Source organism: Myodes glareolus, chromosome 6 (genome assembly GCF_982192425.1).
Source record: "Myodes glareolus chromosome 6, mMyoGla1.1, whole genome shotgun sequence".
Classification (NCBI taxonomy): Eukaryota; Metazoa; Chordata; class Mammalia; order Rodentia; family Cricetidae; genus Myodes; species Myodes glareolus.
In genome coordinates this window covers 59,122,868-59,194,956 of record NC_142031.1, presented here as the reverse complement: position 1 = coordinate 59,194,956, position 72,089 = coordinate 59,122,868, and the positions used below count along the sequence as shown (strand labels likewise).

Genomic DNA, 72,089 nt, shown 5'->3' with positions numbered 1-72,089 from the left:
AATGCCCTACCACGTAGCACAGAAAAGCTGTGTGTGACATGAGATGACGAGGGACATAAGCGCTCTGCGTCACTTGGTCGTCCACACAGCGGGTTAGTTCTGGACAGAGCTCTCGTCTAGGCTGCTCAACTCTGGCAGACAGAGTCCTTTGCCTGAGAACCTTCTGTGTTTCAGTGTGTGCCTGAAGGGAAGCACCCAGAATGCTCACCAGATGGGTGTTGTATAAATAGCGTCTTTGCCCGCTGCTGTCACTGTCTCAATCTCTTTATCAAAGCGAGGTTTTTCTGTGCTTCTCAGCACCTCTGGCTGTGGCCAGTGGTCACTCTTGACCATATACCTACTTTAGAGGTCCAAGAACTCCTGCAACTCAGGGCTCCAGGCTGCCACCACCTCGGCAGTGGATTCAGTCAAAAGAGAGCAACCTGGGGATCCGGCTACAAGCCGAGCGGATCCAAGTCTGCAGCAGATCCAAGTGTACAGGCGCGTCTCCATCTGGCCGAGAGTCTTCTGTCTGGGACATGACCACCCACGCCCTTCTTTCCTATCAAACAGTCGGGCTAGCAGTGATTCAGCTCCCGTGGTAGCTGAGCAGGGCCCACTCTCCTTCTGAGGATGGAAGATCTGTCTCCCAAACGAGCAGGAAGTGTAGGCTGTGCAGCCCTCTCCTCCTAGACACCAGAGCAACAACTCATTCCCAAGAAGTGGATGGAGTTCTTCTCTTGTCCTTGGTTTGAGGCTCATTTGCTTTCATTATCTCAGAGAGACAGGCCAACAGAGGTGTGGAGTGGGGAATCAGGTAGCTTTCCAACAAGTTATGATCTAGTCATTAGGAAGTCTGTGACCGTGAACTTCTAACTTGATGTCTCCCCCAGTTACTTTCCTCATTTGTACTGTGTTTGTACAGTAGTACCTTCCCGTCCTACCACAGAGGCATCTCTTCTCCATTCAAGACTCAAGAGATAGGAACTGAGGTGAGTTTCCCCAACTGTAGACACCTACACCACAGGTTCTCGCTGTAACTTGCTTGGTCCCTGGGGGAAACATTTTGGTTTTGATCCCTTAAGTATTTCTTTTCTATGTCACCTGGAAGTTAGTCAGAGGCAGAGCCTGCATCAGGGCCTGCAGAGGTTGGCCAGAGAGAAGACTGGATATCTAGGGGTAAGCAGGAGAGAAGTTTTGGTTGGGTTTTATATATGTATGCATGGCGCATGCATGTTCTCAGGTATATTTATGTGTCTGCAGGTGTACATGCACTTGCGCAAGAGTAGACACAAAGCCAGAGGCTGATGTGGGATACATTCCGGTGTTGCTCTTCACCTTGTGTGCTGAAGCAGGGTCTCTCCCCCTGAACCCTGTGCTCACCTTTTCAGCTAGTCAGTCGGCTCACTGCAAGCTACAGATGGGCTGCCACGTGCTCCAGGCTTTAACATGGGCTCTTGGGGATCTAAATTCTGTCCTCATGCTTTTCGTGGTAAGTTTTCTAACCCCCCCCCCCACTCCGAGCCATTTTCCCAGTGTAGCACAGACTCTAGTAGGTCTTAATTGATCAAAACCCAGAGATGGATATAGAGGTTAAAGCTCAAGATCTGAGAAGCAGAGCAGCAAGCCACTAGAAAGACTTTTTACTCTATCAATGCTCAGACCAAAGGGGTGATCCTCAGATTGCCCAGACTGCACCGTGTCTCTACCAAACCTCAGATTCCACACTCCATTGCATTCCTGTCTCTTCCTCTTTATATTCTTCTCTCTGTCCAGTCATATCACTTCTGTCTCTACCTCCCTAGTGTTGGAATTAAAGGTGTGTGACCCCAAAACACTGGGATTAAAGGTGTGAGCACCATCACCTGGATCTGTTTCTGGATCAGTCTTCTATATCCTAGGGTAGCCATGAACTCAGAGATCTGCCTGACTCTGTCTCTCTAGTCCTGGGATTAAAGGAATGTGCCAACATTACCTTGCCTCTCTCTGGTGGCTTAGCTTCGCACTTTGATTTTCAGGCAAGCTTTATTTATTAAAATATTAATAAAATATCACTACACCCCAACTCCAGGGGTGAAGTCGTGTAGTTTTCCTCAGAAACTCCCTTCTCTAGCCTTGCATTCTCTCTGCCCCCAACAGAGAGAACAGAGAGAGCAAGCCTCATCTTTGCCAGACACTGATCTTGGCGCTGGAGTTGAAATCATGTGAAATCTTCCAGGAGCTGAGAGTGTAGAGAGGAGACAGAGTAGAGAAGATACTCAGATGTGATGTGGGAGGCTGCAAAGGAACAAGTAGCAGACGTGGGGTGCCTGAGGAGAGGACAAACAGAATGGGGTGTCCAAGAAGAGGATGGTAACCTGCGTCAGCTTTACTCAGCTCGGCTGCATTTAATTTGAAGCCTGTTCTCTTTCCCAGACTTGTGAGCAAGCCTGGCTGTGTTGGAGGAGCAGTAATAGTGATAGTAATAGTAATAGTGATAGTGATAGTAATAGTAATGATGATGATGATGGTAATAATAATAATAATAATAATAATAATAATAATAATAATAATAATAATAATAATGGTCTTTGCTGCATTGGGAGTGCGGAAGTCATGAGCCCTCTAGTTTGAATTCAAAGGGCTCTGCTCTGAGCCCCCCTCCCTCTCCGAATCTCTCCCCTTTTCCTAGATTTAGATCGCAGCTTTCTGGAAGCTAGCTGGTCCCCTTTCTTACTTGTGTGCATTCCAAAGATTCCATCGGCTCAGGACCTAAGAAAATTCTTTAGCCCCCTGGCTCTTACTCCCTCCCCAACCCTCCCCCAGCAACCTTGCTTTATGACTTCTTTACCTGAGGTTCCAAAACCTGGGGCATGAAAGGGACACAAAACCTTCAAACCCAGAAAATCTGCAGTCTCCTTCCGACTTAGCCGTTACTTCTTGGTCATCTTAAACAAGTTTCCTGTGTCTTTGGGTCCTGGTTTCTTTGCCTCTCAGACTCATTAGCTTTGCCCTCATTTGTCAGGTACGGAGAGGTGTCAGGGGTGGGTTGTGGCTTATGACTGATTACTGAAGACTTAGGGAAGCATCTAACACACAGCCTAGCCTGTAGATATGCTTTTGCTCTGGGAGACCCTCTTTGTCTTTAAAGTAAGAGGCACCTTTAATTCTGTGATGGGCACCCCATCTTTCAGGCAGGTAGCCCTTGCTCGTTGGGCTCTAGAAGCCCAAATCAATTCCATTTCAAAGCTCCCTTTTTGCAGCAAGTGTCTAATTTCTCTTCCTCTTCTGTCTCCTGCTAAACATATCTCTGTCTTCTAATGAAGATTTCTTCCTGTTATTAGTTATCTTGAGCCCAGGAATCCAATACTTGGATTGAGGTTCTGCGGATACACGCTGAGGAGTTTGGGCCCAGTGTCAAGATGGATCGCTTTCCAGAGCAGTCTAGACTGTGTGCAGACCCAGTTCCAAGGGGGAAGAGGCTGTGGCAACACCGCTCAACTCATGGGCTGGGAGTCAGGCTTGGAGCAAGCAGCCTTGTCAGGAGATCTCTCCAGCTGGCTGGGTCAGGCTCAGGGTGATTCTGCCAAGACAAGCTTCTGCTCCTCACTTCAGGCTTTCGTCTGTGGGATGCTGCAACTAGCATTGTTCGCTACGTACGGTTCCTTTATGGGACATAGGCAAAGGGAAGCAACCCCCCGTCCTTGCCAGACCCTCTGCATTAACTGCGTGAGTTACTATAATCTCTGAGTTTCCATAGATGTCAGGCAGGGGGACATGCTAGGCTCTCCCATGCCTGGCCTAGTTCGCTAAACTCACTAACTTCACTGTTTGTCAGGGAGAGAAAATCTGGCATGCAGGAATGGAAGGTGAGAAAGACAATGGTTTAATTATGTGCCTAGCACCTTACTGGAGATTCGGCTTCAACAGTTTGTTCTTCAGTAACAGACAATGTTGCCTTTAATGGATTCCATGATGACATTATTTTATGAAGGAATGGGAAACAGAAGCAATGCTGTCCATGAGGCTGACCCACAGCTGACAACAAAATACATCCTCAAAGCAGAAAACAAACATGTCTTAAAGCAAATGAGACATGGCACCTACCTACCTCAGAGGGCTGCTGAGAAGATTAATTAAGATCGTGCATCTGAATGTGTTTTGAAAACTGTCAAACACAGTAACTTCGCTGTTGCATTGGATAAAGACATTGCCAGGGGAAACACAGCCCTAGGGCATCCAGTCTTGTTTCTCCTGCCAGTATCATCACCTCCTTGCTGGGCAGTCCTGGACCACTTCTTAGACACTCTTATCACTCGGTTCATTAGTTTCTACTCCACTTGTCTTGCAAGCACAGAAACCCAAGGACACACAAGATATGCTTATCTTTAATACATTCATATATATAACACATATGTATATCTTTAATACACACACACACACACACACACACACACATATATATATATATATAGTTTACCTGAAACAAAAATTCTGTCCAACATCTTCTATTTTTATTTTCCAAGCATGGCAACTTTATATTAACTAAAGGGCCCCACAACGATTGCTAGACTCAAGCCAATATAAGGATCGTAGCAATAAAGCCCAGGCATTCTCAAAAGACAAGTGTGTTAAAGGTGAGTTCATGGGGGTTAAGAGTTGGGGCTATCAGAAACTTCCAATGATAGTTGAGCCCAACGAAGGGACACACAAGTGGCAGCAAAGAACACAGCTTCTACACAAAGGCAGGGTCTTAGCTGGTAAGGGACTGCAGGTAGTAGCCAGAGCTGCCTCTCCAGAGATGCCCTAGAAGAAAAATCAAGACTTCAAATACATGTATTAAAAAAAAAAGAGGAGGAAGAAGAGTAAAAGTAGCAAGAAGAGGACAGAGAGGAGATGAGACCACCAAGTAAGTAAAATTACCGGAAGAATGTTCAAGAGTTGCAGTGGAGCACAGCAAGATGGTTCAGTGAGCTAAGTTAACCAGCACCAAGCCTGATGACCTAAACTCCATCCCAGGGACCCACCGGGTAGGAGAGAACCAACTCCCACAAGGTGTCCTCTGATTTACACCCAAGCATTCACTAGATATGATTATTAAAAATTGTCCTCTTACTGAACAGACAACCAGGGGTTCTGCATGGGACTGACCTAGGCCCTCTGCATAGATGTGACAGTTATATAGCTTTGTCTTCTTGCCCCTAACAATGGGAGCAGGGGCTGCCTTTGACTCTTTTGCTGACTTTAGGGACCCTTTTCCTCATACTGGGTTGACTTGTCTGACCTTACTACAAGACGAGGTGCTTACTTAGTCTTAATGCACCTTGATATGCCATGTTTTGTTGCTATCCATACAAGGCCTGCCCTTTCCTGAATAGAAATGTAGGAGAAGAGGATGGGGAGGGGTAGACGGGAGGTGTGGGAGAGTGACTAGGAGGAGAGAAGAGAGGGGAAACTGTGGTCCAGATGGAAAATAAACAAAAAATTTTAAAAACATAAAAATGTGTATTCTTTCGGATCTCACTAGGCATACACTTCTCTTTATACTGAAGAAGAAGGTTTCTTGTGAAGGGAGAAAAGTTGCAGTGGATACAAATGTTCCAATATTGTTCAATAAGTGAAAGCAAAGTTGCAAATTACTGATTGGTCATGTTTCTAAGGGTTTCAAGTAGATAACTTTCCCTCTTGTTTTGTCTTAAGCTCTAGTGTCCACAATAAGTTAACAAGTAAATAAATGAGCACAATGTTTCCCTCATAGCATTTTAGAAGTGAAATGTCAAACCATATTTTAAAAAATCAGAATGGTGAAGTTCATTTCTCCCCTCTTAGAACTCAATAGATTATAGTGTTCTCTACCTGTGGCTTGTGACCCCTTCACAGGGGTTTCTTTAGACCATTTGCATATCAGATACTTACATTATGATTCATAACAGTAGCAAATTATAGTTATAAAGTAGTAGTGAAAAGAATTTTTGGTTTGAGGTCACCACAACATGAGGAATTGTATTAAAGGGTTGCAGCATCGAGAAGGTTGAGAATCATTGCACTAGATAAAATCCTTAGTAGAATCTAAGCTTAATATAAACCAAGGGAAGAGTTTATGTGAAAAATGGCTTGTTTTGACTTTAAGCAATGCTAAATTCAGGTCTTGCTATTTGATCATGTGGCTGAGATATTAAAGTACACTTGGATGTCAGTCAATAATAAGTGACTGGCATTGTGTTATCTGGTAACACATTCACACCTCTGAATCAGGTAGATGTGCTTGAGTTATGATCCCTGGTTTAACCATGGGCTACAGAGACCCAGGGCTCCTACCCAGCACTAGCCAAACTCTTGCAATAGGTTGGTGACAGCTGGATGCCAGCCCCGGTCCCCTCCCTTTCTTACTAACAGTCTTGGCACTCCAGTGAAGCCATCTGTGGTTCTATTGCCTAATCGAAGAGACACAATGAATGCCTCTTTGCAGAGTGGTTTGTGAGAATCACATGAAGTAATAAGTGGAAGGGTATTGAAATTAAAAAACAATATGTTGGCATCAACAAACCTTAAATATTTAGTTAGTTTCTTCACATGACTGGGCAAAGAACCTCAGCTTCCTTGAGTAAAGCCTGTTTTCTGTGTTTTCAACATAGGCACCTCAAACATGTGGAGGAGTGAGCTGGGCAGTTTTAAGTCTTGTTTGAGGTGGGATGTCAAGTCACTGATCAGGAGGCAGGGGAAACTGACTTTGACTTTGGCGTGCTCTCTTAAAGAGCTCTAAAAGAACAGGAAGAAGAGCAGCTCAGAAACATGAGACTGTGTTATCAATTGAGACTACTTTCTAAAACCAGCACAGAAAAGGGCAATGAACAAACAGGGTCTTCTAGAATCCATGTTGTTAGATGAAGTCACTTTCTTAGAACAAGAATATATCTTCTTAATCATGCACTTGCATTTGTGTTTTGAAGACGTTTACACCAAAGTCCAAATAAGAAAAGAATTTTGACAAAGCCACACAACAAATAACAACTTAGCCAGATACACATTTCAAATCTCCTAGCTCTCAGAATTATTAACTTTTAGATACAACAGTCTCTTTCTGTCTTTTCCTTGAGTTTTCATGCATTTTCCTACTGGGAAAAATAAGAAAGCGATAAAGTAATAATGACTCAGCCATACCAAGGTTAATGTCAAGCCTTTTTATTGAGTACTTGATTACAGTAACTTTCTCAATTCAATAGACTTTACCACAAGCCCTCATGATCCTGTCATCATACTGAAACATAAAAGGGACCTGCTGTTGAAGGGAAGATGATATGACTAGAAGTTATGTCACTAACAACAGAAAACAAAAAATAACATAATCATATTCAACTCTCTGTGTATCTGCTTCTATTTGGGATGATTGCAAAGAATGCTCTAGACAGTTCAAAAGAAAGCATGTTCAAACTCCAACTTCTGATTCCAAAGGAAAAAAAGGCAAAAATGAGCTGATAATTGCAATATTCCTAGATAACCTGACAGAGAACAGAAATGAACATAGAATATTAGAACCCAGGCTTGAATTTCTTGCTCTCTAGAAATATGGCATTTGGTCAAACAGTAATTGGTTTCTTAAATACTATTGGGTAAATTATCATGGAAGTTGGTTTATTTGGGCCACAATTCTTGTTCAAGGCAAAAGGGATATATCTGGAAATGGCCTTCCGTATGGCAGTGTTCTGAGGTGGACTATGCTGTCACATGGTAAGAGACAAGGGGTGAGCTGGAGACTTAAACAATTGATGTTGGCATACAAAAGAGTTTCACAATAGTCTGGATTAGAGTATAACAAATGTTTCTTTATTTGGGGATAAATACACAGAAAGAATAGTGATCCAAAGTCCTCTGTGTGTGCTGGGAACTGGAACCAAATCCAGAGCAAATCCTAGAGGCCTGCACATGCTTTTCATTTGCATTTATAGTACATGGGACCATGCCCAAAGCAAGCCGGTATCTGAAAGGTATTGACTGAAGGAGTTTCCACAGCACCTCTCCCTTTTGTCTAACTAAAAGAGTTCTAAGCCTAATACAAAACTAAATGCAATAAGATTAAATATCAAGTTTTGTCCAGGGAAAGGAAGAGGCAATAACACACATAAAAATTAGAATTACAGCGAGCATGAACAACAGCAAGCAAGAAACATTTGCTAAATGTTTTGATAGTTATCCTATCCTAGGAGTCTAAGTCTTGTATTAAAAGTGGCTTGACTAAGTCATGAGAGGAAAGTAACTATGATTATCTAGTTCTCAAACCCATCAAAGACCTGAGAAGAAAAATAATATTACTAGAGTAAACAGGAAATGCAATCAAAAAACTTCCAAAAGGTGCAATAAATGACAGAGACAACAGGTTATCTGGGCAATCACTCAAAGACTCATTTGCAATGTTATGGCAACCAACTTTGGCTAAGACTTAGAGTATCTGTCAGACCATTTTCAGAAGCAGAAAAAAATTTCAAAACTCTCTTACCCTGTCTTGGCAAGGTTTGGCAATCTTTTTACTTGTATCCTGCTTGTCCAGTCAAGACACCATGCATTTTGTCAGTGGTTGTAGCAGGAGCAGTTCTTTGCCCAAAGGCCAATTTTGCCAAGAAGTAAACAAGCTCCAAGTGGAGTGTCTCGGTGCCCAACATTCTCTCAGGAATAGATCATTGTTGCCAGGAGCAATTGTGTCTCACATCAACAGAATCTTAAGTTATATAAATGCCATATTCTACAGTTCATTTAAGTGTTTGAAGATTACCTATCTATCTGAAATACATCTCTTTACATCCAGAAACCTAACTAATATGACTACAGTTTAACTATTATAGATGACTATTAATTTGTATTTTTAAGTATACATTACATTTTTAAATGAGCTGCATGCACAAACACAAAATACCTTAAACAAGAACAGAAATACATATACACATTGTAACAAACTGACCTTAAATTTGTATCAATAGGTCAAGATACAAGATACTAATGTAACTTATTAATTTCTATACCATGTCTGCCTTATTTTTTTTCATTTTAGAAGTTGACTATGACCATTAATCACTTATAATCAACCCCCTTTAAATGAAACAAATACTTTTAAACAATCATTTTGGGAATTTGGGTGTTGTTTTCTCCAAACTTCTTCCTGCTGTTTGTTGGGCAAAGTATTTTTAGGGTTCACAGAGACCTTTTAGGGGGTCTTGTTCCATCAAGCCACATTAGCCTGGAAGGAATCTACAGGTTCTCATCTTCTGTGGAAACTAAAACAGAACCCCTTTTCCAAAGCAATATGTCCCTAGACTCAAATTTTTGAAGTCAATACCTTTAATATATATATATATATATATATATATATATATATATATATATATGTTAGTTTAGTTTAGCATCCCACAGAATCAAATGTCTCTTTGCAGTGAAAAAATTCAAAGAGCACACAATAATATACATAATCCAGACTCTCTGTGTATATTCCATCTTTATGTGGCTTATTTTTCTATTACTCTTTAATATTTATTATCTTTACTCCTTTAATCTATGTCTGTCTGTATTTTTATCTTATTTTTACTGTCTCTTTAAAAACTTTGTTTTACTTTTTAAAACTGTCTATACTGTTTTTCTTCTCTTTCCCAGGCCTATGTTCATTTTTTAAAACACACTGTGACCCATTCAGAGGCTTATTTCTGTCATCTTTATTTATTGTGCATCAGTAATCATTTTCTGACTAGGAGCACATTTTAAATGTTAAGCAGTATGGCTTCTGTGTCCCTGAATGCTGTCTCTGCCTCTCTCAACCTTTCAATATGGTGGAGCTACATTTATCACCAGCCCTGTGAACCTTGTTCACCACCCCAGCTCCAGAGACACGACAGGTCTATGTCACCATAAAGCAGCTTATAGCACTCTGCTCACAAACCCCATTTAAATGCTCCAAAACAGGACCTCCCAAAAGAGAAAGAACTGTACATGTTTCCAGCAGCCATTCGAGCAACCAGCACAAACCAGGAAGCCTTCTCTTAAGAAGCCATGCTGCTACTTGCAGTCAGCAAGCAGTCATCTGAAAACATGTGGCCACCAAGATGTTTCAATTGACCCCCATTTTGTGGGCCTAGAAGCCCCCTTTTCAAAAAGCTTTTTTAGGTTTTATGTGGATCCATGCCCCAGACAGTAGGCTTCATTTTGTTGGCATACAAAAGAGTTCCACAGTAGCCTGGAATGGAGTATGATAAAGGCTTACTTATGTGGCAATAAACTCACAGAAAGAGTAGTGATCTGCTCTCCTCTGCATGCACTGGGAACTGGAACCAAATCCAGCAGCCAAGAGGGCTTCACACACTTTTCATCTGCATTTATAGTGCATGAGACGATGTCCAAAGTGGGCTGGTATATTAAAGGCTATAGGCTGAAGGAGTTCCCACAGTAAATTGATCCATCAGTCTATTAAGTACACTCATCAAGACAGCATCCTAACAGCATCCTGCATGTCCCAACTGATACCATAGAACACTAATGGGGATTAAGTTCCATATAAGTTTCAAAGAAAACAAGCTGTGGTTAAACCATAGAAGTTATCAGGGAATATATACATGCCAAGAGAAAGTATGTACATATTGTGGTCTTTTTACCTAAATATATTTCCTCACCCTATCTTTGGAAAAGATTATTCTGTCATTCTCTTTAATCCTACTAAGACTATTAATCAAAATGCACTGTCCTTCTCCACAGGGATTGACACCAGAACATTAGCTTGACAGCAGAATTCTGCCTACACCCTTATCTGCTATGATTTGTTCAATGACAATAATAAAGGGGCAGAGGGGAACTGACAACAGTCTTATATAGGATTGTTTTGTAGACATAAGGGGACAAAATGTTTCTGGAAAGTTATATATCTGGATCTGCAAGCAACCAGAAGTTGATTGTTGGTGTAGGAGGGTCTTCTTTCTATGTGTTGCTTTCATTGGTTAAATAAAGAGACTGCCTTGGCCTTTTGATAGGACAGCAGCTTAGATAGGCGGAGTAGACAGAATAGAATGCAGGGAGAAAAAAAGCAGAGTCAGGCAGACGCCATGGCTCTTCTCTCCGAGACGGATGCTGATTAGACTCATGATGGTAAGCCACAGTCAAATGGTGGCACAGATTATTAAAAATGGGTTAAATCAATATGTGATAGTTAGCCAATAAGAGACTAGAACTAATGGGCCAGGCAATGTTTAAATGAATACAATTTCCGTGTAATTATTTCAGGTAAAGCTAGCTGGGACCTGGGAACTGGGAGGCGGGAAGTGGCCCACCACTCCTTTATACAACAGATTGTCATTAATCAAGTCACATGACTATCAGCAGAAAAGCAAAGACAAGAGAAAAAGGAAAAGATGGAAAATCATGTCATCTTTATTTAAGTTCTGCATATACATATACTCACTTACTCAGTACCAAAGAGTTGACCTTCCCAACATGAAGGAACCCAAAGCGCTGTCAATCCAAAACTGTCTGGTACATTTTATTGCTTATATCATTGGTATGTGAGCTTTTGGGCTCACAGCTGATCATCTTCTAACCAATACAAAGAGGTCTAACAGGTCTTGTCTTCAAAGGAAGTCTTGCATGAAGTCCCAGTGTAGAAGCAGAAGGAGACTATTAGGAGGTCAGGTAGGGGGAGAGTGAGCCAAACTTGAGTCCTTCTGTAGTCTCAGAGTAGTTCTTGAGGCATCTCTGCAGGACCCCAATATATAAAGAAGCAGTTACAAAGCCATCTGCATAGGGTGTACTCTAGTCTGAAAACTCCATCAGGACAAGACCAGTATCTATTTCATCTGTCTGATTTTCCTTGACACCTCAGTTCCTATCATAGTGGCTGCATGTAAATGCTTAGATGTTTTAGAAACGATGGGGCCATTTTGTTGGTATCTGCTCAACCAAGTACTGTGTTTCTTTTCTTTAAAACAAATAATTCTCGGGGTTCCTGAGTGGAATGTGTACAATAGCAAGTCTGGCTCCTTTTGCCTTTGGTCTCTTCAGTGTTCTGCAGGTGACTGCTGCATTTGGTGGGATGTACATACGACTTGGAATTTGGAGACCTATCCTTTGGGCCCAGCCCCACCAAGTTCCTGTCTTCTTGGACATCCATTTCCCTGCTGGTGATGAGGGGGTTGAACTGGGTGAGTCTGTGAGCTCCATCCAAGTCTATCATTCCATGGCTCATATAGAGCAGGATATTGATGACTCATTTAGCAGATAAACAAGCTGTCCCCATGTGCAGTCTGCTAAAGTAATGAGCGGAACTCTTTCTAAACAGAAAAAAATTTTCACACCAGACAGAGTCCAAAACCTCTGAGGGTTAAACAAGGGGAGGCTTAATGCTAAGCAGATGAATCTTCTATAACAACATGGCAATACTTCGTGGCATCCTTCCTCTCTTACGGTCTCTCCTGAGCGGTTGGACTGCTTTCCATGGGGATACCTGAGGTCACCTCCAGCGCTGGCCCTGCCCTCACCCACCCCAGAACATCTTTCCCAGTGTCTCCCAAACAGGCTGTGAAGTCACTGGTGGGTGGTCAGTCTGCAGTCACTCTTTCTTTCCACTCTTCCAGCAAATATCTTTCCCAAAGTTTCCTGGGATTTGGGCACCTGACAAAATTAATAAGAATGCCACACCTCTTATCAATCCCATGAACATATATCAGAATAAACACATGAGATAGCTAATCCCCATAAATGAAAAAATAAGAAAAGGTACGTACCTTGTCTAATATTTAACTTCAACAAAGTCGATCAATGGTCCATACCAATAGAAACTTACTCCACCTTGCTGCTTCACACAAGGTAAGGGGCAGGATGAGGAATCTCCTGGGGCCTGGAGTCTCCCATTCAGGTCCCCTCTCCTAATAGCACTCTTGCTTAGGATCTCAGCATACTCATTTGGCAGGGAGGCAAATAAACCTGAATCCATCACAACTCTGATCATGTCTAGGGGGCATATGCTTTTCCTTGTCTTATGAGAAAACAAAGAGGGTTTGTTTGTTTTCATTTCACACAAAACTATTTTCTCCAAACAGCACGGAACTGACAGCATAACTGAGTCTTGCTGCCAGCGGGTTACCATATTATATCTGGGACCCACTAGGAAAATGGGCCCTGGAGGACAAAATTCAGTAGCCCTCCACTTATGCTGAGAGATGGAGTCCTACCAACTGTCCTTTGCTGAACCTAGTTAACTTGGGCAAAACTGAAAGCAGAGATGTCAACATTCCACAAACTCAACAGCACGAGCCACACAGAACCCCTTCGGGAAGATAATTCAATCAGGAAATTGATCAAGGCCCACAGCTAGTGGTCTCTTTCCATAGAGCCTTTGCTGATCACACTGGTCCCCACAGAACACTTCCCCTTCACCAAGCCTATATATTCTCCACCATGTCATGCTGACAATTCAATGCAGAAAGTGAGCTCTGTAAGATCTATAAGGGATTCTAAGGCATAACCAGGCAGAATCTATATCTATGTCTCTAACAAGATCAATTCTGAGTGCATCTAGTCATGTCACTGTGCTCTGTAAAGATAAAGAACATTCCTTGGAGGCCTTTCAGCTTAATGACAAGACCATATGTTTTTCCTGACTATTGGATAAATTTTATTTACTCAGACGTGGTATATGTCACAACTAATTATGTTTAGTGTCGAACCACAGATGCCTGGACATCATATAGTCTTCTACATCGGCATTTCCTGATACTTCTATGCCAACGTGTTTTCCTTTTTGATTCAGAAATGCTTACTCATCCTCCCGGACTCAATTAGAGTCTTTCTCTACATTTATAAGGCTTGATTAGGGTCCCAGGATTCCTCAGGTTAGCTTAGTCATGGCAAACTTAGATAGCATCTGACTGTTTTGTATCTTCTGCTACCCCTCATTACACTTTGGCTCCTTAGCCAATGGAGTCAGCTACTTCCTCTTTCTTCCTCCCATCCTTTGGTCTCGCCTAGAGTCATAGATCATCATTTTATCAAGAAGGAAGCCAGGCAGTATGCATAAATGTATTAATGCAAGGAAGATCTCTGTGGGATGGCATAGCAATGGACACAATTGACCATTGTGTGAGCCCTCCAGGATTCAGCCTTCAAGCAAGTGGATTGCTTGTGTGCCCAAAGCAAAGGGGGCATGCTGCCCTTAGACAGTAGAGTACTAGGGATCCAAGTCAGCGGCCTTTTTTCTGGCAAGAACGGCAAGGCAGTGTCTGCATACTGCAGGACTTAGAGACTGTTTCTCTTGGGAAAGCTGTCTATTATCCTCGGGGAACACTGAAGCCCCTGAGACAAGGACCGCGTGCAGTTGGACAGCTGAAAGCCAGGAGGGTCAGTCATCCACCTGTCCCTTCCTCGACTCTTCAGCCTGCACTTTTCACTCATCCCTCTTGTAAGGTTAGTGCTATTGGCAGATGATCTTGGGAGTTGTCAATATGAGTATTCTTATTCCAACGTGATGAATGGCGATTAGATCCAGAGTGTAAAGGAGAGCTAAGGACACACACTGGGAGAGTGATGGCCCTGGGCCTGAGCCATGGGTCTTATTCTCCATTACACAATATCTCTATCTGTTCAGCCCATCGAGCTCTGGGTTTTGGATCTAGTGAGTGTCTGCTACCCCCACCCTGCTAGATGTCTCATGGTCTTCGTGCATGGCTAGACAGCTGAAAGCTCTGTGGGCCTCAGTGGTATGGGTTATTGAATCCCATGGTCTTTCATTGTGATCTGGTGGGCTAAAATTCATAGACACAGCTAGATATGGTGACATGTGCCTCCCTAACACTTGGGATGTGGAAGTAAGAAGATCAAGCCCAGTTCGAGTCATATGAAATTCTGTCTCCAGAAGATGCTAAAAGCATTTCCCATGGATTAACAGTCAGAGACTCTGTTGGGGAAGATTGTATGGTGTTATGCACACAGCTTGTTAAGAATGCTACATAGGAAGTTTATATTTGGTAGAGGAGAGGTATACAGTCTAAAAGCAAAAATAAAACAAACTACAAACTCCAGGGAATAAAATTTAACAGGAGCCCCCTCATAATGACAATAAGGTATAAAATGAATTCATGGGAATAGTACCAGAAAAATCTAGCTAAGAAGGTAGAGTTCAGAGATCAGATATGTTAGTCAGGTAAGTAGTTCTATAAGGGAACATTTTGCTCCACCAGCAATCTCATTTTTCCTAGACGGAACACCCTGGACACCATACTCTAAGTGTTTCTAGAGAGTTCACACTGATACTAGTGAACACTGTCAAAACACATAAATGAATTGTACTCGTATGACAATCACTACGATGTTATTCTAAACAGTGTCTTAGAAGGAAGGCCTTGAGCTGTGTGGATTCTCTAAAGATAAAGTCGTCTGCTAAAGCAAGTATTCATTATTTCCAGAAATATTTGTTGATGAACAACTTTGTATCAAATGTTGCATGAAATTTCAAGAGTAAATGTTACCTGACCCACTCAAGATGCTCATGTATGTTCTATCTCAGTCCCTTAGCTAGTGACCACAACACCCAACAGAATCAATGTCAGGAAAGAAAGGTTTGTTTCGAGTCCCAGCTCTCAAGGCAATTTCAGTATACGATGGTTGGAGAGGCATGGCAGGATTCATGGCGGTGGGAGCACTTGAGAGAAACTCCCTACAAGGCAGTAGACAGAGAAACAGCACAGGCAGACCACAAAGAAGTATAACCTCCTGTTGACCTGAACTAATTCCACTAGCTACACCCTACCTCCTACAGACTCCACATTCTTCCAAGCAGCACCACCATCAGGGAAGACCCAGTGCTCAAACTATGTGCCTATGGGGCCTCGAGCCATAACAACTGACTCAAAGAACTTAAGTATTCAATCAGATCATGACTGTACTATAGTATTTATAGCTTTGTATGCCACTCTGGCTGTCAGCTGGACTTAATATATTGAAAACCACAGTCTCTCATGACAAAGGAAGTCAGTTGGAAGTCATTTTTAGAAAGCATGACTTCTCCAGCTCACCAAGGGCCCCTCGCTTGTCTTCTGGGTGATCCGTGCTTCTGCCATTTGTCCTCTCTCTTGGAACTGTTATCAGATCCCCATGCTCTGAGTAACAACGGGAAACCTGCTTCTCTGCTGTGCCCTTTAGGGTACCTCTGGCTCCTCTTGCATTTGCTCAGCATGTGTGTTTATGATCTATGACTGTGCCAGTACACATATGAATCACCGAGGAGAGAAAGGAATTCAAGCATGCCTTTCTGGAATATGTGGCCTTCCAGCTATACTGAAGGTTGGTGACCAAGAACTATCGCTCTGCATCTTGATACCCTTGATCTTCAACGTCCCCATTCATACAAATAGGGGCACCAACCAGGTAACTCGATAGTTCCTTTGCCAGGTAGAAAATATAAAAGACAGGCACATCATTCCTAAGCTAAGTGGCCCTTTTTGTGCTATGTATTTCAGATTAGTTTTCTTGCCCTGACTCTGGTTCTATAGAGTTATTTGTATGCTAACAATCCGAAGGCCAGGCAGCTAACCCTGGCTCTCCATCTTTACAGAGAAAGAATGATCGTTAAGTGTGATGGTTAGTCTTGCTTGCCAGCTCACTGGGATTCAGAAATCACCATGAAAACAGACATCTTAGCATGTTTATGAGGGGTTAATGAATGTAGAGGACCCACCACAAATGTGGGTGAGCCATCACTTGGTCTGGAGTCCAGATCTAAATAAAAAGGCAAAAGCAAACTCATCGTCAGCACTCATCCTGCTGTACCTTCTGACCGTGGATGCTCCGACCAGCTACCTCAAGCTCCTGCTGCCGGCCATGACTTTCTTCCTATGACAGACTACACCTTGATCCATGAGCCAAAGAAATCTCTTCCTGTCATATGCAGCCATCACTTTCCAAAGGCTCACGTGTTAAGGGCTTGGTCTGGGGTTGGTGGATCTGGGCATGGAGAAGCAAGGGCTTCATGAGGGCTCTGACTTAAAACATTGATAGATTAAACTATGGATGGATTTAGCAACAGATGGCATTGTTGAAAAGTTGTGAAACTTTCAGAGGTAGGGCCTACCAGGAAGGAGTTGGTCACTGGGAACAGGTCCTTAATGGATATATCATGTCGCCAAATGCTTTCTCTCTTTCTCCATTTTCCAGTTCTCTGTGGAGTGAGTCACTGCTTTCTGCCATGCCTGCCCTTCTGCTATGACATGCTAGTAGCCTCAGCATTGGCCAGTAATGACAGTGCTGTAGACTAATCCTCGGGAATAGGCTACTCTGAAAGCAAGAGCCCAGATAAATCCTTCCTCCTATAAGTTAGCCCAGAGATTTTATCACAGCAGCAGAAAGTCTATCAGAGGAAGGCTGGCCTCCTGTGGTAAATCTCCTGCTCTCCCTGTCTCTTTTGCCTAAGGTACTATGGAAATAGGAGTCGCACCTGCCGAAGACAATAGAGAGCGGCAATGTCAGGCTGGGTATCCTTCTTTTCCTCTGTACTCCACCCAAAGACTGAACATTAGTTCTCCCCAGGCCACTCCTGTCTTTCTGAGAGACCCAGAGTCTCTCTGCCTGTGCAGCCAGAGTGGATAGTGCATCAGGGATCTCAGGGTCTGTCCAGGCCCACAGATCTCACACTTCCTTCCCAGGAGGACAAGAGTGAGCTTAAGGGTGGAAGCTATTGTTACTCCTTCCTGTGTGCTGGGTTGTTCCAGGAAGGATGTGTACTTCCCCTTGAAATCTTAATTTATTTACTTTAAAAAAAATGGGAAATGATCAGACGTTAGAATCCCACTGAAGCTAAAATGCCTTAACCGTGGTGTTCCCAACTAGTTCAGAACAGGGGCACATGCTCACACCAACCTCACAGAACTCAATCAGGTCATTACAGAGGGAAAACAAACCCTTGGGGTGGAATCTACGTTTCCCTAAGAGTGAACTATTCAGACACATCTTGTGGATGGCGTAGGACCAGGAGCTGGACCCAGGAAAATGTAGCCCAGACCCTCGCTCAGGAAAGAACACTGTGTGATGGCAGCCCCTAGCCGTCAGCTATTTCAGGTCTGTCTCTGCTTACCTCTGATATTGTGGTATTCTCAGAACTGTCTACCCAGTCAGTGCTTGGAACAATAGCGTGACTGCTTACATCTTAATGGCCGGTGTGTGCTGCTGAGCTCTGCTTTGGACTGATGGACACTTGTTGATTCTAAACCAAAGACTATGCTTCTTCCTTTCACAGGCATGTCTTTCTAACAGATCTTCCATCCATGTGAGTCCACATTGACCCTCTCAGCACAGTAAGACCAGGAGAGTGATCCAAGATAAAGAGGTAAGGTGAGGCTTGGGGTTCTTAATCACTAACCACTCAAATGACAATAGAGACATTGTTCCAGGAAGGAAGTGGGGCCCAGTTAGTTCGCAGAATGGTTTGTTGGCTTTATTGCTAAGACCTCTACCAGCAGTAGCTTTGAGAGATGATCTGATAGTCCCACTGTTCAAATATTTGCAAATGGGAGAGAACAATTGGTAGAGAGATAATAGTACTTCATTAAAGTGTCAGGAATAAAGCAAAGAGAATTTGTTAGTCTCTAAAGGAATAGAACTGATAGAGTGAATACACAGACATACAGACTGACAGGCAGATAGATGTGCACACGCACATGTGTGTGCGCGCACACACATGCATTTGCCTTATGGTTGTGTAGCTTGGTGTTCCTGTAGAACTCCCAACATTGGTAGTGGAGCTGTCTCTGATTCCTTTGCCTATACTTGGGACCCCTTTCCTCCTACTGGGTTGCCTCATCCAGCCTTGATATGAAGGCCTGTGCCTTGTCTTTTTGTGTCTTGTTAGACCATGTTCAGTGGACATCCCTGGAAGGCCTGCTCTTTTTTGGAAGGGAAGTGGAGGAGAAGTAGATCTGGGGGAGAGGGGAGGTAAGGAGAGGAACTGGGAGGTGTGGAGGTAGGGAAACTGCAGTCAGGATTTAGCATATACTAGAAGAATGAAAGGAAAATCCTTCACAAGTGATTTCAGCTTATGGCTTTTAGGTGATTCCAGACGTAGTCAAGCTGTCAACCAAGATCAGTGCTCACAGAATGTTATTGAAGACGATAAAGACCAAATGATCCCTCTGCTAACTTCGAAGTTCTTAGTCCAGGTCAGTAAGAATCATAGTCCACACAGGATGTGGTCATAAAACTACCTTCAACTGTGTGGTTTATAAAGAATATAATCAGAGAGCCAGTATCCAGGTTCTGGAGAGGTTCTCTTCTGAGTTGCATTTATATGGCTGTCACGTGGAACAGAGGTCGTTGCCTCTTACAAAGTGCATTGTATCATTACACCTAAGTTTCATCTATCTCCAGATACCATCTCCTGGGGTGTTCAGATATCTACATAGGAATCCTAACTGAGGTACATCATATTTACTCAGCCCACTGTTAATAAACACAAAATGTTGAGCTTTAGACTTAGGATTATAATACTTAGTGAATAGCCTAAATGTAAATTAAATATTAAGACAGATGCATTATAGCAAGACAACAGTTGGAAAAATTTGAGTCTGTGCTGTATTTTCCCAAGGATTCTATCCAGAATCTGAAACCTTGAGCCTGAAAAGCGTTCTCGCTCTTCCACCTTCACCAGCCACTATTCCTTCTTATGGGAGGACCCCTGTCAAGACTCTGCCATTCGCAAAGCCTCCACTTATGAAAGCCAGGTTAACTGTTTGGGTTATGTTGTAAACGTGTCTTGATAAATCTGTAACCTAATGAATTCCAGGTGCTTCCAGTCGCAGAGCATGTAAGCATTGTGTCTGCCTTGTTTAACTATGCAGGAAAGAAATGTAGTACCGCCTACTGTGTGTCCAACTTTCTGGTACTGGATACTGATACTATCACTGTCTGTATTACTACAGAGTTCATACTCAAGAATAAGAAAATTGAACTATGAAAATTGTTTGTGGAAAACTGCTGGGTGGCGGGCGGTTGTGGTGCACACCTTTAATCCCAGCACTCAGGAGGCAGAGGCAGGGTTGATCTCTGTGAGTTCGAGGCCAGCCTGGTCTATAAGAGCTAGTTCCATGACAGCTAGGACTGTGAGAAACCCTGCCTCTAAAAACAAAAACAATAAACAAAGAAAGAAAGAAAGAAAGAAAGAAAGAAAGAAGAAAGGAAGGAAGGAAGGAAGAAAGGAAGGAAGGAAGGAAGGAAGGGAAGGGAAAGGAAAAGAAAACTGCTGGATGTAGCTTGTATAGCATTAACTCTAGCACTGGAGGCAATGGAGACAGAAAGAAAGCTGAGGCTTGTTTAGCTGCCATACTAGCCAAACAATGGTAAGTTCAAGCTTCAGTGAGAGACCTTGAATACCCCAACATGTATGAATTTTCCAAGAGGAACTACGGTCATGTATTTGAACATCAGGGGCACAGAACTAACCAGGCTTCCTGGGAATCCCGACTACAGGTGAGATTTGACCCTGATGTCCAGAGACTCTCAGCATGGCTCACTATTTAATTAGTGAGTCAGGGGTGGAGGTGAGGGGAGCAGGGGGGGGTGCATCCATAGTGAGTCCTTGCTGAATCCAAACTCAAATCAGGTCCACAGAGTCTGCAAACATAGGCCGTGACCATCTCCGGGTTCTCTAATTGTACAATTTGTAGTTGACATGCTTGTGGAAGCAAGACCTTCTTTTGTATCCTGACCTACTGGCCCAGGGTGGGTGTTGAAAAGGGAACCAAAGAGAAGGCTCTGAAGTTGTCTAACCACCCACTCGATGTCCATACAGAAAGTAAATTAAAACAACATTGCATTCCCAGGCAGAGAGTGACCACTTGTGCCACCCCCAAAAAGTTAGAGGATGAAGGATTTGTTTCCTGCAGAAGCCAGATGGATCTTGGAAATCCCTGTCAATATCCACAGGCTTAGGCAAACATTTTCCTCCATCCAAGATAATGGTCCAGATGTGGTACCATTGAATCAGTGCAGACTAACACGGCCTCAGACACATGGCATGTGTTCTTTAAAAGCATCTTCATTTTTATTCAAGTCATCAGAGATAAAAGATAATTCATATCTATGTCATATGGACAACAATATACGCGTCCTGGTTTTCTTGAACTTGTGTTGACTGCTTCCTCCCACAATGGACTCTAAAAAGACCCGGATTGTGAAAGCTTCTCCCTAAAGAATCATTTTATGCCATGAAGTTGCCTACCTTGTACTAGTCAAGGAGGAGGAAAAGAGCCAGAGAACAATGTTAAAATATTCATAATCAAAAGCCAGGAGATAATAATAATCAAAAACTCAGAAGATTGGGGAGCCTGATGCTTGGCCAGTGTTCTAGAAGGTTAAGGACAACATAAAAAGCTGTATCTCTCACCTCTTACCTCAAACAAGGAAACACAATATGTCCACAAAGAAATAGGAGATTGTGAAAGCGTGTGTAGTTATAAAGATATTTGTTTCTGCGAAATCTTTTAAAACACTCAATGGTTTGACGTAAAGTAGTAACAATGTGCAGTAAGATTTATAACTCATAGAAATCAAAGTGTGTGACTAAAAGAACACAAGACACATGAGGTCATTCTTGCTGGTTTAGTGGGATTGACAAGTGCCTAGGAGAATAATGAAGTATATTCTTGACTGGGAAGCCTGGGGATATTTCCAGACAGTATTAAATTAAGGGAGGGGGTCTACCTTGAATGTGTGTGGCCTCACACCATGCCTGGGAGCCTGCATGGAATAATGCGGAGGAAGGAAGTTGCTCAGACGCTTTCTCTCTCTCTCTCTCTCTCTCTCTCTCTCTCTCTCTCTCTCTCTCTCTCTCCTCTGCTCTCTCTGCCAATATGGAAACTCCCCTGTTTTGTCTTGCCTTTCTTCAACCTCAGTAATGGAATAAAACCTCAAAACTATCAGCCAAAACAAATCCACCCCCTCTTGAGTTGTTTTTCTCAGGCATTTTGTCTCATCTGTAAAAAGTCTGGCAAATGAAGTATGACTGCACACATCGAGAAGTTCACCATGTAAGGTCCTTATGCAGCAAATGACACATTATCACCCAAAAGTCGATTGTTTAAGATGAATGCTCTGAAATCCTAAAGTAACCATCAAAATAATAATGTAAGGAGATGTAGTTTATAACCCAACTAAGGAGATTAATTTTTGTTAAAAGAATATATTCCACTAAACCAAAGCAATAGAATCAAAGAGATGAAAGATAAAAAGGAAAGAACCTCAGTAGAAATTTGGATGATGCAAAATAGGCCACATCGATAATCAGATATGTGTCATCAAAAAGCAAATACTGGACAGATACATCAGCAGTTAAGAACTAAGTGCAGCTCTTTCAAGGACCACAGTTCAGTTCACACTGCCCACACTGGGTAGCTCCAAGGGGTGTGACGTTTCTATGGGTACTTGTACATTGCAAGCTCATAATTAAAAACCAATTTTGTTTAAAAGTAAAGTCTGTCACATTTGATAAAAGCTTCCTGTGAGAAAGTCATTATAAATATGAATAAATAAATATTAAATATCTTAAAACTAAGGGTTAATTTTTAAAAGATACATCATCAAGACACTACCAAAAGAGTAGATGTCTAAACTAATATCAAATCACATAAGTTCTAGAACAAAGATTCTTAACAACAGCTAGAAAGGGCATTTCATGATTATGAGAGAGTCACTTCATTAAAGGAATTAAATCCTAAATAGTTATGGACCTAACACCTGATACCTCAAATATAAGAAGCACAACTCCTATGAAAAGACAATAAGCAAAACAGAGGTTCCAGTCAGCTACATTAATATTTCATTTCTCAATAACTGAGCGGATACAATAAGTATTGGAAACTTAGAGCCATATAAATGGTCTTTATCCCTACTGATCTATTCAAGATTGTGCTGGAGTTTTAAGCCAGTGCGACAGACAAGGAAGAAAGATCAAGGCATTCAATCAGGAAGAATTAAAAGTGTCTACTTACAACATCATCTACGCCAGTGGTTCTCCACCTTCCTAATGTTGTGACCCTTTAAGACAGTTTCTTGTGTTGTGGTGACCCCCAGCCATAGAATTATTTCATTGCTATGTTCATTGCTATGTCATAACTATAATTTTGCTACGGTTATGAATTGTAATGTAAATATCTGTGTTTTCAGATGGTCTTAGGCAACCCCGTTAAAGGGTTCTTCAACCCCAAAGAGGTCATGACCCACAGGTTGAGAACTGCTGATCTATATAGACTTCTTCATATGGGATCCTCAAAAAGCTACAAGAATGTATTAGTAAAACTTCAGAAAATTAGGTGCAATGTTTAAGAGCATCCTAATGATATAGAATGTGTTCTGTTTGTTGTATATCCGCAGAACCTCAATCCTTCTATTTTTACAATATATAAAAATGAGAAAAGGTGGATTGGAGAGATGGATTGGTGGCTAAGAACATTAGCTGATCCTTCAGAGTACCCAAATATGATCCCCAGAACACACATTGTAGCTCACAACTGTCTGTAACTCCAGTGCCAGGGTATTCAATGCCATCTTCTGGCTTTTGTGGACACCAGACCCACACATCATATGCGGTCATACATACATACAAAACGCCCATACACACAAAAATAAGTAAATAAATCAAAAGAATTTTAAAAAGAGAGAGGCAGACTAAAAATCCAAAGGACCAAAAGGGAAGGCAGGTAGAACTGTCTAATGTCTTAGATGTTTATAACTCTAAAATATAAAGAATGACAAGAACTCCATAAAAATTTGAATTGATGCAAAGGGATTTGCAATAATTGAAGTTCAAGCATGCATACAACAGTCATGAGTTTTAAAATGAGACAACTACTCAATGAACATCATAACATGAAGAAAATTTCATGAATACCTGCTCAATAGTTCATTGTCTTAGTCACTGTTTATTGCTGTGAAGAGACACCATCACCAAGGCAAATCTTAGGAAGAATGCATTTCATTGAAGGTTGCTTACACTTTCAGGGGTTTAGTTCATTATCATCATGGTGGGGAGCATGGCAGTATGCAGGATGGTACTGGGTCAGTAGCTGAGAGCTGCATACTGATCCATAGGCAGAGAGAGATAGACTCTGGGCTTGGCGTGGGCTTTTAAAACCTCAAAACTCACCCTCCAACAACACAGTTCCATTAACAAGGTCATGCCTACTACAATAAGGTCATACCTTGTAATTCTTCTAACCCTTTCAAAGAGTGCCACTCCCCTACTGACTAAGCATTCAAATATATGAGCCTGTGGGGACCATCTGATTCAACCACCACAGTAATTGAAAGTAAAACCACACATGGTCATGGGAGAATGTAAGAAGAGTTGTGTTCCAGAAGAAGGGATGAAGTTGTCATGAAAAGAGCCTGCATGGGTAGGATGCGTACCTGGAACATTGGTCATCAACTATGATGGGTCACCATGAGTGTCAAATGAACCTGGATTCTACTGAGACAGGCCTCTGGGCAGATTTATGGGGGCCCTTCTAGGAGAATAAACCAAGGAGACAGAACCCTCTCCCAGAGTGGGTGCACTTTCCAGGGGTAGCCTAGACATAAGCCATTATAGGGAAGCAATGCTGCTCTCTGCCTGTCTTTGTTTCTCCCTAGTGAGTGCATCTATCCAGTTACCATTGCTTCCAGCATCTCTTGATGCAATCACAACCCAGCTTCTCCAGCCTTCAAACCAAACTGGAGGTCAGAGACCTCCAGGAACTCCACAGGCCCAAACTGGAGGTTCTGAGGCACCCAGCATGGTGGACTAAGCAGCAACAGCGTTCCCAGACTCTCCAGTGTGCAGACAGCTATTGTGGGACTGCCCAGTCCACATAGCAAAAGCTAACAATTTCCTTTAATACATTCATTCTATCAGTTCTGTTCCCCTTAGAAAACCCTAGTCCACTACCCATGATTTCTGGTCTACACAAACTCTTCTGTTTTACCTCTCTGCATCATTTCCTGTAATGAGGACCTGACTGGAAAAGGAGGGTGCCTTTATTCATGGTCTGTATGTCTAGGCTGATGCCCAGGCAATCTGCTGCTTCTGGTGCTCATTCTGTAGTCTGTCCTCCCACCCCACAGGAACTGCCACGAACATCCCAGCAAGCAGTGAGTATGAAATAAGATTTTGAGACATCAAGCTTCAGTTCTCTTTGTGATACTAAAGCCTGGCAACACCACTTAAGGAGATGCCAAGGTGTGTTAGTTCTTGCAGAGGGCAAACCGGACTGCTTTGGGCAGCAGAAATTTATCTACTCAAAGTTTGAAGTCAAGGTGTTGACAGGCGAGGTGCACCCCATTGATTCTCAGGGAGTATCTTTCCTGGCATCTTCTAGCTTTCTTCCAAGAGCTCTGACAGTTCCTGGCTACCACTCCCACCTTGTCTCTTGTTTATACCCCCATGGCCCATGGTGTTCTCTCTCTCCATCCCCTTTTCTTCTAAAGCTACTAATCTCACTGGATGAGGAGAAGCCATAATTAAGTACAACTTCTTTTTATGAAGTCCCTGTTTTCCAATAAGGTCACATTTGAGGGTATCATTCGGCAGTTTAAAGCATAGTACTAAGAAGTCCTTTAACTTAATTCAGTAAAGGAGAGCCACAGTTCTTCACTGTTGACCTGTCCACATGTACATGGGAATGCCAGGTCTGAAACAGACAAACAGAAGCTACGATGTTCTCTTAAAGGTTCTGCCAAGCCTCATCTGGCCCAGTGGTCCATAGGGGTAAGATGAGAACAACAGCCTGAGTGGCTTAGCCTGGTGTTTCTTTTCTCGAGAGAGCTCGCTCACTCAGTCTCTGCTTCTGACAGGAGCTATGGGGACAAGGAACTCTTGAAGTCATACACTCAGGGACATGACCCTGCACCATGGGTTGCGAAATCAGGTTAGTCCTCCAGAGCTGCTGTGTGTTTACATCCAGATGAACCCTGCTTTGCTCACTCGATGAATCAATCTTAGGCTGTTCATTTCTGTGCCTAAAAGCAGCAGTACCTCAGAGGAATTCATCCATGCAGAAACATTTGCTACACCTCGCATATCAGGGTGCTCACCCCAGATTGAGTCCCTTGTCTCAGTTACCTATTTCCTGACAGAAAAACTGAGACTCAACAGAAAAGTGTCTTGCAGGGCACACATAGGGTGTTTGCATTGCAAACCATGCTCCCTCTTCATTCCACGTAGATACTTGCTTGTGCCTGCCTCCCGGATGCTGACACCTTCATCCCCACAGTGATGGGATGCGCAGATGTGACCTTGGACATTGACTAGGTGAAGGTGATGTCTTCCTGGGTAAGGATAGGACCCTTTTTGCCTCTTCCATTTGAGGAAATAGCAAGAAGGCTAACTGTCAGAAAGTTAGACTAGGGTAGCCATCAACCACCAAGCTGCACTCTGACCTTGTACTTCCCAGGCTTCAGAATAGGAGAAGGGTGCCGTTCCAGCTTCCAGAGTATGATGGTTGTTACAACAGCCTCAGCAGGACAGTGCAATGCTGACTGTACCTTCAATAGTTGTCTAGGTGCAAAGATATTTCTCTTTGGAAAAATGTATGTGCTCAAAGGCTCTTGCCCAAATCTGTTTGGATTGCAATAGAGTTCAGGGAAAGGCAGAAACCTCACTTCCCCTCTGTTCTAGTTCTGAGTATAGAGAGAGCTACAGAGTACCGTCTCACAAGGGTGGGAGAGGTGAGGAAAGAGGCTTGGCAATATTCCCACGTCATGGTATCTATGTCTCTACTAACGGGTTGCTGTGAAACAACTTTAGGAACTGAGATCCCTGAAACCAAATGTACACTTTGTCTTTTCATTTTCTGCATGGCTGTCTTCCACGCATTTATTCCCGTGAGCCTTACTACACTCGTTTGTACAATTTGCTACCTATCTTTCAATGCTGTGTATTCACAGAGTAGCAGCCGCCTGCATCTCTAGGTGGATGTTGCTCAGGGTTGGATTCCCTGCAGTGACATAATACACATCTGAGTATTCATTTGTACAGACTAAAATTAAGAAGACCCGACCAGGGCTGTGGATGGGTTCAGCACGGGCTTCAGTCTACGAAGCTGGCTATCCTCGCCCTTCTTGTCTCTGTTGAGACACGAGCAATGAATGACCAGACTTGCATCCATGGAAACATTTGAAAGCCACAGAAGATGCATAAGGATGCCTTAAGGCATTCATGAATAACTACTGTTCATAATTATTACAGATGAACACTTGGCACCCATGAAGGTTGGCCACAGAGCTTGGCACACACAGGATGTGCTGGAAGAGAAGCCCATGATGGAGAGGACCTCGGACTCTGAAGAGAATTGTTCTGTTGACAGGCAGAACCGGTGTCGTGGAGGACTGTCTGCTTTCAGGCACAGCCATATTTGAATCTCTAGTTGACCCTGCATCTTCTGCTCACCAAGGGACTCTGGTCTTTCCAAGGCCTGGCCCTCTCTGAACCCTGGCTACTTTACGAAGAAAAGAAAAAGAAAAATGGTATGGAGTTGGACTTGATCAGTGGTTCTCAAACACACCTTAGTCTGTTCACCGGGCATAGCAAAGCACTTTAGACTGAATTTATGAATGAGAATAGTTTCTAACTGTCCCTAACATTGGGAAGACCAAATCTGAGGTATCAATAGGCTCAGTGTTTGGGAAATGTGCTCACTACTTCAGGAGCAGATTTTTGCTGTATCCTTACGTGGGGCTCCATTCAAGAGGGTAGAACTTAATCACTTCCCTAAAGACCCCACTTCTCAGTGTGGCCTCTCCAAAGGACACAGACATTCACAGAAACAAACCTGCAGCTTCCATCTACCTGAGTCTACATTAGGACTCTACATGAAAAGTTGGTCCATGAGGACTTTTCTGGTTGCAGCAGGCAGACACTCCCGTTGTGACCCTCTCCCTTCTCCTCAAGAGCTCCTAAAAGAGTCTCACTTTGAGTACCACTCTGCAGTCAAAACAACTCTGTGTTCCATTCACTGATAGCAGTAAGGATTCACATTCCATCCTGGCCCAGCCCTAAGCCCGTGACACACCTTAACTCAGTCAGCCCTCAAGAAACCTTTGGTCCTTATAAAAGTAAAGTGACTCACCAAGTCACAGCTAATATGACAGCAGGGACCCAGAGCATGAGCCTGCTCTCACCAGTTCCTCAATTCTCAGTCCTCCCTATCTCAGGCCCTGCCCCAATGGAGTTAATCATATATATAATAGTCACATACATACATAGATATAAATGTCATATCTATATGCAAATCTAAAGGTATTAAAATCTTTCTGCTAGCCAAATCTTCAGACGTGTGTGTGAGAGACAGAGACAGAGAGACAGAGAAAAAGAGAGGAGCTTGCTGAATTTAAGTTCCATAGAGGCCGAAGATAATTTTTATATAGGCACAGATATGTGCCAGAGACCTGAGCATCCCCATCAGTCACATATGCAAAGATCTGATACAACACAATTCAAATTGGTATTCATTAGGCAAAAGGCCCATTCCTGCTTAATCACAGGCAGTGAGAGCGCAGCAAACTTGGATCAGCCAATGTGTAGCCTTGCAAGTGCTTCCTGGCTGTCTTCTAACACTGTGCATCTTGGAGCCCTGGGACTGGGAGAAAAGTGTGCAGCTTACGTCATCCGGCACAAATTACACATTCGTGAGCCACCATTTAGGGACCGCGTCCTTCTAGGGCTGTCAGACGACAGGTCAGCCACCGGCCAGGCACTGAGGTCACAGGGGTGATGTCTTCCAATCGTAGACACCCTGGAGTTAGAAAAGCTGATCTCTGATTCAGCCATGTCCTCCTATACATCATCCATGGATCTTGGGGAGGACACCCAAGTGCTGTGCTCTGCAGCGGAATGCCGCTTGAATATTTCAAATTGTGTTGTACTGGGTGTGGCTTTCCCCAGACCATCCACGTGGCCGAAGGGATTGAGGTGTAGAGTAACAGAGATAACTCTGGGGTGACTGTTACACTCCCTGAGAAGCCCTCAGCTCGGATACCACAGCCAGTGAAAAGGCTTGAGACTACACAGACGTCCGGGCACAGGAGTCACCTCTGACATCTCCAAGCTGTTTCCCCTTTAACGAGACACATGCTTGTCCGTCTGAGGAAACACACGCCTGTAAATGGAGCATGATTTATCCGTCCTAGGTGTGATACGGTGGGTAATTCTGAGCTATTACATCTAGATTGGCCAGTGTGTGCCCCACTTCAGTGAGGTAGTTAGCTCTGATGATCCCTGGTTTGACTGGGAAGAGTGTAAACCTAGGGAAATCATGGATGCCTTGCTTGGAATGTGATGGCCACACACTGGCAGAAAAAAAAATCATTTTCTGAACCCCAGACTTTTAGTTAAATACGCACAATTTTATTGATTGAAGAGATTAGGACAAAAACATTAAACCAAATACAGGACAAAGCACCAGAGGCCATTAGTCCCCACCATGCATGTCACCAATCCTTCCTTTCCCCCCAGTACTTGACAGACAGGGGAAAGAGAAGACAGAAGGTCCTTCTTGCCACAGCACCATCTTCTGACGGTAACAACCCTCTCTCTGTATCTTCCATTATCAAAATAGAACCAAGGGTATATCCATGGCAGCTTTGTCTCCTGATTATGAATGGGGAAGCCACCCTCCTGGGGACAGGGGCTCCTGTGGAGTAGGCGTGAAGCATCCAAGAGTCCGCACACACATGCCACATACTAGAGTGAAGCACAGATTCAAGTAACATTTACACACTAGAGTCCACGTGTTACCTACCCAAAAACAGGACCATTTCACAAAACATATGCAGGCAGTAAAACCCAAATGACTGAGGTACTGGGAACACAAATATTTATGCCAAAAGAGTTCTGTATCATACAGCAATAGAAAAGCCAGAATACAAAAGGAAAACATTTTGCCACTCGAAATCAAATAAGGCTATCTAGAAAGAGCCAAATGAGAGGTTATTCCAGGGACAGAAATACTCAAACAGGGGGACAAATTATAAGTGATAACTACAGCATGTAACATGTCATCCCGTCGACCCGTAATTGAAGTACTGGCTTAATACATCACAATGTGACATTTTCCTTAATAAATACAAGAGTTCTTGAAAATACAAAGGTGCGTATTGGGACAGAGAGTTGTTTGTGTTTATATCATCCCTTCTGTTCAAACCGGAGGGCTTTCCCAAGCCCAGAGGACCATTCTTAGCAAAGAAAAGGAAATAGCTGCCCTGTATTTTATACACATGGGACAACCTGTCTCATTTTACTAGTTTCCCATAAAGCAAAACACAACGTTGCGATCAGCGTCATCAATGAGCTCTGACTCCAGGAGCCACCCCTGCCCCCGCCCCTCTGGAATCCCCTTGCTGAATGCTGTATTCAGAGCAGAAAGCAATGTCTGCAGTGGGAGCCCTCTTCCTTCAAAAGAACAAAACCCAGAAAGGAGTTGGATTTTTTTTTCTTTTCCTTTCTTCTTCCCCCAGACTGTGATACTACATCTGGAAGTTTGACTTCTAATCATTTCCTGCAAAAAAAAAAAAAAAAACAAAAACAAAAACAAAAAAAAAAACGACTGATGAGAAGCAGAACTGTCTGTCACAGAACAGATCTGCCCCTCCCTCTCCCTCTTCAGGGAGCAAAGCAGTAACATGTCACTTCCTAGTCGGAACAGGAAATCACTTATTTAGAAGAAATGAGTCGAAAAGTGAGAATGAGAGGTGACAGATGAAACTTTCATTTTCTTTTTGTTTAGCACCCAGGTTTCAGGTCGGTCTGTGTGCACCGAATTATTATTATTATTATTTTAAGTGAATCCCATTGATTATTACATAGGTGGTTGGCCTGTTTAGAAAAAAAAAATTTCGATCAATTGTCCCTTCCCTGAATCATAACAAGAAGTTAAATGCTAACAGTGCAATGCCAAAGGTATGTGTCTGAGGCAGAAGAGTTTCAGTTCTATCGAGACCTGCAACTATTTCTGAATAAAATGAAAAGAGGGGTAAATGAAGTAGCCCAACTGGCAGAGAGGACTTTCCGGCTACCCCAGGGAAGAGAAGCTTAGGGGTGAGGCTCCTGACCATCTAAACCAACCCCCATCCCACAGGTCTTGTTCCCATGCTAAGTGTTCGGTCAGCTCCTGGAAGGTATTCCTCCTCTGAACCAAGAAATGTGTAAATACGAATGTCCGGCTTGCTTCCCAGCCAGGCCACCTGTGGCCCAGAAATGCTTTCTGGGACCCTCTCTTGCTCCTGGTACCTGCTAAGTGTCCGTGGGCCTTAAGCTCAGTTAAAGAAAGGGTCCAAGTTCTCCTCCATGTTGACATCTGGCACCAGCTGGTCAGATGCCTCTTTAGCACCAAATCCCGAATTCGAGACGCTAAAATCTGTAGAAAACCAAGGATGGTCCAGAATCTCCTGTGAGGTCAGCCGCTCTGAGGGCTCCCGGCGCAGGATGCTTCGGATGAGGCACTTGGCCTTGGGCGACAGAGTTTCTGGAATGTTGAACTGGCCCCTGCGGATCTTACTGAAGAGGGAACTGGGCTCAATGTCATGAAAGGGATAACGCCCCACCAACATGGTGTACAGCATCACCCCCAGGCTCCACACGTCCGCAGCCTTGCCCGAATAACTGCCAGTGGTGTTCAAGATCTCTGGGCTGACATACGCTGGGCAGCCATGCTTGTCAGAGAGGGAGTCGTCATCGCCCCGGAGAATATAAGCATCTTCCAAACTCTCCAGCTTGACACGAGTCCTGTAGAAAAGGAGAGAGAGATGAGCTCCTAAGGATGAGGGTAGACACACTGATTCATCAGGGCTGCTGCTGTTCATCCATCCACCATCCATCCATCCATCCATCATCCATCCATCCATCCATCCATCCATCCATCCATCCATCATCCATCTAACCAGCTAGATCTAACTCACAGGATAGAGTACTGAAGCTGGAGGTTTGAACAATTTTCTTAAAGTCTTTTCACTGGGAAATGAACAAGAATTCTTCAGTTTACCGTTTTGTTCTTTAGTTGTACCCAATGCTTCTCTTTGGGACACAGGCACAAGCCGGGACATTTCAGTATAAGCATTCTCCACCACTCAGTCCCTCTAAAGTTTGGCATCCAAACATCAAGTTCATCTACATTTGTAGATTTTCACCTGATCTGCCTGTCACACTTCCAGAGCCTAGGGTCCTTGACTTGGCACCTACCACTAATTACAGGTGTATAATTCGCATGTAACTGTGTGCCTGGGAAGATGGGTATGACACAGCAGCATGACCCCCAAGAGCATCTTCAAACTAGTCATCCTACCCCGAGTCCACCCAGCTCTTCAAGAACCAAGAACACATACATAGGAACGTGCAAGTCCTAGAGGGGCTGGCAGAGGTGGAGCCACGCAAAGGAACTTCTGAGGTGCTAACACTGGTTTACATCATCAACACGACAAGGCTCCAGGGTGTCACCATTGAGTGTAAAATAAGGACATACAGAGTGAAAGAAGAAAATCTGGGAAATAAGATGACATCTTACATCAATGGTGTTAAAAGAAACGAGGTCAGAGTGGAGGACCGAGTACTGCCAGGCATGGTGGCGCACACCTGGAATCACAACCCTTGGAAAGCTGGGGTAAGAAAGATCAAGGGAACTCAAAGACAATCTCAGATCCACAGCAAGCTGGAGGCCAGCCTGATCTCTGTGAGACCTAAAAACACTCTGCTTGCCAGTGTTTGAAAGGAAAACCCTTCTGCATGGCTGGTTCTCAGCACACTCCTAGAGTCCTGCTGGGAAGGTGGCTAAGGAAAGTGGGAGTTGGACCTAGGACTCAGGTGCACTTATAAGGTCCACGGAATCAGAGCATTAGTCCCACACGTCTCCAAATGGACACGTCTAGGCCTCCACCCTGCTTGCGTGGATGAGCCAGAGAGCTCAATGAGCAACCGGAACTGCTGGGGCAAACTACAATGAAGCCACCTTGGTCACAGCCTGTGGCCCAAGGCCATCTTCCTCCTGTCTTCCCTCTTTCCTTCCTCCCTGAGTCTGCAGGTCTCAGGTTTTCAAGGTGGTCTGAAATCCACTGACAATATCTCCTTAAGGAGAGCTGCTGGGAGCGATCTACAGTGGGGGAGGGTGACAAACATGGGCTGCTTCTAGGGCCTCCTATGAACATGTCAGTGAGTCCAAAATTCAGCGATAGCTTTTCTGGATGGTGCTCTCTTTAGGAGTGTGGACTCCAGGTAGGTTGTATCTCTCACCAGTTTTGTGACTTACGCTGAGTCACTTAACCTTCCAGCTCCTTAGCTTTAAAGAGAGAAGACGGTGTGTGTGTGTGTGTGTGTGCGGACACACACGTGCACATGCATATGTCTGTGTATGTGTGTGCGTCTGGTTGGTTTTGATTTTATCTTTTAATGTTTACCTGGTAACTTTTACATTAAGTAAAATTCAGCATAACCATCCTTTTTTCCCCAGAATTTTTTTTATGTAACAGCTTTGGCTGCCCTGGAATTCACTCTGTAGACCAGGCTGGCCTCAAACTCACAGAGATCCGCCTGCCTTTGCCTCCTGAGTGCTGGGATTGAAGGTGTGCGCCACCACTGCCTGGCAATCATATCCATTTCTGAGTGTTCATTTAGCTCACTCTCATGATGCCCACTAATCAGCATGCAGAGCTGTCTCGGTGTCGATGCCAGGTCTAACATTCCATAATACACAGCAACAGGGATTTTCCTACGCCATTTGCTCAGCTGTCATCTAGAATGACCCCACCACATGCATGTTTCTGAATGCTTCCGTAGCTAATGGCCTACAAGACCGTTACTACAAGGGAATATGCTAGCTGTGCTAATCTGGAATTGAACTGATTAAAAACAAATCTTTCTTTCTCAAGCTTACTTCTCCTAATAGGAGGTGGCAGGTGGCAGTGACCCACTAACCAGCCTTACCAGATGTTCCAAGATGCCCAGAGAGGAGCATATGAACCCAGAGGAAAGGAGGGGATCATGAGCCATAGATTCTAGGGCTCCTCTCAACAGCTCCTTCACCCTACTTTATCCTTAAAGCTCGTGCCTAGTGGGGGACCAAACTGACCCCTCTCCCCCTGTTCCCTTGGCTTGAGGGCAGAGTTGCTGCTTTAGCTCTGTGTTCTGGCTTTGGAAGTAATCTCTGTGTGTGAATGGCTGCCAGTTTAGGAGGAAATGTTTAAGTGTTGGAACCAGAGGGTTTAGGTCGGGCAGGATTGCCATTACGAAGCCCTCGAAGGAGTGTCTCGGGTCATCCACGTGGAGAAAGTGTCCTTGTCATAGTTGCTGATCTCATGGCTGGGTACCTGTCTTCCATGTACAACCTGTGTCTCACATGCTTCTCTCTGCCTCAAAGGCAGTGTGCAAGTCAGTCCCCCTGGGGACCTTCCACAATGTTCCCTTCTTAGTACGTTCTTCCCCTGTGGGTGGGTTTCTACTTAAGTGAGTGAAGTGAAGTGGGCTCACTCTGAACCCCAAGCAAAGCAGCCCTGTGTCTCCCTCCCATCAGCCTTGCCAATGCCACTCCCTTCTTTCTACACGGTTTGGTATTCAGAATCCACAAACCACCCGGTGATCGTTGTTTTGGGATGATCCCTGGCTTCCTTAGCTCCAGGAGCTTGGGGCAGTAGCACAGAGTCACTTCGGAAGCAGAAGACAAGACCTACTACGTGTCGTTGCTGTGGTCCATGTGCCTCAACCCACTGCTGGTGCCAAATGACTTATAGGGATGACTCAGGGAAGCAGGTGTTGACCCTGGGGGTTTCAGCTCTGCTGGAAAAGAACAGTGGCTTCCCGCTCTCCTCTAGCTAGAGTTATGCGGAAATCAGGACAGGCACATAAACCAGGCATATGGTCGGGGAAGGGGAATGGGATTTCAGGGAATGAACCCCTGGCTCCCCTTGTCAGCAGGCAGTCTTTCAACTCTGCGCTTTAAGCTGAGTCAAATCTCCCAATCTGTTGTCTGGTCCCTGCTCATCTCCTGAACATCACAACTGTACATTCTGATGCTCTTACTCCTACCCTCACACTCCAAGAATCCAGACCCCTCATCCTGACCTGTGTGGCCCCATAATGAGGCCTTTAGACTGTGGTGAGGCTTACCACCTTCTCCACTCCTCCAAGCCAAGCCCTTCACTCTCACTCACTCCCATCTCAAAACATTAAGAAGTTCAGGATAGAATTACTAAAACTACTTCCCTGCTGCTGAGGCTAGGCTGTACCTGGCCAATTGACAGGTAGCTTGACCCTCCTTCCTGTTAACAGTACTCAACCTTGTGCTTCATGACCCCTTTGGTGAACCTCCATCTCCCAATATATTTACATTACAATTCATAACAGTAGCAAAATTGCAGTTATGAAGTAGCAACAACAATAATTTTATGGTTGGGGGTCACCACACCATGAGGGACCACATTAAAGGAAGGTTGTGAACCACTGCTTTAGGGGCTAAGACTACATTCAGCAAGTCTGAGGATGTGGTGGGGAGCGGTTGGATTTCCCTGGCTCACCAGGTTCCACAAGTGCTGAAGCCAATGAGCTGAGCTGTCCCAGGAACCAGGACAGCTCAGATAACAAAACACATGCTAAAGTTCATTCTTTAAAAACTACGAAGCACCAATGTCAGATGCCATCGACATTCCTGACGCAAGCCAGGTGTTTATGTATCTGCATCTTTTTACATCTAGGTGTTGATGCATAGGCATTATGGCATAAGCGACTATGTTGGGTATATGATTCTTTTCTGTGAACCAAAAACCCTAGGCCCTGAGGCCAAGTCTGTCAGTACACCTGGCTAGGCTGCTGGGGGCCGGCTCCTCAATCTTTCCACAGAGCAGGTTCAGCCACCACCGCTCAGAACCATGGAGTAAGGAAGGCTCCATCCAGGTGGGCACAGCCAGCTTTTACTTCCTTCCACAGCATCAGCACTCAAGGCAAGACAGGGGAGAGGGCAACAGCAGCCTGGAGACAGGATGGGGAAGAAACCAGTCCCCGAGGCACTCCCTAACCTTGCTCCTCCCCGGAACATCCTCGGCTTGTTTACATCACTCCTAACAAGGGTCGGGGCAAGGGTTCTGGATTCTATCTTTAAACACTGATCTTCCAGGATGTTTTCCCGTGTGGTGGGGCAGAGGGAAATGAGCCAGGAGGCTCGGGCTTCAGCCCCAGTGCCTGAGGTCTTGTTGTGCAACCACGGGAGCTACCCAGTTACTCCAAGCCTGACCTTTTCCTCTCAGAAAAGAAGCTGCTTCTTCTCACAGGATTGTGCCTGGGTAAGGGACATTTGCAGACAGATAGGAGCAGACATGAATGAACAGGCTTGCTCTGAAGTCTCCTCAGCAATCTGGGGGAGGGGGGATGATGAATCTCCCTGGCAAAGGAGGAGTCAGTTTTCATAAAAGCCAACAAGAGCATCTGTGGACCTGGTGATTCAAATGGCCCACCAATCATTCAGGCTTTTAAAAGATGTTCAGGAGCATTTTATTCCGCTCGGGCTCCCAAACTAGGCACAAGGGATCTGGCCATGACAAGTAAGGCAACAACCATTCTCTCTGATTTTCTGAAGATTAAATGAAGTAAGGCAAGATAGGATATTCCAGAGAGCCCAGCGTGGCGGAGCTGCCTATCACATGGTGCCAACTAAATGGATCCTATCGTTAAACGAAGACTCCCACCCTCAGCTGTGGAGCCTAGTGATGCAGGCAGAGGAGCAAGGGTAAATGCAAGCCTGGGCAGGTGGGGGCTAATGGAAATGCTGTGCCCATTCTGTTCACATGAACCTCTGCACTTGGGCACCCTTTGGGTGGGATGCTCTTGCCTAGTGTGTTGCCCAGCTCAGCCCTGACCCTCAAAGCCTCGGGATGTGCACCATGGGGGTGGCGGAAGTAGAGATGGTTTTTGAAGAAAACAAATTTCTGAAAGCGACATGGTGGGCAGAGGGAGGAGACAAGGATGGATAGTGGGATTTGAACTATAAACTAGAAGTCTAGGTCCAGTGCAGGAGCCTAGGAAAGACTGCACTGGACCAGGGAAGCTGGCTCCCCCTGCACCTACTTCAGTCTGTCTCTGGCATAGGAAGGTGAGCTGCCTTGCTTTTGACCCAATGGATGAACAAGGCACACAAGAGGGCAGTCTGTGTACTCGATGATGGGCAGCCTAGTACCAGACTTGTATCACCACGGTCCAGTGCCAGCTGAGGAAGCCAGGACCCGCAGAATACAATTCCTCTCTCAGCATCTGTGGAGTCTCAGGAGTCCCCCTCAAAATCCAGGTCCCCCTCACCTATCCCCAGCACAGGCCCCAAAGCGCCTACAATGACCAAGAACAACTAGCAATGTAACCTCGGGCTTTCAATTGTTTCTCTCCCATGAAACATGAACACGTAACTACAGACTCTGAAAAGGGGCTCTTCCGGTTTCTGTGTTACTGATAATTCTGCAGCTGTCGGGCTGTAAAATCTCCTCTAGGCTGTTAGACTGTTAGACACCGTAACAGTCTGAATGTGATGATCTGAAAAACAGCAGTCACCAGGCTAGAATGACCAGATGCTGGGCTCGGATGGCCTGCCTTGTTATGTCCCATATCAAAAATGAAAGACAGGGATTAGGCTATGCATTCTTCCTGACAAATAAGGGAACTGAGGTACGGAGAATTAAATGCCCTAAGGCACACACAAGCTAGCTGAATTAAAAAAAAAAAAACTGACTCTGAATGGATGTCAGGAAACATTGAATGCCATTGTCCTTCCCAAATACACCTTGTCCCCATGATCAAAGAGCAAAGGTGTTGAAGAGATATCCAAAGGCATACTATTGAGCAGATGGAGGCTTTCTTTAGTATCAGACTTACTGACATACACACCCATCACGTGTGTTAACTAATTGCCATGAGTACTTAATTGTCGTATATAGTTCACAATGTAGACAGAGGTGGATGGATTCACACGCCAGAAGACAAGGTACTCTAAAGTCAAGGAGACTGGCCGAAGGCTACCTGGCAAGGAAGGGCAGAGTTGAGATTTGAATTTGAGTTTTTGTTTTTAATACTCTAATATAGTATACCATCTACAGGAGAGGGGGAAAAACACAGCAAAATAAAACAAAGCAAAAATACCAAAACAAAACAAAAAAGGAAGAGAAAAGAAAAGGAAAGGAAAGGAAAGGAAAGGAAAGGAAAAGAAAAGAAGAGAAAAGAAAAGACACAGTCCTAGCAGCAAGTCATGTTTTTCTTTGAAACCTTTAAGCCTCACCCTGCGCTCCTGGCAGGATGAAGTGAGGACAGGGTGGAACAGGGTGGGGCTCAGCCAGTTCAGCAAAGTGGGCCTGACAGGGACAGGAAATCCAGTGGCAGATCGTTCATAGCTGCAGAAGAAGCCAGAGAAGGCTGTCAGCCTCGGGGTCCAGTCAGACTAGGAGCCAAGGGAAAAGGTCAGCTGCAGCCAGGCTGTTTGCTCTGTTCCTGCAAGTGTGCCTCTGGTACGAGAAAAAGGCCTGCTACAGTGAGTAGCCAGAGGTGTCTGGGAAGGAGCCACCCAGCACTATAGGAAGCATGGCTCGGATTCTGCAGCCCCACCAGACATGGGCAGGCTGCTACACAGCACCAAACAATTCTTCATTTAATCTCATTTCATGTACATACAGAATTCCCCAGCAATCAACTGCAAGCCAGTTTTGCTCCAGGGCCAGTATTAGTGATTCTGTCCATCTCTGGTCTGGAGTAGCTCAGCTCATAAGTGAGCAAGGAAGCAGCTGCTTCATACTCAAGAAAACCCTCCATGGTGCAGGTCAGATGTTGACAAGGAGGCAGAAGCCAGGGAAGCTACGCCAACGGTATCTTGTAGCACCACACAGCCTGGGGATTGGTTATTTGCCCGAATTGGATGCACAGGACAATTGGAGCGACCCTGGCAGCTATGAAAGGGAAAGGACCTGTCAGGACATAGCTGGGATGAGAAACCGAGGACACACTCACTGCCATGGAGCCTCCAGCATTGTGGGCATGCCTCTGACTCACCGAGGCTACTGGACCCACAGGGGAAGCCATTCTACCTGGAGTGTCATTCTATTGCTTGGAAGATTCCACATAAGCCACAGCGTGCAGCCTGCAGGGCTTCATGCCTCCGGTCGCCATGGAAACAGACAGGGAAACCCGAGGTAGAACACAAAGCCGCACTGACTCTTCATTCACCATTGGCTTCCTGCACTTAGAAGCCGCTCCTGAAGGATGTGTCCTACCCCAGATCAATCGATTGATTCACCTCTCAGAAAAGCTTCCCCGGGATCCGTGATCGTGAGAGTGTCCGGTGGTGTGGAGGCTGCGCTGCTCAGGCTGGCTCTCTATCTAGACAGTTCCTCTGTAAGTCTTGGCGTTGGGGAGGGGGCAGTGCCATGGGTGCGTGTGGTCACACACTCTATGGGACAGAAGAAGATGCCCTACCTGACAGGCAGCCCCAAAAGGCCAGGGATTCCCACATACGGCTAAGCTCAGACTCGGTAATCTCAGGGAAGCGGAAGTCTGTTACTGCTCTTGGCTTTAGTGTGGCCATGTTTGAGATATAGGGAACACAGTTTGCAATCTCACTGCCCCTGGTTGTTCTCCTCATACTCTTCCCACTGTTCTACTCTGATTCCAGTGGTCTGGAAAAATCCACCAGTGACTCTTCCTAGCTTCAGGTCAAGGGTAAGATCAGGAGGTCTATCCAAGGCCCTAGCTACCTGTCGCTCTCTTTACTGTTTCCCAGATGACCCCCACCCTCAGGAGAAACTACCTCTTAGAGGTGGCTCCTTTCACTCCACTCCTGCTGCTGGAGCAGTGAACTACCTAGAAGAACTATGTCTTCCTCATCATGGGCTTTCTGATCCTGATGCCGGCCCCATCAACCTCTAGCTCTGCAAGAAGGCATAGCAAAGGACTTCATACATATTCGCAAGATCATCTGATTCGGAATCCAACCCCCTCTTCCTCCAACCCCAACCTTCTTTTCTAGGACGCTTAAAGAATACTTATGAGCTATGTCTGGAACCCAGAGAAATTTCAGATTGGATCCTTCCATCAACTAGAGAAACCCCCCTGCGAGAGTTGGAAAAGCACATTCCTCAAGTGTTTCCGTCCACTGCCTTCTACCTCCTATTTGACACAAATCAGGAATTTTCTTACAATATGCATGTTTCTTGGGGGTGAGGGACTATCAACACATCTATTTCATCAACTGTCACTCACCACGCAATTAAAATGCTAAGTCCCTCTCTTACAACGCTGGAAAAAGAGATGGAGCGCACCCATGGAACAACAGGACTGCCTGTGGGTTTTGGTTAACTGGTTTTTGGTGGTACCATCCATAAATGTTAAGACTCCTAAGAAAACTGAGCTTCAGGTAGACATCGGTGGCTGGGCCCACTAGGTGTACTAGGTGTATACCTGTCTAACTGCATCCCCTTGAAGCAACCCTTTTGGAAAATATTGGGCCTCAACTTCCTTATCTGTAAACTGATGAAGTCTCTGCCAAATGGGTTTAAGTTTGTTTATTCAAATACAGCAGTGTGAGATGGTTCAGTGGTTGAAGGCGCTGGCTCTCAAGCCTGATAAACTGAGTTCAGTCTCCTAAATCCATACGGTATCAGGAGACGTGACTCCTACAAATTGTCCTGATTTTCACCGCAGATTCATGTGCCTGAACACACATATACATGAGTGCACTTGCAGACATGTGCACACACACACAAACACCCAATTAATAAATCTAAATAAACATGCCAACTAATTAGAAGTCAGTTAAGTTAAGCATGGTAGTTAGTCAGTCTGGTCCATATAAGTCCTATAAAAACAAGACACGGGTCTCATTTGGCCCGGTAGCCTCCAGCATCTAGAAGTATCTGGTCCATAACCAGAGCTTAACAAGCATTCCTTGACTGAATAAAAGGATCTCAAGTTTCTAAGAGTTATGAAGCTCAGTGCCATGAGGCAGTGACTGGAAGCCGTGATGACAACAATATCTTCATGATCTGACAACGCAACAGGTCTGGTGCTGGGGGTTTTGCAGAGTGCATCTCCCATGAATTACAGAAAAGGCATAAAGTCATGGTGGTGCACGCCTGCAACCTCAGCATGAAGGAGACAGAGGCACAAGAATTTAACTCTGCAGGTTTGATGTAAGCAGAGGCTTCATAGCAAGACACTATCTCCGAAAAGAGAAAAGGTGGAGTTCAGGGTGTAGGACAGATGGCTGAGAAGTTGAGAGCCCTTACTGCTTGTAAAGAGGACCCAAGTTCAGTTTCCAGCACATATTTGGGTGGCTCACAGCCACCTTTAACTCTAGGGGATCCAACACACTCTCTAGGCCTCTGTGCGCACAGAAACATATGTGACACACACACACACACACACACGCGCGCACACATAAAAATAAAAACAAAACTTAAGAACAATGAGAGAGGAAGCTGAGATCATAGAACTAAGTGGAAGTACCAAGTCTTTCTCTCCACCGTGTTAACTTCCTACTTTGCTAGAGCTCCTGACTCTCCCATAGCTGACTGACTGAGGCTAACCAGTAAGGAGACATAAATCCTGCCAACACATATCCAGGAGTTAGGCTGCTTCCAGGGGAAGAGCTTTGGGAAGAATGGCCAATTATCACAGTGATGTGCAAAGCCTTTCCTAAATGAAATTACAGTCTGCTGAGAACAAGATCGTAAATAATATTTGCTTAGGCATAAATCAGTAAACTGAGCCGGCAGCAATGGGTTAATTCCTCACTCAATGTGCAACTTTGAAAATAGCTGTCTTTGAAAAGGTGTCTCCATGGGGACCTATAAGTTTTCTAGGCTCCCCTTCTAGGCAACGACCTACATTCGGATGATTTCTATTTATCCCTGACTCTCTCATCTTGTCATTGGAATCCAATCTGAGCTGTTCCTATCCAAAAAAAGGAGATTCTCATTTAGTCAACAAATAGCAATGCCTACCATGTTCTGGGAGGATGAATGAAAGGCCACTTCTGTCCCCAGAAAGTTCACCAGTCCAGCACGAGCAAGGACAGGGGAACAGAGGGCAGCTTCGTAAGGGCTATTTAGGTCAGGCCGTGAGAACCAAGTAGGAGGGGCTGAGGAGAGAGTTCAGTCCATCCAGTGTTTGCTGAGCAAGAATCCGAGTTCTAAATTCATGTAAAAACCCCGGTGGCGGGTGTGTGTGTGTGTGTGTGTGTGTGTGTGTGTAATACTTATAATTCCAGTGCTGGGATGACAAAGACATGCAGATCCCCAGGGCTAACTGCCAAGTCAACCTAACTACTGGGTGAACCTTGGGTCCCAGTGAGAGACCTTCTCCCAAAAAGGAACACAACAGTTCCTGGCTTCTGGCTCCTGAAAAGCAGCATCTAAAGTTGACCACTGGCCTCCTCAGGTGCATGCATAGACATATATGCATATATACTCAGTCCTGCGCACGAGAATAAAGGAGGAGGTGTCTGCCACATAAGCAAAGGGATGTATGGGAAAAGGACACCGAGTCATCCTAGGGAGCTTGTTAGGGGTACAAAGGAAAAAGGACTTTGTCATACCCGTTGGTACAGGCACAGGGACATATGGTCTACATAAATATGAGCATTTCCTGGAAGCTCTACCTTCATCAAAGCTGAGAGGGAGAGAGAGAGAGAGAGAGAGAGAGAGAGAGAGAGAGAGAGAGAGAAAGGAAAGAACTTACCTAAAATAGAATACCTACAATTTGCAAAATTATATATAGCTATTAGTGAAAGAAAAGCCGAGCCTGGCCTCTGGGGCTCTGATGCATGCCCTGAATCTTTTATTAGGTCTAGAAACCTCAGTGGAGGTGGGAGCAACTTAAAGACCTAAAAGGAAGAGCCACCACAGACAGCAACACCTTGGAAAGAGGGTCTCAGCCTCTGCTGGTGGGGAGGGACAGAGGGAGGGAGGGAGGAAGGGAGGGAGGGAGGAAGGGAGAGAGGGAGGGAGAAGGAGGGAGAGAAGGAGGGAGGGAGGGAGGCTCTTCCTATCAAGGAGGTACAAGCAAAATTCTCTATACAAAGCCCACCTGCATCCCTAGGCCTCCCTGTCCCGAGAGCCAGCGAGTGCACCCAGGAGGTCTCCGCGCCCAGCCTTCAGAAGCAGGCACTAAGCAGACAGGCTGCCACACAGCAGGTGAAATGAAAGCAACCACCTTAAGAGATAAAGATCTGTGGACCGGTAGCATGTAAGAGGGCAAGTTTCTGAGTTCACATGGGACATTTCTGCACTGGGAGATGTAAACAGTGATCTGAGGTTAGGGGGTGGAGCCTAAGGGTGGCAAGAAGTCTTGTCCCAGGAGAAGAAGCTAGCTGGACAAAACAGAGGAAAGGTCACTGCTGGAACAGTGTCCCACCGCTTTCCCCAACAGCCTAGGATGCAAAGATATAAAGGGGCGGAGAGAAGCAGATGTAGAGTTCAAGGTCACTGCTGATCCCTTTCCTTCTATGAGAAAGGTCTTCCTAGTTCTATTTTATAGTCAAGGCAGTCTGGGCATACAGCTTCGGGGTTCTGTCAGGGCTAGATTTTTTAATAAGTACAAGAGCAGGGACTGAAACTCAGACAACCATTTCGGCTCACTTCTCCTAAGCTCAGACCTTCCTTTATAAGGTCCATCTGAATCACACGGGTCTCTAGCGATATGCTAGCCAAGCAAGTAACCCAATATAACACAGGTCTGGAGGTACTGGGGATTCCCTGTGGCAATGTGGGTAAATTTTCTCTCTTTTATCTGCTTGGGGGAAGCCATGAAGGGTTCTGCAAGATTGAGGGGTGCCCCAGGAGAGCGCAATGAAGGCTGGGAATTCATCAAAATGAGGCTCACTGATGGTGGGTATTCAGGGTAAACATTGAAGAGGAGCTCCGGACTGCAGAAACACACTCCTTCCCCTAGTCTAGGTGGAATCAACCTTACACAGGAAGGAACAGACAAGGCCGCCATCGAGAGTGACCTCATCCTTCATCGTTCATGAACCCACCAAGCTGTCTGGGCTGTCCATGCCTAACAGTACTCTTCTCCCCCAAAGACTTCAAGTTCAGCCGTCACATACAGAGTGCCTGCTCTGCGCTTGAGTCACGGCATCTTCTTCCTGAACACTAACCACCTTCCAGGGACACTAGGGTTACGGCAGCTGAAGGAGACTGCAGCTTGTAAACAGGAAGAGACAGTCAAGACAGGGATCTGAATCTAGAACTTAAACCAAAGCCAAAGGCAATCAGATGAAGCCAAGCTGTCGCCGACCCAATATAGCAGGGGCGGGTACACTGGCCTTGAGTCTGCACATGACCTTGGGTGTCATCGAAATGACATCATGTTGGTAAACCACTGACCGTTCCACTAAAGAATCCTTCAGAGATGGCTGTGGGTTCAGTCAAAGGTAATCTCCCATCTAAAACCTACACAGACGTCAGCACTTGTTCTACACAAGTGAGACTCAGTCAGGTCTGCCACAGGATGCTTTACTTTCTGTTGCTCTTGGGATCTGAAAACAGAAGGTGTAGTGCCCATGCCTACGTACTTGTGCGGCTGAAGCAGGAGGATACTGAATCCCAAAGTAGCATGGGTATATTGCAAAACTATCTCAAAGGGAGAACAGATGAAAGAGAGGAGAGATTGTTGTTTGAATAAGCAAATGAGGAGCTGCCAAAGAAGTCCTTCTTGGTTGTTTCAGGGCTGTTTCCAGAGGACTACAGAAGAAAGGACTAGAAATCAGACAAAGACTGCCTCTGGGCCATGCTCTAGTGTTCTGTACCATAAGGATAGCTACACTTCTTTGACTCACTTCCTTTATTTACTGGAGGTGTGTGCTGTAGGAGACCGTTTGTCCGTTTCCCAGCCACCCAGATTTGAAAATAACCACACAGAAAATGAATTATTTGCAATACTGTTTGGCCAATAGCTTAAGCATATTTCTGGCTCTTACATTTTAAATTAATCTATTTTTATTAATCTGTGTATCGCCACATGGCTGTGGCTTACCAGCAAGGTTCTGTCCAGCGTCTGTCTCTGGTCTCTGCTTCTCTTGAAAGGCATGGCTTCTCTTGACTCCACCTTTTTTCTCCCAACATTCAGTTTAGTTTTCTCCACCTAGATCGACTCTACCCTATCACAGGCCAAGGCAGATTCTTTATTCATTAACCAATAAAAGAAACACACAGACAGAAGGACTTCCCACACCAGGTGTGATTTGGGGATGTGCTATTCTTGACATTCCCTGATGCCTGACTAAGTCTCTAAAGGAAGCAGAGCCCATGGGAGATGGCTAGAGCATTTGAGGGCTCATGTGCTCTGTCAGATGAATGGAGTTCTTGACAGCCAAGTGGGCTTTCTAGACACACTCATGCACTTTCTGCTCTTTCTTGGTTTTAACTCTGAGATCTCAGCAGTTCCACTTTCATAGACACTGGCTACAAAGTGCACATGGACTGGAATATAGCTCAGTGGTAGAGTCCTCATCATAATATCCAAAGACGGTTTGCTCTGCAGCTACACACACACACACACACACACACACACACACACACACACGCACGCACACACGCACGCACACACGCACACAAACTCTCCTCCTCCGTCTTTACTAAGAATTAAGTAAGCTGACCATGCCTTACTTTTGTAGGTAAACAAACGGTAAAGAGAATATCTTGGGTTAACCCATACTTATCTTCCAAATGAGAACATTCAAGAGGCAGAAATATGTATATTAAAACTGAAGAAGAATGAAGAGCCACCATGGCGAAGCCATGACGACATAAGGAGGACGAGCATGAGGTTGAGAAAGGGCATCCCAAGATCATAAGGATGATTAAAGACAAGAGCATAAGGACCAATCACCTGTGTTCCAAGGGCTGGAGCCTCTGACTGAAGAAGGGAAAAGGTGAGAATTTGCCCACATTCTAATCTTAGGGGAGCCTGTTTCCTCACTTCGTTAAAGAAAAAAAATGAAGCCATTTCAATAAAACCAGGACATTAGCTCCCAGAGTTGCTAGTGCCCACCCACCACCACGTGTAAAAATATGCAAAGGAGAATCAACCTTTATAGGCACAAGAAGCCCAGAAGCTTTCTATATGTTGTATGCACAGCTGGATTATATTCACCCATGAAATTATTCCGTTTGGGTTAAGTAACAACAGGCCCTTCTCCTTTGCTAAGCCCCAAGTGCTTGCCAGACATTAAGTCCCCAATTAATTCAAAACATGGAGGAGAAAATAAATAAATGAGAGAAAGAAAGAAGGAAAGAAAGAAAGAAAGAAAGAAAGAAAGAAGAGCAGGAAGAGAGAGAGAGAGAGAGAGAGAGAGAGAGAGAGAGAGAGAGAGGGAGGGAGAGAGAGAGAGGATCACAAATGACTAGATCAGGCTCATGGAGAAAGGGACAATGGACCAATGGACTTCTGTAAACAATGGTGTGAAAATATCACAGGCCACCGAGCTGGATGTCAAAGAAAACAGAAGGCAGATAGATCTGCTCCCAAGTTCTATGTAATTTACAGAGAGTACCAAAGAAATGTCAGCAGGAAGAGGGTATGAAGGAAGTGGACCAGACTGCCAGCAGAGTGGTCCAGCAGAGAGTCCTGACATCCCCTACCCTCTTCTCCAGTTCAGAATGATCAAGTTCAAGACTTGAGACTCCATGGACTCAGGTGTGTGGATCCTCTTAAACAATTTTTAGGCATAAAGAACAAGTGGGTGATGATGGCTCTAAAGGCACTGCTTGCATCCCTCTAAGAAAGTCCATCCTTCAAAGCAAGTTTTATGAGTGAAGAAAAAGAGAGGCTTTGCCCAGGTTGGCTAAAGGAACCTGATGAGTTAATGGTCTATCCACGAAGCCCACATGCCTATGTCTTGAACAGATGCTTCTTGAGACAATCAGGCCTCCTTGGTGCAAAAGCTTACACCATCAGCTCCTCATCTGGAAAGTCAGTCCTTCCAACATTTCCTTTGATAGGCTCTTCTCACCTTAACATGTTCCTTGGTTCTTCAAGATCTAGTTAGAACTAACAGTCCACATCACACAGGACTGGGGTCTCGCTTCTAGCTATTGCAGGTCCGGTGTCTGACACTCACTACCACGCCTGTGGGGCACACCTACTACATGCATAGGAAACAGATACTGATGGAGTGGAAGGGCTATTAGCAATGTCCTCTAAGTAGTGAGTGTTCTGATGGCACAGGGTCTTTATAAGCCTGTCTTTGTCGACTTCAAAATTACCACACTGGCTTGTAGCCCCCTTCAGAATTCATTACACAAAACACACACATTCAGCAGGTCACAGACTAGCCCCATCCCCTGGCCTTTGAACATTTCACGATAGGAGTAATGGCTTCTTGTTTGCCGAGGAGAGCGTGGGGGCACCACAACATTCTCTCTTTGTTCTCTTTGCCTTAACCCTCACCTGGACAGCAGGCAGCAGAACAAGCTCCCTGCCGATGCAGATGGAGACACTCTATCAAAGCAGCCACACACACACACACACACACACACACACACACCTCTGCATGGGTTGAGCCACACTCACCTCTCTTCATCCTTGAAGATAAATTTCCGTAGCTTGAGGTCACGCAGCACCAGCCCTCCATCGTGGCAGTGGGCCACGGCAGAGGCAATCTGGTAGAACAGTCGGGCTGCCTCCTCCTCCCTCAGCTTCTTGCAAGTGCGGACAAAGGAATGCATGTCTCCATAGCTCCGCTCAAAGAACACATAGGCTTTGGTCTCCCCCAGGAGGATTTCTGTGATTTGGTTGATGTTGCTGTGGGCAGACAGGCAGAAACAGGGGGCCAGGGACTCCTGGTAGCAGCTGATCTCAAACACCTAGGACAGAATTGACAAGATCCCAGTCAGCGGTGCCTCCTACGACCCAAACCGCAGAATGCTGAAACCTCCCACAGGCTTGTGCTTTGACATGGCATAAAGGGTATGAAACTCAGACCCCGAGCACACCAGTTCTGCCTGCTACCCGCTGTATAGTGCACAACTAATCTCTTGACCGCCCGGAACCCCCAAATCTTTGGCACAAAATAGGTAAATGAAAATGGATTCAATATTGAGGGGATTTTAGGGGGAAAATGAAGTAAATAAACAAACGCTAAGTTTTATTATTCAGTGTGTGTTTGTGTGTGTGTGTGTGTGTATGCCTGTGTGTCTATGTGTCTGTGTATGTGTGTATGTGCCTACATGTCTATGTGTGTCTGTATGTCTGTTTGTGTGTGTATGCCTGTGTGTCTATGTGTCTGTGTATGTGTGTATGTGCCTACATGTCTATGTGTCTGTATGTCTCTGTGTGTGTGTGTATGCCTGTGTGTCTATGTGTCTGTATGTGCCTGTGTGTCTATGTCTGTCCGTGTGTCTGTGTGTGTATGTGCCTTTGTGTCTATGTGTGTCTATGTGTCTCTGTGTGTGTGTATGCCTGTGTGTCTATGTGTCTATGTCTGTGTGTCTATGTGTGCCTGTGTGTCTCTCTGTGTGTGTATGTACCTGTGTATCTGTGTGTGTCTATGTGAGTCTGTGTCTCTCTCTGTGTGTATGTGTTTGTGTGTGTGTATGTGCCTGTGTGTGTGTGTGTGTGTGTGTGTGTGTCTGTGTATGGAGGTCAGAGGTCAACCTCAGGTATGCCTCCTCAAGAAATATCATATAGGCTCTCTCACTGGCCTTGGACCTAGAGAGCCCTGGGATCCTCCTGTCCCTGTATTATCAGAGTATGCAACACCACATTTGGCTTTTTAGATGTGAGTGCCAAGGATCAAACTCAGATCTCATGCTTGGATGATTAGCACTTGACTGACTGAACTAGTACCTAAGCCCAAAGGGTTTTATTACTCTCTCCAGCAGAGAACATATTTACAGGGGAAAGAAATGACTACAAAAAATACTTAGAGAAAAAAAAATTAAGTGACCACTGGGCAAAACCAAATATCTATTCACGTTTTATAAATGCACCCAAAATGTACACGAATGAACAATTAATTCATCATACATCTAGACTTTCCTTACTAGTTCTCCACGTGCGATGAATTCATTTTACAGATGGGCAAACCGAGGCAAAGAAAACAAGCTTAAATCTTGCCCCCAGTGGCAGCATTAGGAATAGCACATGGGCCTTCTCCATAGGGGATGGGACTGGCTTCCCTCCACAGATACCTAACCCAATGAATCAATCATGCAATGATTTTTCTATGAATCAGAGTTAGCCTGTGAAATGCCACCTCGCTGTTCCTTAAAAAGAAAAATGCACCGTCAATGCCTTCTGAACAGATCGACCTAAGAGAAATAAACACAACAAAAAAATGTTGAGGGTGGAAAGGGGAGCTTTCCGTTCATTTCAAAGCCTATACTAACTCAGCTAGACCAGCACTTAGGATTAGAATGGAGTTTCCCTTGCTCTGGGTGGGGCGGGGGGATGTGGGTAAGGGGAGTCTTACTTGGAAGTGGTATGGGGTGTGTGAGGGGGTGCTTCCTTTAAAAGCAGGTCTAGCTGAAACTCTAGCTTGTCTTCTGTGACAGCAGTGAGCGCCTGTCAGTTGGTCCCAGGTGAAACCCCATCCCCAGTATTTGGAGAGAGGTAGGAGAGATACCAGAGAAACCCCGTCTAGGGGATCATCATTACGCCGGCTGGGTTCATCCAAATAGATGGATAAAGCACACAGACAAAGAACCTCCCTCTTTGTAAGAGTCACCCTGACCTAGACACCACAACCTTCCCTGGGTCCTGCTCTCACCCAAGAAGCTCTGCCTCAATTCTCCTCATTGACAAGGCTCAGTCTCAAATGCACACACTATCTTAGAACCCCACTGAGGGATTCCTGGGCTTTCTGTGGCCCATGCAGGAACACAGGCTGCAATGTAAAAATCCAGGAGTTAAGTAACTGAGCATAGGAAGAAAGAAAGAAAGAAAGAAAGGAAGGAAGGAAGGAAGGAAGGAAGGAAGGAAGGAAGAAAGAAAGAAAGAAAGAAAGAAAGAAAGAAAGAAAGAAAGAAAGAAAGAAAGAAAGAAACCTGTGAGTCAAACAGGGACAATAAGCACCTCAAGGGGGCTGGTGTTAACTGGGGCTGAGGAAGCAAAGTCAACAGAAAGGCTGTGAATGAGCCATAATGAGGTAGCTCAGGAAAGTGGCACAGCTGTTGCCACTACACCCTCGAATTTAAGAATGAATGCTGGAACCTCCCCGGAGACCACAAATCACACCCAGATATTGTCAAAGGATGACCTCAGAGAGGTGACCTCAGAGGCCCGCTCAATTAGGAATCTGAAATGCCTGAGTCAACCTTAGCACAGAGACTGCAGGCCACAAAACCAGGGAGGAATTTCATCGAGGAACATACACACACACACACACACACACACACACACATGCACACACACACAGTGGCTAATGTCAACAGGCTGCATTATGTAACAAGCATGATTTGCTCTGCAGGGCCAGGCTGTGGGTTCTGTTGCCACGGCCTACAGTTCTAATTACTTATAATGCACTTCCTGTTTCCAGTTACCTTTAAAATAACAATAATAAAAATAAAACAAAACAACCTTTGGCTCAGCATGGTTAGCCTGCTCTCCCAGAGCAGGGCTGAAAAGCTGAATGGACAGAAAATTAATAAAAGTACCCAACAAATTCACGGTCACTCTCCAGTGTGGCCATCCCCTTTGTGGGAGAGTGTAAAACTGCAAAATGGTGGACAGAAAAGGAAAAAACTAAAAGAGCTGCATATGTCCTCCTCCACGGGAAGGAGCCAAACTTTTATTAGTGGCTATAACAGGCATTTATAGGCTTGGATTGGTATTTAAACCATCACCCTCAAGTGCAAAAAAAAAAAAAAAAAATCAAGCCATGAACCTGGATGCCAGCTCCTTTTAAATGTTTAATTGGGAGCCTTGGTTATATAATGTGACAGTTCAGATAAGGCCCTACGATCGGGCCACATTCATCATGTCTGAGGGGAAAAAAAAAGTGCCCATTCTGCCAAGATAGTAATTATGTCATTTTGCACAGTAGCTACAAGAATTTTTGTGAAAACAGCTAAACAACCCTTAAAGATCTGCCCCCCCCCCCCGCGCTTTGGCTAACTAAAGTGGGCACGTGGAGACAATAATCAGGCTGGGGAATTTTGGCTATTTTCTTGGAAGCTCTCCCCTGCATCACCCTCCCAGAAAAGAATGCCCTCCAGAACCCTCTTTAGAGTCTGCCCCAGTAAACACAACCTTTCTGTTTAATCTGCTTTTGCACTTTTTCTTGCAAGAACACCCAGCTAAGAGACAGGAATCCCACATGCTAAGACATCAAAAGGAGGTGGGTTCAATGTTGTAGCAAGCTTAAAAATAAAAAGCTTCACAGTGCATATATTGGGGTAGCTCCCAGCACCACCCTCATAAAACTCTCCTGGAGAGTATGGCACACAGCTATGCTTGTAGAAGTCAGTCACAGCACCTCGGGTAAGAAGGCAGGAGAACAGAAGCTGCCGAGTTGTAAAGAGATGACCTCTGTCAAGCAGAACAATGATACTGCACTTAAATCCACTTGCAGCCACACTGTAATTGGTGAGGGGCTGATTCAATCTTTGCAATAACTAAACCAGCAGATTAAGTACAGTTTGGGGCCAGAGAGCAAGTCTGCAAATGACACTGTAAGGTCAGCCTACAGTGAAATATGTCTTGAAGGATCTGAAATGAGAAAGAACAGAGGCCAGAGACATGCCTGGCTTTAAACAAAGAAATAATAGCAAGATGCTCCTGCAGGATTTGGCAGCGGACTCTCATTACTTAAAATCATCTCTAGCCTTTGGGAGGGAAAAAAAATAGTAAAATGCTGTGCTGAAGTTGAGCAAAAGGAGGGGGAACGCTGACTGCCGATGATGGTGCATATTTCATAGGAGAATGACAGCTTGGTGGATTCATTCATTTCGAAGGATGACTGTCCTATTGTGCAGTGTGCCGGGCTCCCGACAGGCACAGAGTTGCCTACTGAATTTAATGCTTTAGCTGGGCATAGCTGCTCTTGATTACAGTAACTCGGAGAAGATGCAAAAGCCCCAATGCTTAGTACATGCAAAAAGCAATATTTAAAGAGTCTTTGGTTTCCTCTAAGTTCAGAAATAATCTCAAAACTGCCTGGAGATCTTCACCCATCCTGTTTTTGCAAGGAAAGCGCTCCAATTCAACACGAATTGGGGCGATTTCACAAAGCCACCAGCGATTAATGAGGAAAGTGTAATACAGTATTTGTAGCACAGATGTGCATGATACCCATTTCAGAGGCAGCAGGAACCCCACCTCCCCCTCAAGAAATAAAGAAAACAATGCAAAAGACCTAAATTTTAGTAATGTATTCTTGATTTGCTTCCAATTCTAGGTAGCATTGCTCTCCACTGCATAGGAAAGAGACTGTAGTCGAATATTTTGTTACTACTCTTCTCAATCCCCTTGGTGAACGCACACAAAGACACACACACGGAGACACAAGACGGTCACTGTTCAGGGTCAAAGACAAAAAGGAAACTGACGTGCCCTTCTTGGTATTAGCATAGGGGGCTCCAAAGGACAGTCTCTAAACAGGCAACGGTAGTGTTGTGGGTGCCGTGGGAGCAGCCACCAGGGTGTGCAGACAGGAAATCTGAAGATGCGAAGAAACCCGGACAAAAAAGATAGATCCAGAGGGTTCCTTGCTTGCCCAAAAGTGCCCAAGGGGTTGATTTCCATTCCAGCCTTCCTTTCCAGGCTCCAAGCAGAAGAAAATCTTTAAAACTCCTTTGCCCACTAGAGCCCTGGGCTCAGCCAGAGGGGACAGTGTTTTTGTTTTTTGTCTCCTTTAAAGGGCACCTTTGGAACAAAGGTTTAGCACCTGCAGACTGCCAAGAACAATGGCTACAAAGGGAACCAAGTGAGCAGGCGTCTGAAAACCAACCGGGGATTCCCTAGTCCTCGTGGAGAGGGGAGGGGGCTCGACCAAGAGAGAAATCCCCGGGCGAGGGTACTCGACCTGGTGCACAGGAGTTAGACCAGCTTCCTAGGGCACGCGTGTCCATGCCCCTGCTCAGACTCGCAGCCCTCTCCGGCTCTCCCCAAAACGCCCCAGCTGCAGCCCGCCCCATTGTTTGAAAGGGTGTAAAAACTTCGCAACTCGTCAAACGTGGACAGACACACAAATAAACCCATTTAACAAGGCCACGCGTAATGATTCCGCGAACCTCCCGCCCCTGGACTCGAGGGCTCAGCGACCTTCCTCCCTATCTCAGCCCCTGCCAAAAGACCCGGGATGATTTTTTTTTTTTTTTTTAAGCAAAAGCAATGCCGGGCTGGTTACCTTGCACACCAGTTCCTCTCCGCTGTGCAGATGTACAGCGCGGAAAACGTGGTCTCCCTCCAGAGGCTCCAACAGTAAGTATTTCCCGATGCAAGAAACGCAATGCGACAAGTTCGGAGTCTCGGGCGGGCTCGGAGAGCCAAGGTTCGGGCTGAAACTCTGGCTGGGTTCAGCGGACCTTATAGACGACAGCTCTTCGAAATCCTGGGTTTTGTTCCGCGATCTCCCATATCTCGCTATTGTGATAGGGGTAGACCTGTGAATGTTCATGAGTGTGGGGAATCGCACACGACCAAACAAACAAACAAACCGAAAAACCCGCTGAGAGATGGATGAGCCGCGGCTGCAGGCGCCTCGGTGCCACCAACTTAAAAGGATCAAAAGGGGAGGGGACGCGACTAGGGCTCCGTGGGGGAAGAGTTAGAAGCTAGCCCCCGGATGGGCGCCTCAGGGCAGGTCCCCGGCTGCAAGCCCCGCTCCCGGGGGGTGCTCGCTCTGCAGACAACTCGGGTCCTTTTGTTACCCCGAAGCCGCCTGCGCGGTACAGAACCGCGCTCTGGAGTACGTGGGTCTCTGTTCACAGCGTGGATCTGAACGACTGAGTGTGCCTCTGGCTTGCAGAGCTGCAGCGCCGGAATCCCGAGCGATCCCCAGCTGAGGATCCGCAGACCGGGCGGAGGAGCCCTGCGTGGAGTTTGTGCAGTCTTCAGGGAGCGCGCGGCGCCGGCTCGCCCTCCACGCGTTAGAAACCAAACAAAAAGAAAAAGGAAATAAGCACCAGGCTACCGGCTCACGCCGCGCGGCAGTCAGAATCCGCGCTGCACCCCCCTTTTTTTGGTGGAAAGGGTGGGGGGCGTGGAAGGGGGGTGCTAGAGAGGGCAGTTACCTAAGTCTTAACTGTAGATGGCGTCTGAGGCTTTTCAAAAAAAATCGCAGAGCTCTCAAAAAAAAAAAAAGTAGACAGGAAAAAAAAGCAAAATAGCAAAGAAGCATTTAACTTGGAGCGGTCAGCGGTGCCAACAAAAGATTGGAAAAACTGAGCAGGGAGTGCGGGAGTGGAGCAGGCACAGGTACCGCGACAAAGCCCAAGGCTGAGCCCGCGCGCAGTCAGCACTGGCTCCTGCTGTCGCCGCTTGCTCGCGTCCGGGATCCTCCTCCGAAGGAAGCAAGAAGTGCGGGCGGTGACCTGGGCAGACCAGCGACCAGCGGTCTCTGTGTCCCTGGCAGGAGCTTCCAGGGGTCCTGCGGGAGCTGGCAACAGATGCTCCCCGGACCCTGCCAACCAGCGGCGTTCCTTTCCCGCTGCACAACCGGGTCTTGAGCCTTGGAAAGATTTGCAAACCACTCTTGCCTTCAGATGCCGTACGACCAAATTGCACGGCGGGGTTTGTTCTGGAGGAAAAATTTGAAATCGACGGCTTTTCTTCTTTTATGATTTTTTTCCTTGCCACCCAGAAGTAGGAGAGGATCGTGTATTTAAAAATTAAAGGGAATGGCCAGGCGCCCTAGGCCAATCCCGGCGCTCAGCACGCCCGCATTCCCGGGCGAGGCGGTATTAATAGTTACTTACGTGGCCGGGGATCTCGGAGCGAGCCCGGCTGTATGTGCGCGTATGTGTGCGCGCGCGCCCCGCTCGCTCGCGCTCGGTCTCCCCATTCAATGTCACCGACACATTTCCTCTGAGCCCCCGCCCTCGTCGCCGGCCCCGCCTCACCCGCGCCCCGGCCTCTGTCATTGAACCGGGCGCCCATCAATCAGCGGCGCCGTTGCCAGTGCGCGCTCGGCTCCCAGCGCCCTACGGCGGCCAGGGCAGCTGCGGCCACCCCTGCAGAGTCCCAGCCTTGGGCGCCGGCCTCGCCCCTGGAAGGCTCGGCCAGGCAGGAGGTAAACAGTGCTTTATATCCTTCCGCGGTCCAGGCCTCTGGGCACGCCTGGCCTGCTGCGCGCGCTGCTGAGTTAGGGATGCTGGGCTGTGTATCTACCCCAGCCGCCACGCAACTAAGGCAGACGGGCTCAGGTTAACTTTGGGAGTTAGATCCTCTTCGATGTGGTTTTCTGCAGAAAACCATGCGTCCTCGGAGCGTCAGACCCCCTCTACTGTGATGTTGACAGAGGAGCTGCTTAGTTTCTGAAGAACGATTCTTGCAGCAGCCCAGTCTCTAGAATTAGTTTCATTCTTTCTCGCCAGCGCTTCTCATTTCACAGAAGTCCTTTGTGGGCTTTTGGTCGGTGTAGCCACCTCCTCTTCCCCTCCCCCACTCCTCAGTTACAGGATTCGGGATACTTTCAGCATCTTTTGACTTCAGGGCAAGGTCTGTTTGGAGGCTCAGGGAGACCCACCTTTGCACCCACACCTTCACTGAGTGATGTTGGCTTCCAGCCACAGAGCTGGCCTTCTCGGGAACATATTCAATGCTGGGGGTCAAAGGAAGGCTGGACTTTCTCCCCAGGCTTATTCTTAACTTCCTGGGAAGGTTCCGGAATACTGGAATAAGAGGAAAGTTCAGGTCAGGGCTTCAGACTTCAGCTTCTAGACCTTACCTAATGCATCCTGGTAAAAGAAGCAATATACTAGGGGGAAACAGGAAGAGAAAGAGATGGCCTGGGGCAAGGCTGCTGGCACCTCTTGCTACAGAGGAAGGTAACAGTCTTCCGCAAGACCACTTTTGAACAAAATAGACAACTAGTTATAATTATATTTAACTGGGACAACAGTGGCTCTAATGATAAGGATGTCCCTGGGGGTTGACTGGGAATGCCAAAAGGACCTTCTTGTCCAGCTGGCCACCCTAGAGGACAGATTTGGAACGAAAATAAAGTGGTCCATGTCTCTTGACACTTCTCACATCCCTCTCCCTATTCATCTGCGTTGGACTCAGTCCCCGATCCTTAATCTGGGATAACTACATGAGGATGTCACCATGAATACAGACTGGTGTATTTCTGTAGTTTTGGCCAAGTTTAGGAACAGTTCCTAGGCAATCACTACTGGGGATCCATGGAGAAATGTTCCCTGTGGCCTCTATTGGGAGACCACCACCAAATTTCCCCATGATAAGGTGTGAAAGGCCTACGTTCCAACACCAGTCTCTGATTTCAGAAGAGAATTGGGTCGGTAATATTTTTTTCCTACCCAGGTCTCTACTTTTCATCAGTTAAATAACACCCCTGCTGACCTCATGCATTTGCTACAGCTGCAGTTGCGATTCTGGGAAGTCTACGAAGGTGATTTACGACAGTGATTCTCAGCCTATTGGTCAAACGACCCTTTCTCAGGGATCGAGTATCAGATACCATGCAAATCAGATATTTACAATACGATTCATTACAGTAGCAAGATTGCAGTTATGAAGTAGCGACGAAAATAATTTGATGGTTGGAGGTCACCACAACTTGAGGAATTACATTAAAGGGCTGCAGCGTTAGGAAGGTTGAGAACCACTGGCTTACAACAACCTAGCCTGGGTGCTGAAGAACCAAGTGTGAGTAAGATTTGATTTCCTCCACCTAAGAGCTCAGTCTAGCGCCAGAGAAGGAATGTAAAACAAATATGGCAATGTACCCATTTTATTGCAATGTACTCGTTATAATAAGAGGGCCCAAGGAAGTATGGGCTTTCCCAGGACTCCAGGAACTTTGCCTGAATGCGTGCTTTCTTCTTTTCTTTACCTTAAAAGAATCCAGAGAAAATATTTATTGAAACCTACTGTGTGCCGGACACTGGATATGGAGATATGACTGTTGAAAATACAGATTTTCTTTCTTTGTGGACCTTGTATTAGTTCAACGAGCCATAAAATAATACACATATAAGATATTAGTGTTGGCCTTTTAGGCAGAGAAAAAAGATTCAAAGCAATGGAGTAGAAAGGTCTAGCTTTTTAATAATGGTGCTGCACTGGCCAGGTAAGCTACAGAGCTCATCGCAATTAGACAGGAAATGACTGGCTGTGTTGCAGCTGAAGATGGTGGTCTTCTGGTAGACAAACAAAAAACAAAAAAAAACCCACCAACACCAACAAAAAACAAAACACAGATTCCACGCCAAGATGGCTTTCAATAAGGAAATGGCAGGGTTGTATTGGGATTCTAGGAAGAACACACCAGTGTCCATTGGGGAGTGATTACTAGTGGGCATCAGTAACAGATGAAGCAAAGCCTCAGCCTACACTGATGCCCAATGGATCCCGCCCACCACAGACAGTGAAGTCATCACTTCTTAGGAAGTGATACAGCAGTCACTCTGTTCCTCTGTAAAGCCCTATGTTTAGGGTGACATTCGCAAACAGTACAGAATAATCTTGATCATTTATACCACAGACCTGACGTTCCTTATGGATGCTGACCCAGCAGTTTTTCTCAAGTGACAGAAACCTATTAGAAGATGGATGGGAATCTCCAGAAACCCAGTATTCACCCACAGGAACTTAGATCATTCTGAGACATCTTTGTCTCTAACATGGGATTAAAATCTAAATTTTGCTGATTCATGAAATCTAAGAGAGATACCTATATAAACCAAAAAACATGGTATCCTCTGCACAATAGAAACCAGTTCCTGCTGTTATTTACTGTAATTGTTGCAATGGCTGGGATACAACCACACAAAGCAACTCAACATATACCAATAAATAATGTAAATAATGGGTAAAATGTTTCCAACATCAATAAGACATGTAAGTTATTAAACATAATTATAGGAATAGGGTAAATATAGTGTATTTGAGATGTACTGAGATGCTGCGTGGGCATTTAAACAAGGATTACACACTTAAAAAGGTATAACTTTTTCTCAGTCCATGTTGAAGTAAAGTCAGCCAAATGCTATCACTATCTGAGGTTATAGTTATAACCTTTATATAGCTGCCATGCTATCTAGAATATTCCATTTACTCCTTCCTTCTCTCCATAGCTCATTAGTCTATTTATTCAGCAAATTTGGGTGCCCACTATATATAACGTTCTAGCTAAGTAAGTTCCTCTAAAAGAATAAAATATATAGGATATACATATTATATAATATATATTGCATTATGTTCCTCTAGAGAACATATATATGATATAATATATCTGGGCCATCCTGCAAGGGCAAACTCTGACTCTTTCAGGCAGGCAGTCTGACTGAGTGTGGTCTGTGAGCAGAATGCTGCAGCTTGCTTCCTGGCAGGGACCTTGAAACATTGTAGAGTTGTGACGATAAAAGTGGCTCTGGCGGTACCTCAGCCACAAGGCTGGAAAACTAAGGAATGAGCTGGATCTAGCCGTCAAAGCCAAGACTTTAGTCCTACCGATATTGCTTAGTAAATTAAAGGCTCGTGTGATCAGAAAGAGAGAGAGATACAGTAAAGAGAGGTTTAAAGATGAAGAAAACCTCTAAAGACTTTACAGTGTGTTAAAAAAATATATGCAGGATAAAAGTTAAAGTTCTTAAAGTAAAAAGAAAGAAAGTAGTTGGGTATGGTGGCACACACCTTTAATCCCAACACTTGGGAGGCAGAGGTACATTGACCTCTGTGACTTCAAGGGGTAGAGGTAGATTGACCTCTGTGACTTCAAGGTGTGGTAGCACACACCTTCAATCCCAATGCCTGGGAGGCAGAGACAGACAGATCTCTGAGAGTTCAAGGTGTTGTAGCACACACCTTTAATCCCAGCACTGGGGAGACAGAGACAGGTGAGTTCAAGGACAGCCTGGTCTAGAGTTATTCCAGGACAAAGATATACAGAGAACCTGTATCTAAAAGTAAAAGTAAAAATAAAAGAAATAGAAGTTAAAATAAAGCCGAATAAAGATGGAAAATATACAGAGAATCTTAATACTGTATGCTATTATGCTCTCTTTGAATTGTTTCAATGCTGAGGAAGAAGCAACAGCTGCTAAAAGATATTTGTTTATAAATGCTGCTGAATTAATCCAAGATAGATATTTTGAAAATACCTTGGCTTCAAAACTGAAGTCAAAAGGTATGTTACTTTGGAGAAGAGATTTTGCTTTTGTTTCCACAGAAAATGAGAGGCTGTAGATTCATTCTGAATTAAGAAAAATCCAGTTTGAACAAGGAAGACCACCTGAGAAATCTCTGGCAGGAACAGATGGCCCAGATGTCAGAGTTCTACATCCAGAAAAGATTCAAGATGCTGCCTGAGATGATCAAGACTCACAGGATACTCCAGTCAGAACTTGATTATAACTCTAAATTTTCTTTAGGTCCCCATAAAATCATCAGCACCCCCAACCAGCAGGAAGTAGCCTGAAATACTACACCCAAATTCCCAATAAATGGACTATGGGTATTTTCCTTTGTTTAAAAAAAATAAAAAGAGGGAAATGGTGCGGGAGAATTGTCTGTATTCTGTCAATCATGTACTTTAATAAAACGATGATTGGCCAAACAGGAAGTATAGGCGGGAAAACCAAACAGGAAATAGAGGTGATGCAATGAGAACAGGAGAATTCTGGGAAGCAGCAAGCTTCCTCTGCCATTTTCCTGCCCAGTTCACCGAAGAGGCAACATGTGAGCTGTCACACTGAGAAAGGTACTGAGCCGTGTGGCTAACATAGATAATGATAATGGGTTAATATAAGTTACAAAGGTTAACAAGATGCCTGACCTAATGGGCCTATCAGTTTATAACTTATAGAGATCTCTGTGTGATTGATTTTCCTTGGAACTTGCCAGCTGTGGGGTACCAGGTGGGAACAGATACCCCAACAAGCCGGCCCTTCATGTTACATCAAAAGATCGGAATTTAGCATTGATCTTCCCACTTCAAATGACTTAGTTAAGAAAAAAAATCCCTCACAGGTAAATGTACCCATCTGCTTGTCTTTTAGTTAATTCCAGGTGCAGTTACATTGACAACCAAGAATAGCTACCACAAGAGGTGACAACAGTCCTCTCTTAATCCTTACAAAGCACGCCCAAGCACAAAAACTCACAGGAAACTTCCAAAATGTGCCGCAGGCCAGATCAGTTGAGGCTGCGTGTAGAGAGTTTAGCCTACCCAACACCAGCAGACTTCCCTGATGTTGACATGTCTCTTCGTGGCTTCTCTGGAGTTGTCTGAAACACAGTTGTCTCAACCCAGTCTGGCTCTATAACAACACAGCAAACTGGGTGACTGAATAATGACACACATTTGTTCCTCACAAGTCTAGAGACTGAGAAGACCTGGCATCTTGTCAGGACCTGTATTCTAGCTATACTGTGTCTTCACACAGTGTCTTTGTGTGGTGGAGAAGGAGAGGCAAGTGGCTGAAGTCTCTAGTATAAGGATGCCAATCTCATTTGTGAGTTGACAAAGTTCCTACTTCCTGTTACTGTCAAAATCAATGAGTGTTGTGCCGTGTGAGTGTCAGAGGAGTACAAACATGCAGCCTGGAGCAGCACTCCTTGAACATACCTGGTGCTTTGGGCATCCTGATCTTTAAGCTGGAACTGGAGACCCCTGGGACTGCTTGATGCTCATCTCAGTCACACACTGCACTTTCAGCACACCAAGGTCCTCCCTCTTTGCCTGGCTTGGTCACACCTGTCCCGTTCCATGCTCTGTGTGTTCTTGTTCCTCTGGAATGTTTTCTTAAGACAGCCCCACCACCACACAACTCTCTGTATTTACACAGTTCAAGGTTGATTTCCCAAGTTCCCTACTTTGCCCTTGACTTCATAGTCCTTTGATGCCTCCTTAAGCCTTTAGCTAATTCTGGAAAGCATGGCTGTCACTAGTTTCTGCTAAGAAGAGGGAAGGGCTGGGGAAGAAGGTGCCTTCCTTTGTATCTATAGCCACTGGAGATACATTCAGCAAGGCCCAGAGGTGCTGCGCTTACATACTTTGGAGAACTTGAGATGCATTGGGTGTAGTGATGAGGCCTGGGACAGACTTCTTGGCTGTGGCACGTATCAGTTGTATTAGTACCACATAAACTGCCCCATTACAAAGAAAATCTTCTCTATCACTCCTTTCAGTACTTGTAAGTCTTAAATTGTGCTTTTAGGGTTCTAAATCAATCTAGTCTTTTCCCCCAATTTACCCGCAGTTTACAGATGAAGGCACTAAGACCAAGCAAGACTAATTTATTCCAGAATAGCCAATTACTAAGTGGCCCTGGAGGTTTTTGCCTGTGTGCATGCATGTTTATGTGTGTGCATGCATGCGTGTGTGTGTGTGTGTGTGTGTGTGTGTGTGTGTGTGTGTGTGTTTTCTGTGCTAAGGAAGAAGAAGCAAGGAAATGAATTTATTCTGAAACTGTGTTTTTTTTTTTCACTACATCGTACCCGTCATCACATTTTCTAGAGTTGAGTAAGCCTTTGGCTTAAATGGGCCACTTAAAATCCTCCCACAAAGGTGATTTCCTTTCTCACTGTATTTTTTTCTATACTGTTCATATTCTGGGAATCCATTTCTTATTTACAAGGTGATTCCTAGTAGTGACTGTTAAAAGGTGATATTTTGGTTAAATATTTGTTGTCCCGTGGCTAGCGGGAGATGTACTTTTCCCATTGGCTAAATGATCTACCAGGAAAGTCCAATGTATAAATACAGAAAAGCAAAGAAAAAAATTTAGAAGGACATACTTGTTCCCCCTCTCCCCCACCTTTGGGTCTTCCTCCTGTATAGCTTCTCTTTTTCTGGGAATATTAGTTGTGTGCCCAGCACTGAAATGAGACATAATTGGGTGTGGGAAAATCAACTTGTGACAGTTTTCTGCATAGTACAAGCTACTTGCTGTCCCAGTGAAAGAAAACAAAAGAGAAATAAAAAGAGAAGAGACATGACTTTCCAAGGTATAGTGGCAGAGAAAGTTATTGTAAATGAGAGGGAGAGGGTATCAGAGACAGGGACATCCGGGAGAGTCCAGAGTGGACATGATCCGACTTAGCTGGGTCATGTGAGGAGGTGAGGAGCTGAGAGAGGGGTACAAGGTACAGCAGCCAAGAGGGCAAAGTTATGAAAAGGGAGAGGCAGGTAACCAAAACGGTCAGATTATATAGGGAAGAGCAGCCCAGATGGAAAGTTCAAGGTAGGGAGTGAGTATGCCAGTCAGGAGGACCTTGTAACAGGTAGGGACTGAGGCGTGCTGGACCAGGTTTCCTTTGAAACGTTAAATAGGCATCTCTGCCCTCTGTCCCAGGGTATGAGACTCTGTCCATTTGTGAATCACTGAGCAGACAAAAGAGGAAAGTGAACACAGGTAAAAAGGACCACTTACTTAAGTGCTGAAAGTTACAGTCTAGCAACAGAATTAGGTACTTGGCCAAGGATTCTATTTGTAGGGTGTTCTGGTAACTCTACCATGTGCTCCCATGCTTGGCTCCAAAACAGCTCTGGAGCAGCAGCTCCAGGGCCAGGACATCCATGTTTCAAAAGTCACTTGGAATTGCTTGACCCTCATCTTAGATGGAAAAAGAGTAATGATACCCTACTTACAAAGCAAAGGGGAGAAACAAAATGGTGATTAAGGATTCCTTTCAGATGTTATGATGTAGTCTTTAATAAGGCCAAGATGGGTGGGCATAATAGAAGTAGACAAATGTGAACAAGGATGAATTGCATTTTCATCCAACTTGGGCCCCAAACTCAGGCAATTATCAAGTTGGCATTCAGCTTGTCTTTGACTAAGATCTTAGACTAAGAAGAATAGAAATTGATATGTGTACCAGGTTTGCCAATTCATAAGATACTTGTATATTTCGTCTTATTTAACCCTCACAGTAGTATCCTAAAGGAGGTTTCATTACTGGCCTCATGATTAGGCACTAAGTGTGAAGGATAGATCCAGTCCACCCATTCACTGGCATAAGCTGTGACCCTGTGATGATGGCCTTGTGCAACTGTCCTGACTGCCACTCCTTCTGCCCTCCACACCCTCCCTCCTCCATTTCCTCTTCTCCACCCATCTCTCCCCCACTTTCTTTCTGTGTCTAAACACAGTTCCAACTTGATGACAATTTTTGCATCCTGCCTTGGGCCATCTGCATGGTGTTTCATCTGAATAGCGCTCAGTGATTGTAAAAACAAGAAAGCACGTTTGAACAACAACAACAAAACAACCTCTGTCACAGTTTCTGACTCTTGAGCCCTGTGTTCCAGGAGGCCAGGTGGTTAGCAAAGGTAGTAAGGAACATCCGCTTAATAAACCATGTGTGGTGGTTTGAAGAAGAATGGCCCCCATAGGCTCATATATTTGAATGCTTAGTAGCCAGGGAGTGAAAGGTTTTGACAGGAGGCGTGGCCTTGTTGGAGGCGGTGCATAACTGAGGGTAGGCTTTGAGGTTATTTCAAAGGCCTCCAGCCTTCCCATTGCTTCTCTCCTTCTCTCCCGTGGTGTGTGGGTCTGGATATAGCTCCCAGCTTCTCTTCCAGTTCCATGAGTGCCTCCATGTCTGCCACCATGGTGATAATGGACTAAACCTCTGAAACTGTAAGCCAGCCTTCAATGAAATGCTTTCTTTTGTAAGAGTTGCTTTGGTCATGGTGCCTCTTCACAGCAATAGAACAGTGACTAAGGACACCAGGGCCGGAAGCACTAATACGTTTGACCCTAGTTTGCACTAAAATATGCAAATATGAATACATGCTTTGGTGGCTAGTAAAATGTAAAAATGTGAATAAAAAACTGATTTCATAATGTTGGCTTTTTTCCAGTGAGGCAATTAAAACATATATCTAAGTATAATCGTTATACTTGGGACAGCATGAAATTTTATATTGTCCAATAATAAAACTTGCTAACAAACATGACTTCTATGTAAGTTCCACTCCAGGAAGTAAATAACCCTCTGAATAGTACAGTTACTCAACGATCCTAGGACTTAACCCATGACAGACCAAGGGAAAACACTCCAAGAAGTCTAATTCAGAAAGTCAACCAACCCTCATTCAGGAAGCTCTGAGGACTCAAGTTAGAAACGCCTCAATCTTAGGTAAAAAAATGAAAAACTTTCCAAGGCAAGATAGTAGTGCATGGGATTGTTGTGAGCAATAGAAAACTTAGATAAACCCCTCCCTTGGTTTAGTGACTGGGTGGAATTGAGTATTGGCTAGTACTATCATTGCAACCAGGACTAGTAAAGTCCATATGAATCCCCCTTAGTCTTCCTTCCAGTCTCCATTGCTCTCTCTGCTGCTTCTGCTTCTTTAAGCTAGGCAGGAAAGTTCAGAGTTACAGAGATGCTCTGTATTCTCTCTCGACCCTCTCAGTCTCGTCTGGGGAGAGACAGGAGCCTCAAGGTGCAGAGGAAAAGACAAAGGAGGCTTTGGGCATTCCCACCCAGAGAATGGGGTGTGTCCTCAGCTCCTGCTGTCACACCCCTCTCTGAAGCCAAATTCTGGAGCCCCTAACAGGGCAGAGCTCAGGTTAAACAGGCAAATTAAAATAATCCCACCACAGAAATCTTTTATTTCGATCATCTGCCTGCCTCCCAGAGTGCCTGGCCTGTTTTTTTTTTTTTTTCAGAGAAAACAAAAAGCATCACCATGAGGTTGTAGGAGACCCAATTCCCTGGTGACCAAAGAACTAAATCTACATCTGTGCAAAGTGCTGGGCACACAGCCGACCAGCACCTGGAGGAAGGGCATTTTAGAGTCTGGGATATTCAAAAGAATCCTGGCTAGTTTTCATTTATGCCCAGGGAATCTTTCTAGGTAAATGAGGAGACCAGGACACAATGTGGGAATGGAAAGCCAGCCAACCTCAGGAAAAAGAGAATTAAAGGGATCACTCCAAAAATGATTAATCAAAAGGTATAAGAGTTCAATACAATAGTTTTCAACTAAAAATAAATGCAAAAAGATCTGTTGTTGTGGAATAAGTCTTTTGTACACTGTAAAGATTTGACACTTTAATTGACTCAATTAAACATTGATTGGTCAGTAGCCAGCCAGGAAGTACAGATGAGGGTGATCAAACTAAGGGTGATGGGAAGGAGAAGGGCAGACTCAGGAGTTGTCAAACAGATGCAGAGGAAGCAGGAGAGGACTGTGTCATGCTAATTAAGGTACCACCACTTGACACAGCGTAAATAAGGAATATGGGTTAACTTAAAATATAAGAGCTAGTTAATATTAAGCCTGAGCTATTGGCCAAGCATTTATTACTCATATAAGCCTCAGTGTGGTAATCTGGGAGGCAGCTGTTGGGTATTTGGGAGCAGGCAGTCAGGACAGAAAACTCCACCTATAATCTATGGTGAAATATATATCTAGATTTTAAAGGAGGTTCCTTCTGCATCAGGCTATGTAGGGAAGGGAGAAAATTTGAAAGAATGAACGCAGTTCTTCATCTGGCTCTTGGTAAGTGCTTTGCAAACACTGGCTTACATCTTGCACTAATCAGACTGTATAGAGAGGATGACGCCCATTTTATTTAGAAAAGAAATGACATTGATGAGGATTAGTTGTTTTGGTTGGCTAGGAGAGAATAGAGCATGTGATAGTTTTAATTGTCAACTTTGCACACTCTAGAGTCCTATGGTAAGACAGATTCATGAGGCATTATCTGTTTCAGGCTGGCCTTTAGGCATGTCTGTTGGGAACTATTATAGCTTTAATATGGGTGGTGAGTGTGCTGGTGGCCTAGATAAAAGGACGTGGACAAAAAATTTTTGCGTGCGCGCACATGCGCGTGCATGTGTGTGTGTGTTTGGTTTGGTTTTCCTTTTGCTCCTTCCACCTTCTATTTCACTGTCAGGTCATCTACCCTGCATACCCTGCAGCTGCCACTGCTGGGTCCTTCCCTGATACTAAGAGCTTCACAGACTTTCAGTGTAGATGCGAGACCAGCCTGTGTACAGGAATCCTCCTGACTTCTAACATTAGATCAGAACTGCTGAGAGATGCACACACATAAACCAAACAGCTACCAGCTTCTCAGCCTCTCCAGTGTGAGACGGTCATTGTTGAAGTAGACCACTGTTGCAGTGAACCCGCCAGGTAAAGCAGTGAATGGATGCTTAAAAGAAATCCCACACTAGCTCAGAACTGAGAGATAGTTATTTATTTAGGGGTAAACTCACAAATCAGGATTCTCTGCTTGAACGGTGGATGGAGATCAAATCCAAACAATCCCAGTGAGCAATCTGTGAAAAGGAGCAAGGGGAAGGAGAAAAGGGATGGACAGAGGTCCTCGTATATAAGAGGTCACACCCCAGTAGGCCGGTAATTACAAACTGTAAATCTTCCTACAGCAGCATACGGCCTGTAAACTAATCCCTTATATTACATTTACACACACACACACACACACACACACACACAAACACACACACACACACATATACTTACAAAGCACATGTACACACACATTTATTTTCCATTCTGTGTTCTATAGAGATATTTTATTTATGTTTTAATAAATAATGCTTGCCTGAATACCAGAAGGACAGAGCTAAGCCACTAGAGGTCAGGCAGTGGTGACACACACCTTTAATCCCAGGATTTGGGAAACAGGCAGATGGATCTCTGTGAGTTCAAGACAGCATTGGGCTACACAAGATCAATGCAGAAACAAATTCAGGTGGTGGTGGCCTACACCTTTCATCCCAGCACTAGGGAGTCATAGGCCTTTCATCCCAGCACTAGAAGGAAGATTAAATGAGAGGAGAGAGAGGCTTAGTCTACTTAGTCTGCTTAGTTTGAGGTTGCCCAGCCTGGTTTTTTGGGTGGAACCCCAATATCCATCTCTGGGTTTTTATTATTCGTGCAAGAGTGGTCTGTTTCTCTCGAGAACACTAATACAGAGATGAATGTCGCATGCTTCTTTTCTGGCACATTTCCCCACTGGGTGGATCTACTCAGTCTAGACACTGATTGAGAGTCTGGTCAAGCATCAGGCCATCAGTCATCTCAAGATGCCACAAACAAAGCAAAATATACAGATGGGGTAACTCAAATAACACATCGTTCACTGTTCTGAAGGGGTAGACAGATGTGATTGTGGTCAACTTTGGTTGTCATCTAAGCAAGGTTTACAATCACACAGGGTTAGGCAGGGAGCTTCTGGGGGGTCTGTGAGGGTACTCCCTGGAGGTGTCAATGAGGAGGGAAGATCTACCCTAAATATAGACAGAAGCATCCCTGTGGGCTGCCATCTAGGATTGAATTAACAGAAGAAAGCAAGTTAAGTACTTCTGTTCATCTTAAGAGGGCTGAAGATACAGATCCGGGGTTCAGCACTTGCTCAGCATTTGTGAGACCTTGGATTCATTATCAGCACTGGGGTCTGGGGAGCATTTCTAGATATGTGTGTGTCAGCTCTAGGAGGTATAAAGAAAGGCACAGACCTTCCAGAAAGAGAAGCAGCAGTCAGGCTTGCTGAAGGTCAAGGCAAGCACTCCAAGGAAGAGTAACAAGACAATGGCCTAACTCACAGGGACATGTTACAGCCGAGCTAAGTGCCAGGATGTTATTCTTTCATGCAGATTTCTTTCTGGTCCCTGGGAAGATCATTGAAAACCATCACGGAAGTCGGCAACTATGGTCTTCTCTAGGACCGCATATCTGAATGATAGCTTATTATAGTTGGTGGAAGATGAAGAGACTAAAAATGACTGGTCTACCTCAAGAACAATGATATCCTCCTGATACCCACAGAGACTTCTTTTCCTGATATGGTGATTCCATGACAGGGTGCAGGTTGTCTGCCCCTTGTCACCTTGGTAGTAACCAGTGCTCTCCTCTGGGATCTAGGACTAGACAGATTGCTCTGACCTAGACGGAAGGAGGTTCTTGGAACCTAGGACTTGTTTTTCCCACTTAATCTTCTCTGCTAAGGTTGAGCACATAGCGAGCAGCATCCTTATTTCTTAGAAGATTTGTCTAGTCTATGGCGTGCTTCTCGAAGCCTGATGATCCGTGCCAAGATGGCCAGCACTTTGTACTGGAGCAGAAAGGACTGGAGGCGTTGATTCCGCAGGTGACTCTGCCCATCTGTGTCCACAAAAGGTCTCAGTGAGTCTGCGCCAGAGCCAAAAGAGGCTGCATCTGCCAGCCGGTCTTCAAATGCACGTAGGGTATTTCTAAAGGATTACTGTTTTAAAGTCCACATTTCATAACTGAAATGATTCCATTGTGTTCCAAAACTCTCTTTAATTGAATGTTCTCTTTGTCGACCCAATAAACTGCTGGTTTTGCAATAGGATTCCCCTGGCACCTTTCCTGGGAGGTTCAGTGTGAGAAATCCATTCTTAGAACAACAAATACACTACCAAACTCTTGTCACTTAGGTCACTTCCGCCAACTGGTCACCTTCTATGTGCCTGGTGCTGCGCCTGGGGGACAGGAGAGTGGCTCCTAAAACCCTCAAAGTCAAATGGCAGAGCTGCCATGCGTATTTTAATAGCAGCTTCTTCATCTGGGATGCTTCCCTTTTTGCTTCTTATCACATTCTTCCTTGAAGAAGGAATAAAAAAAACATTCTTAGATGCATGAAGTGACACGAAGTAGAGACTGAACAGTGCTGTTGAGAGAGACCACACACTTTTAAGACATCTGTGGCCAAAAGACTGAAAAGGGAGCCTCAGATCTCAGAAGGGAGCTCTGGCCACCTTTTGAATCTGGGCAGTGTAAGCTGCTTACACCCAGAGAAAAACAGCACAGAAGATATATGACTAGCTCTGTATTTCACCCCAGCGATTCAGAAAGCTTCAGGGTTTGTGTCTCAGAGAGCTAAATGTGTTTTTTCTCAGCCAGCCAATGATCCTGATAGGGAAACGACAGGGAAGGGCGTGCAGAGAGGGAGAGCAGGCCGGGGCAACCCTGCCTTCTAGCCAACCGTAAGAAGACTCTAAGCATGTGAATGAAGCCATTTCACTTCTTCTGGACAAGACTAGAAGTCACCAAATACCTCAGTGATCTCAGCTGTCCCATGGCATCAGGAGATGAAACAATGGACAAGATGCCTACTCAGCAAACACAACTGGGCCAATGCAGTGTTATTGGTCAGGATTCTCTAGAACAGAACTGACAGGATAAACTTGTATCTTAAAGGGGGATTTGTTAGGTTATTGGCTTACAGGAAATGGTCCAGGTAGTTCAACAATGCCCAACTCATGTTAGAGAGGCTAAGAATGCTATAATGGTTTGGTCAACAAGACTGAGTATCTCAGCAATTCTAATCTGACACTGGAGGCCTAGAAGAACCTCTGGTTCCACGAGAACCGCTGGTCTTCAGTTTACAGTGGAAGCCAGAAGCTAGGACCTAAACTTGGTGAAGAAAAGTCGCCACAGGAGGATAGATTGCTTTGCTGGCAAAGGTGAGCCCAAACAGGAAAAATGCTAAGCTTCCTGTCTCCATGTCCTCTTATGGGGATCACCACTAGGTGTTGCCACACTGAGATGGGCCTCAGTGGCTTGTGTTCTAAGATTAGCCACACACAGTTCCTCCAAAATGGGTTACGTCGAAGAAACTTTAAGTGGTATAATGGTCCATAGAAAGATGGTGTCTGTCAAACACAGGCCAGTCTTTCAAGGACAACATCTTCAGATGAGGATTCTCTCACTGTACGAGGTAAAATTCTCTTTCTCATAGATCAGGATCTCCCTGTGGACAAGGGTCATTTCTTCCCTCCTCTGTTCTGCATGGCGGTGGCCTCACAGTGTTGGGACAAGTGCATACTGAGACAGCCAAACTCTAATGCCTGATGTTAGCACTCACCCAATCCTCAGGCGCACCGTGAGACACAGCCTTCTATCTGACATTGTTCCTCTTGGTGGCTCTTATCGTGTTCACTGATCTCACTAGACCTAATCACTGTGAAGACGTGGATTGCATGATCTTTAAGTTTCTTCTGTCTCAGGTACTCAGTTCTCTGAGGAAGAGTCTGGCCGTTTTATCCAGAACTAATAAGCGATGGGGTCCAGCTACCCCTGTTTTTCCAAGATTGCAAACAAGTAGCTACGTTTTCCCTAGATGCGAATGCTGAGAAATCCAGATAAAATGGGACGGCTTTCTTCCCTTCCGGTTCTAATAAGGTCGATTTCACACAGCTAACAATTTTCCCACAGAGATGGGCATGGTGGCCTTCAAAGGCATGGTGTGAGATGATCTGCCACTGCTACAGAGCAGAATTCCTTCCAACCTTCCTTGATTTTCCTAAAAGAGTTGTGAGCCTAGTAAAGCTAACTAATGTTTCTTAATTGCTGTGAACACAGCCTGTTGCCTGCCATTCCTTGTCACTGCATTATATTCTTTAGTAAGGAGTTATGTTCTTAGCTGGAATATATAACTTCTCCTCCCTAAATATTTTTTGAACGTTCACACTTCATCTTGGGCATCTTCAGGGACTCTTGTGCAGAGCCAAGAGTTTCTATTCAGCATATGGCTCTACCAGAACCACACCACATTTTATTTTAATGATCTCAGCATCTTCCAGTTGTCAGCTTCAACTTGTAAGTTCACTGAAGGGGAATATTGCATTTTATTTGTGTGTGTGTGTGTGTGTGTGTGTGTGTGTGTGTGTGTTAGAGAGAGAGAGAGAGAGAGAGAGAGAGAGAGCTTATATATGTGTTTATGTGCCGCAGACAATGCGTACACTTTTTACCCAAAGGACTTAGCTCTTGCCTAAAACATTATGATTTAGAAAAGCTTTCATCATTATCCTTGTTGAATGACAGAACTGAGGCTCCTAGAGGAAAGTGGTCACCCCGCCCCCCACAGGACACACCTCTCCCCTTCCTTGCCCCTTCCATACTTAGGGACTTGCTAAGGTTCTTCTCCACACCCTGAGACTCTAGGGGCTTCTCTCTGGTGGGAAGGAGAGAGGACCCTCCTGTGGCTACATGTCCTTTGTTTTCAGTATCTGGGAAATGCCCCAGGATTCCTCGCTTCGTTACCCTGGGAGACTATTGCTCAACCCCAGCAGCTGCTCCGGAGGAAAAGAAAAAGCAGACACCCTGAATGTCTCGTATGTACAGTGCAATGCTGAACTGAAGATGATTGCCAATGAGCAAGAACTCTTTTGTTGTGCAGTTAACTTTCAGTGAGGTCTAGCTCTTAATCTCCAGTGGGCGTAGCAGGAAGTACTACCGTTAAAAAAAAAGTAAAACATATATATTACTAATACTGTTGCTATATAAAACAATATTTGGCCAAGACGGTTAAGATATGATTCATTCCTTGTTCATTGAGTTGCTAAATATTGTGTAGTGAGTGGAGTCACCATATGGTATAACTGAGCTTCCTTGGGAGGCTGGGTACAATATTGTGTTGGATATGGAATTTAGAATTGCACACGTCTGTGGTGGAACAGTGTGGCTGCAACAGCCGACTGCTAATTTCATTAAAACCCTCATGCAAACGAAGATGCACACAGCGCACGGAAACAGAGATCCTGACAACCTGCGTGCATCTCTGAAGCTGATTTTTTTTTCTCTCCGACACTGATGGAGAGTGGGCAGAACCACACATCTAGACACAGATGCAATCTTTGAAGAAAAATGTGTGTGGGCAAGTACAGTGCCAGCTGGGAAAGTCTAAATGACTGAAGCCCGTGACTCAGAAGTCTTAAATTGCCTTAAAATTAATGAAGCTCGGCGGGGATGACTCAGTTCATTCATGTCCTCAACTTGCAGACTCCAAAGCTTGCAGAAGTGGCTGTTGCTCAAAGCTCAGAAGAGCAGACGCCATGGCAGAAAGAGGGCCCACCCTGGGAGAAGAGGCGCTTTGGGGAATACATACACTAGTAGCATGGCTGGAGACAGAGGTGAGCTGCTTCCCAGTCTTCCCAGGAGCGGCATGCAGAGCCCTCTCTGAGCCTGTCTTTCCGCCCTTGTAAAATGAGAAAGAGACCTGGGGTATTCAGG

General features: G+C 45.0%; 1 protein-coding gene across 2 annotated transcripts; it reads right to left on the bottom strand.

Annotated features, from left to right (window-relative positions):
* Window positions 1-29,319: 29,319 nt before the first annotated feature.
* Window positions 29,320-54,919, bottom strand: Trib2 (tribbles pseudokinase 2). Of its 2 annotated transcripts, XM_085690852.2 has the most exons (4): window positions 54,175-54,919; window positions 53,289-54,021; window positions 47,513-47,805; window positions 29,320-31,717 (listed from the first exon to the last, which is right to left on the bottom strand). In XM_085690852.2, the coding sequence occupies exons 2-4, from the start codon at window positions 53,556-53,558 to the stop codon at window positions 31,249-31,251; spliced, it is 1,032 nt and encodes a 343-aa protein (XP_085546978.1). In that variant the 5' UTR covers window positions 53,559-54,021; window positions 54,175-54,919; the 3' UTR covers window positions 29,320-31,248. The 2 variants fall into 2 exon arrangements, with proteins under 2 accessions (XP_085546978.1, XP_085546977.1); XM_085690851.2 differs by having other exon boundaries at window positions 53,289-54,919.
* Between the last annotated feature and the right edge of the window lie 17,170 nt (window positions 54,920-72,089).

Coding starts and splice junctions, on each gene's coding strand:
- Trib2 (XM_085690851.2), bottom strand. CDS start 53,558: ATGAACATTCACAGGTCTACCCCTATCACAATAGCGAGATATGGGAGA. Junction 47,806..53,288: donor GAGAGGAACTGGTGTGCAAG/GTAACCAGCCCG, acceptor ATTCTGTCCTAG/GTGTTTGAGATCAGCTGCTA. Junction 31,718..47,512: donor ATCTTCAAGGATGAAGAGAG/GTGAGTGTGGCT, acceptor CCTTTTCTACAG/GACTCGTGTCAAGCTGGAGA.